At 39.5% G+C, this 72,089-nt stretch overlaps 1 protein-coding gene and 1 long non-coding RNA gene across 2 annotated transcripts; one reads left to right on the top strand and one right to left on the bottom strand.

The window, feature by feature from the left end:
* Nucleotides 1–15,788: 15,788 nt before the first annotated feature.
* On the top strand, nucleotides 15,789–39,558 carry LOC131276757 (vomeronasal type-2 receptor 116-like). Its single transcript, XM_058290333.2, has 7 exons — nucleotides 15,789–15,988; nucleotides 20,947–21,238; nucleotides 22,578–23,384; nucleotides 24,111–24,338; nucleotides 25,135–25,258; nucleotides 28,216–29,128; nucleotides 39,330–39,558. Exons 1-7 carry the CDS (start codon nucleotides 15,789–15,791, stop codon nucleotides 39,556–39,558), a joined length of 2,793 nt encoding a protein of 930 aa, XP_058146316.2.
* A 5,709-nt stretch (nucleotides 39,559–45,267) lies between these two features.
* On the bottom strand, nucleotides 45,268–48,556 carry LOC139437875 (uncharacterized). The gene is made up of 2 exons (XR_011647796.1): nucleotides 47,778–48,556; nucleotides 45,268–46,745 (listed from the first exon to the last, which is right to left on the bottom strand). It is a non-coding gene; the product is annotated as an uncharacterized lncRNA (long non-coding RNA).
* Nucleotides 48,557–72,089: the final 23,533 nt, after the last annotated feature.

Here is a 72,089-nt window from a genome sequence, read left to right as displayed (position 1 = left end):
AATGGAAAAATCCTAAAATCCTTCCCTCTAAACTCAGGAACAAGACAAGGATGCCCATTGTCTCTACTCCTATTTAACATTGCCTTAGAAGTACTTGGTCGAACACTGAGGCAAGAACCAGATATAGAAGGCATTCAAATTGGAAAGGAAGAAGTCAAAATTTCATTATTTGCAGATGACATGATCCTATACATAGAAAATCCTGAGAGATCTACAACAAAGCTTCTAGAACTCATAAATGAGTTTAGTAAAGTCACAGGTTATAAGATCAATGCGCAAAAATCAGTAGCATTTCTGTACACCAATAATGAGCAAGATCAGGAGGAAATCAAGAAACAAATACCATTCACAATAGTAAGTAAAAAAATCTAATACTTAGGAATAAATTTAACTAAAGAGGTAAAAAACTTATACACCGAGAACTATACAAGACTATTCAAGGAAATCAAAGAAGACCTAAGTAAATGGAAGAATATTTCTTGTTCATGGATAGGAAGACTGAATATTATTAAGATGTCTATCCTACCAAAACTGATCTACACATTCAATGCAATCCCAATAAAAATCAACAGAGCCTTCTTTAAGGAACTAGAAAAACTAACTACGAAATTTATTTGCAAAGGAAAGAGGCCCCAAATAGCCAAAGACATACTGAAAAAGAAAAACGAAATTGGAGGAATCACACTACCTGACTTCAAAACATACTACAAAGCTATGGTCGTGAAAACAGCATGGTATTGGCATAAGGACAGACACACAGACCAATGGAATCGAATTGAAAGCACTGATATAGAACCTCATATATATATCCACATAATATTCGATAAAGCCGCCAAACCCTCTCAACTGGGAGAGAGTGGCCTATTCAACAAATGGTGTCTGCAGAACTGGATATCCATATGTAGAAGAATGAAAGAGGATTACCATCTCACACCTTATACAAAGATCAACTCAAGATGGATCAAAGACCTAAATATGAGAGCCAAGACGATAAAAACCTTAGAAAGCAGTGTAGGGAAACATCTACAGGACCTTGCAATAGGAAATGGATTCATGAATATCACACCAAAAGCACGAGCAGCAAAAGAACTAATAGGTAAATGGGACTTCCTCAAAATTAAAGTGTTCTGCACCTCAAAGGAGTTTGTCAAGAAAGTAAAAAGGGAGCCCACACAGTGGGAGAAAATATTTGGCAACCATATATCTGATAAGAAACTCATAACTTACATATATAAAGAACTCCTATATCTTGAAAATAAAAAGATAAACAACCCATTTAAAGAATGGGAAAAAGATTAAACAGACACTTCTCCAAAGAAGAAATACAAATGGCTAAAAAGCACATGAAAAAATGCTCCAAATTTCTAGCTATCAAGGAAATACAAATCAAAACTACAATGAGATATCATCTTACACCCATAGGATTGGCAGCTATGAAAAAAAAAAAGAAGAATGCAAATGCTGGAGAGGACGTGAAGAAAGGGGAACACTCATCCACTGCTGGTGGGAATGAAGAAGGAGCCAACCATTCTGGAGGACAGTATGGCTGTTTCTCAAAAAACTAGCCATAGATTTGCCATATGACCCAGCAATACCACTGCTGGGTATATTCCTAGCAGAACTGAAAACAAGGACACAAACCGATATATGTACACCAATGTTCATAGCAGCATTGTTCACTATTGCCAAAAGTTGGAATCAACCCAAATGCCCATCAACAGATGAGTGGATCAATATAATGTGGTATACACACACAATGGAATACTACTCGGCTATAAGAACAAATACACTACAAACACACGTGATAACATGGATGAATCTTGAGAACCTTATGTTGAGTGAATCAACCCACGCATTGAACAACAAATACTACATGACCTCAATGATATGAAATAAGCAAGCTGCCTCAGAGAGCAAGAGACTGAACGATAGGCTTACAGGAAATCGGGGGTGGAGGAAGGAAGTGAGCCGACGTCTGCAGGGGTGGAATTTATGATGAGCTGCTGGTAAGTATGAACACAAAGAAGAGATAAAATGGGGGCAAGGGGTTGCCTTTTGGAGGGGCTTTGCGGGTTTGAGGGTGGCTGGGGATGGGCGGATGGGTAATATTGCCCAAAAGTGGGGGGAGGGAGGGGTAGCATACGAACATAGGAGAGTGTCAGGTGTTGGTAGAGAGTAAAATGGTGAGAAAATCATACCAAAATATAATTAAGAGGGTTACCTATTTAGAATGCTCGGAGGGGATGGTCCAATGTGGGACGGGCTCCTGGGGAATGTCTGAAAGCTCATTTTGCCAGAGTGGGTGGCACCATTGGGTAGAGACCCAAGTAGTGAGAGTGGGGGTTGACCCACATCCTGGGGAGGACTAATGCCATCAAATAGAGGGAACTGTATCTCTCGAGAGAAAGGGTGGCTCCCAGGGAATTGGGACAGTTGAGCAAGTTAGGCCCTGAACACTATTCCAACTATCTCTGGACATGGCTTCTCGGGAAACGGAGGTTGGCTGTCACTATGGGCACCAAGGTGGATGGGAAAATGGATGTTAAATGTGTGGAACCAAGGTAAATGGCGGGTAAGAGAGGAGTTTCGCGAGAGTACACAAGGATGGATATAAAACATGTAATATTACACCATAACATATAGGAGACAACAGACTGATAATGTAAACCATAATGTAAAACATAGGATAACTAAAAAATTAGAAAACTGTGTATACTAAAGTATGCACCACAATGTAAGCATAGATGTCACCTTGTTCAAAAGCTATTGTCTCAGACTCTGTACATCAATTTAAGTAAATATGATGTGAATAGGGTGTAAGAGTATCGCTGCGGAAGGGAAAAGGTTTTGAGATGGATATGTGGGAGTGCTGTATATTATATATATGAATTGCTGTGGTCTAGGGCTCTTGTTAAGAGAAGTTCAATAATTGGGGGGGGGGAAGAAAAAGATAGGATGTAGAATTTTTTCCAAGTCAACACGTATTCTATATCTAACCTTTAAACCCATCGCTATATACCATTTTGCTACTAAGGGATCCTGACATTATATTGGGCTTCAATTTTCAGGAAGTTCTGGATCACAGAGTGGTTCAACGATGGCAATGGAGGAATACTGGTATAGGATACTATTGACAGAAGATATATGGCTGACAGGGAGCTATACAGGACATATGTCCAGGGTGCATGGTAATGTTTGGATATACTCATAGTGGCAACAATTAAAAACTACAGCTGGGGGGGGTACTGGGTTCCTGGCCAGTGGTGCTCTCTCATGGTCCCTACGGGAGCAGCAACAGTCTCCCAGGTGCAGCAGCAAGGACCGGGAAGGAATGAGTGTCCAACAGTGAGCCCCTGATGCTAATGACTATGCTTGTGAGCTGATATGCTTGAAATAAGAACAAGGCCTAGAGCAGCATTGTGTCAGGGAATTTCCTCCTGACAGCCTTCATGTTACTCAAATGTGGCCAGTCTCGAAGCCTAACTCAGCATCTAAATGCAATGCCTTCACCCCAGTGTGGGGCATGACACCCGGGGATGAGCCTCCCTGGCACCGAGGGATCACTATCAACTACTAACTGATGATGCAACTGGAAAATGACCTGGAAAGGAAAGTTCAATGCAGATCAGCAGAATATCCCTGTCTACAATAAACAACATGTCTTTAAAATGCTGTTTGACGTAATGTAAGGGGGAAATGGAAAGGAGAAATGAATTTATATGGCTACGAGTCTCTAAAAAAAAAGAGTCTGGAGGCTGTCAAAAGGATTGCCCTTATGCACAACTGAGCAGAGTCTAAGAGACAGATAAAGTAGATACAACCCCCAGGTATTGGTTCCTTTGAGGGCTAAAGAGATCCATGGGTGCTATTGTCATGGCAGATGGGGTTAACTGCCATGTCAGATGGCCCTTCTTTGGAGCTGGTGTTTATGCGTGATGAATCTGGACTCAGATGGGATCTCTCTTCATAAGACTTTCATGCTACTGTGCTGGAGTTGTATTTGGTGTTGGGGTTTAAGATATATTTAGGGGATCTGAATCTCTGGACTGAAAATGTGATAGCCAGGTCCTGAGCCTCAACAGACTCCAGCACCTACAATCTGATTTATTGGACTCATCTCACTCAGCTAAGATGGAGTTGAAGAAGGACAACCACCACACCATGGAGCCTAGAGTGCCTACAACTGAAAGCGGGAGGATTGCATCCAGTATCCATGTGGAATCTGAGCCTCCTCTTGACATAGAGGTGCAATGGACACAACCAATCCAATGTCCACAAAGAAAAGGTGGCATTGGAGTGGGAAAAGTGGACATGGTGGCTAATGGGTATGGGGAATGGCAGGAAGAGATGAGATGTGGAGGCTTCTTTGAGACTTGGAGCTGCCCTGGATGGTGCTTCAGGGGCAATCACCGGACATTGTAAATCCTCACAGGGCCCACTGGATGTAATGGGGGAGAGTATGGGCAATGATGTGGACCATTGACCATGAGGTGCAGAGGTACCCAGAGATGTATTTACCAAATGCAATGGATGTGTCATGATGATGGGAATGAGTGTTGCTGGGGGGGCGGGGAGTGGTGGGGTGAGGGTGGGTGTTTGAATGGGTCCTCATATATTTTTTTTAATGTAATATTTTTACAGAATCAATAATAAAATAAATAAAAAACAAACAAACAAAGACGAATTATTTCCAATACTTCACAAACTCTTCTAAATTGGGATCTCTTCATAATTTATTCTAAAGGCTAAAGTTATTGTGAACCCAAAGCTACTTTAAGATCTCACAAGTAAAGAAAACCAAGGGACAATTTCCCATTTTAATATAGATGCAAAAACCCTCAAAAAAAGCTAGCTTATCAAATTCAACAGATGATAAAAAGAATTATCCTTCATGAGCATGTGGTATTTTTTCCAGGATGCATGATTGCTTAACATAAGAAAATTATTCAGACTTGCAAAGCCTACTCTCTGGTTTATTGGACTTACCGTGGTAAGTAGGCACTTATAAGAGTGTCTGCAACTGCAAACAGGAGAATTGCATCCATCATATATGTGGAATCTAAGACCCCTCCTGATATAGAAGTGAAGTGAACATAAACATCCCAGGGTCCACAGGATGGAGGAATAGAGTATGGGCTAGAGTGGACTTACTGATATTGTACTATGGAACTATTGTGATTAGTAATGTAAGAAATTGTAGCATCGATGTGGAGAAAGTGGCCATGGTAGCTGCTGAGGGTAGGGAGAAGAAGAAGAGATATGATGTGGGGACATTTTCAGAACTTGAAGTTGACCTGGGTACATGCAGGTTAAGAAAGGCATATTTGGAATCTGCATAGATGTTAACCTTGGCCACAGCCACAAGTTGTAGGGCTCAGGTAAGGGCAATTATTTTGGCTTTTTGTGCTGATGTGTTAGACGGGAGAAGCTGGGCCTCTACTGTGGTCTCAGATGTTATTACAGCATATCCCGCTTACTAATCACTGCTGTGAGTAAAACTACTCCCATCCATGAAGAACTCCATGTTGGGATTTGGTAGTGGCTGGTCTTGAATGTCCAGCTGGCTGAAATAAACTTCTTGCAATGTTTGCAAACAGTTTTCGGTTGGAATTCCCGGCTTGATGTGTAGCAGAATAGCAGAGTTCAGGGTTTTTACAAGTTCCAATTGGATGGATAGATTTTCACAAAATAGGGTTTGATATTTAATCAGGCCACTGTTGGTCAGCCAGTGTGTTCCTTTGGCTTATAAGTTTGTGATTAATGCATGTGGAAACTAAAAAAGTATAGGTTGCCCAAGAGTTAATTTTATGACTTCTAGTGTTAGTATTGCTGCAGCTGCTAAGCTTGCAGGCATGAGGGCCATCCTTGGGCTCCAGTGTCCAGTTGTTTGGATAAATAACCTACAGGTCTTTGCCAGGAACCCGAGTATTGAGTGAGTACTAGTGCAATACTTCGGTGGTTATGAACATATATGTAGAAAGGTTTTCTGAGATCTGGAAGTCCAATGCTCGGTGCTTCCAGCAGAGCTTGTTTAAGAGCATGGAAAGCATCCTTCTGTGGGATTAGTGAGAGCAGGTAGTCATTATCGCCCCCTCTTTTGGCTTCATATAAAGGGCATGTGAGGATCCCAAATTTGGGGATCCAAATGCGGCAGAATCCGGTTACTCCAAGGAATTCTTACAACTTTTGGTGGTTGTTGCGTTCAGGGAGGCAACAGATTGATTACTTTCTTTCAAGTCCCCATTCATGGAGCCGCTGCACTCTTTTATAACCTAGATATTTGACCTGAGGTAGGCAGATTTGGGCTTTTTTCTTGGACACCTGATAGCCCTTTTGTTGCAGATGTTTTAAAAAGACATGGGTTCCACCAGCACAGTCTTCGTAGTTGGCACTTCCAAGGATGAGGTCATCTACATATTGGAGGAGAAAACAATTATGGCCTTCTGGTTTAAAGGATTTGAGATCACTGGCCAGGGCTTGTCCAAAAATAGTGGGTGCATTTTAAAATCCCTGAGGGAGTTGTGTGCAACTTAGGTGCTGGTTTTTGCTGGAGTTCAGATTGTCCCAGGTAAAGATGAAAATCATTTGACTCTGGAGCACTATCTGAATGCAGAAGAAGGCATCTTCAAGATTCAGTCATCAAAAGTAGATTTCCTTTGAGCATATCAAGCTGGGGAGAGTGTATGGATTAGGGACTGCAAGATATAGAGTTATTACTGCTGAGTTGACTGCTCACAAGTCCTGGACTGGGCAGTAATCCCCATCAGCCTTTTTAACTGGGAAGAGTGGAGTATTCCATGGAGATTGGCATGGTCTTAGGATGCCTTCATTCAGCAATCTCTAAATATGTACCAGACTTTTTCTTGCCCTTCAGGTGAAACTGGATATTGCTTTATGCTAATTGGACTGTGTGTGGGCTTTGTTTCAATAATAATTGGAGGAATGTCATGTGCCATCCACTTTGGGTTGCCCTCTGCCCATGTTTTGGACACATCTTTGAAGGGGAGCTGTGTGGTCATAGATTGGCAAGCTTCCCTGAGGCCAAACAGTCTCATTTCTCCTGCAGAGGGTGGGTTAGCACTATTTTTGGAGGGTTTGGTGGTCCAGTGTTACTGTGGATTGCCCCATGGCATTAAAGATAATTTGAGCCTGTAGCTTAGACAGCAAGTCTCAACACAGGAGGGGGCACTCTGGGAGATATAAGAATTCATGAATGATGTCCTAACCCCCAATGTTGCAGGTCCTGGTATGGAGAAATGGTTGCTGGGAACTTTTACCAATTGCCCCTATGATAGTGGCTTGTCTTTTTTATAATGCCTGGACTAGGTTGGGCATTACAGAGTGCTCAGTCCCAGGGTTGACCATCATGTGTATGGAGAAACCACCAATTTGGACTCCAACCATAGGCTCTGTGGGGCAGAGAAAATAGGAGCGTGGTCTGTCCTAATAATCACAATCAGAGTCTTGTATTCCTGCAAGTCCAATGAAGTGATTTGCAGGTCTTCCTTCTGAATTTTTGCTAACCGAATATTTAGTTTGTGACATTCCCCTAGCTCTCCTGGCTAATGATTTGGCTGCTTATTTTTCAACAATGTGGTAGAGTGGCCAGCTAGGACATTCCTGCTACCAATGACCCCCTCCCCACAGTATGCACAGTGATTTCACCCTAGGGGTGGACGCCTATCTCTTCTTGAGGTAGGGGTTTCCCAGTTTATTTCGCTTGACACAGGATTGCATCCATTGACGATTGTTGCTGGGAGAAAGCCTACTTTTTTTTCATCATCCGGTTCACTTCTCTCCTGGTCTCTACATCACGGTTGATGCAAACCTTGGTGGCTATTTCCAAGAACTCAGAAATATTCTTTCCAGTGAAGCCATCCAACTTTTGTAGCTTTCTGGGATGGTAGCCAGTGATTGTGCAACAAATGTTGCATTGTTTGGCTTTTGGGATGCATCTGGGTTAAAGGCTGTGTAGACACAAAATGCCTACCACAGTCTCTCATAGATTTGAGCCAGACTTTCATTGAAAGTTTGTAGGACTTCAGTGGTTTTTGCCATGTTTACTGCTTTTTGACTCCCAGCTTTAAAAACTTCAACTATGGTCCTATGGAAAGTTTCTAGTCCGTTGAGGCCAGTCGTGTGATTGGGATCTCATTGGTGGTCCTTGACTGGGAACTGGGTGTGGGCATTTTGGTCACTGTCCAAGGTTCCCTCAGGTGGGTGCTCTTTGAGGCAGGTTATAGCCCCTTGTGTGACCCACATTCTTTGTTCAAAGTTAAGTAAGGTCATAATGAGTTGTTTACAATCAGCACAGGTGGGTTTGATGGACTGGACAAGGTCAGCCCTGAACTGAGGCTTCTCCAAGTATGGTGGGGTATGGCTTTTCCAGTTAAATTAGTCCATTGTAGTCCAGAGCTGGTACACATATATATGGTTTCCCTCTTGAATCTGGCCATCTGCATCATAATAAACTTGAGTTTGGGCTTCACGGAGTAGGAATGACCTTCTCCCTGCTCCTCCTTCCTCTGAGGCTCCCCATGATCTGAGTTGTTGTTTTTCAGGGACTCCTTCCTGACTGATGGTCAGCACTGGGCTGCCAGGGACAAATGTCTGTGTGGGCAGCTGTGCTGCATTTCTCAGTGCAGATGATGACAAAGACAGCTGTGATGATGGAGTGGGTGCACCTCCTGATGCAGATTGCAATAAAGTCGGCTGTGGGGATGGTGTAGGTGCATTCCCTGGTGTGGGTGGCGATAAAGGCACCTGTGGGAATGGTGTGGGGGGTGCACTTCTGAGCACAGATGACAACAGGGGAGCATTACTTAGGGAAATTGGCTCACCTCATTCCTTATCATGGCCCATGTAGGAGCAATTGCATAGGGTGACAGGAGGTAATTTTCATTTGGCCCTTCTAGAATGGGTGGGTTGGCACTGGATTTGGGGCATACTTCCTCTGGAAACTTTGCACAGTGCTTTTTTGGCTTGGTCCCTGGGACAGCTCTTCTGGGTTTTTGTATTAGGCAAATCCTGGCTTCTTTAGTTGTACCTTCCCTAACCAGAGTGGATTTTGACTTATAACATATTGCCAGGCATCAATGTAGGGGAACTGGTCAGGGTGCCCTGGTTTTCTGGTTACTGTGTTGTGAACTTTATGGATGATCTGGGGGTCAAAAGTGCCCTCCTGGAGCCAGTCCATGCCAAAAGTTGGCTATTCTAATTCAGAAAGTATTTTAAGCTTTCCTGGCTGGAACTTTATGATAAATACTTCTCTATGGAATACTCGGGGAAAGTTTTTTAGCATACAACCTAATGTGATCCTACTTTGTGTGTTTCCCATGTTTCCACCTTGTGCCCATGCTGCACAACACTCACTCAGCCTAAAGCTTCATCCATTTCCAGCTACCGGCCTCTCAGGAACTTATGGTACCTCTTAGCCTTAGCAGGTCGGTATAAATCCCCAACTCAGAAGAGGGTCCCCTTGCAGGGAGGCCATCCAAACCACCCTTGACTAGATGAGTTCACCACAGAACCATGGATCAGGACTCTGTGATGGCCCTGCAGAAGTGTGTTTCTGCATCTCACTCAGCCTCCACAATCACACACACACAACCATCCCTTTCTTTTCTTGGACCTAGAGAAGATGGCTTCCTCTCTTTTCCTAAGGAGTACTGGGGTCTCCTCTCGAGAGCTGATCAGATTCCTGCCCTATTTTTTTCAGAATGATGCTTTTCCTGGGTTTTGCCCCTGGGTGTCTTACATTTCTGGTGTGCAGAACTCTTTGCTTCATTCTCAAGGTCCCTTGAACTCTCCAGTGTCTCTCGGTTCTCCAGGAGTGCTCTAGTGGAGTCCCAACCTCTTTTGAAACTAAAGGAAAGTTCAGGGACACCCAGGGCAGGGTTCACCTGAGCTCTCCCAGGCTACTTCAGAGATGTCCTGGGGGCCAATCAACTGTTGCTGCCTCTGACCTTCTCAGTGTATCCAAGATGAGCCCCCAGAGATGTTGTAGTAGAGAGAAGTCGGGTTGCATGATATTGAAGGCCAGGAGGCAAGAATTCTGAGAAGGATGTGTTACAACTTGCTAAACTTGGAATACACTTGTCCTAATAAAAACTGAGCCCTGAATAAGAATTTTGGGTTCTTTTTATACAGAGGATGTAGGAGTGGGGAGTCAAATGGTGCTTATATGCAAAAGGAATTTTTGTTAGTTTCTTCAAGTGTTTTATCTGAGTATCATATAGGTTATATCCTCCAGGTGAACTTCAATTAACACATATTCTCCACATTCCAGGTAAGCTTTTAGCATGAACCCTCCATATTCCAGTTAATCTTTAATTAACACCTCCCTGAATATCCAAAACCTCTAGAGTTTATTCTTTTCAGTTGGCTTTCCAGGGAACTAGGCATACTTGAATATAGAATAAGTTTGAATTTATGCACAGGCTATATTAATGTGAGGTTGAGTGTATAAATTAGGCCCAGGGTTGACTCAAGAACTGGCTTAAGTACCAGGGGTAGAGACCCCATTTTTATTAAGACTTGGGTTCATGCAGAGGAAAAGAGTCACTAGACTGGACCAGATCTTGAAGGTCTTTTAATGCTGGCCTAGGAGGCATGTATTTCCTCTGGACGTCATTAAGTCATGACCTTCATCTGGTATCCATGTGTGGTTTAAAGCAGAATGATCACAGACCCTAGTAGAAAAGGTAAAAGGAAAGAGAAGTGATCTGAATTATTGGAAGTTTTGTGTAGAGGAATACTGGCTGGTGTTTGGCAGCTACTTCAGGGTTTTATCTCAAATAGAAGACAAAAACAAACTAGTTTGAAGCAGCATATTTGGAATCCAACAGGGGAGGGAAAGGAACAAGAATTAAGGCAAAGCAAAATAGGATGATGCATTGACCGCCACTTCAAGGAATAAAAAGGATTAGTGCCAGAAAAGTGACAAAGCCCAGTAATGTGTTACTTCTAACAATTAAGAGAAACAGCATCACATGATAATTTTCTTCTACAGTACCTTCACAAGTGTTTCTGGAAATTCAATAAATCCTGAATTCAATGCTAATATTTTCTTGTTTGTTTTATTGTGTTATACTTTGGCACTTTGTCAGTAATCTGATCTTTATGGTTCCTGGAGAAACTAATAAATCCTTCATAGTCTACAAACTCACCACAATGTATTCATGGGTGGCTTGATTTTTATTGGCTCTACCTATCACACATTGGCTATATTTTAAATGGAAAAAAATTCTATCATATGTTTTGGAAATTCCTCCTACATTATTTCTTCAAATGTGGATTTTCAGTTATTCACTCTGCTTCTTCCGGCTCAAACATTTTTAGTGCTGGAACTACTCTAGAGAAAATCTGTAAATCTTATTTTCTTAAAATTTTTCATCTCTTTCATACTCTATTGTGAGGTCTTGATAATTTCCACAGAACTATGTCTCAATTGTCAAACATCTGATGAGTATGTTCAGCTCAGGTAAAGATTTTGCTCTTCATATTTTAATTTGATAATTTATTTTGACCAGAATATTCATTATTTTCATGCTCTCTACTTTTTCTTTATCATATTTATTTGTTCATGAATTGTATATGCCTTTTAAAATTATTTTTAATTGTTTTTTTTGAATAAACATACAACACAAAAAAATGTTGCCTTTCTACACATGTCTCTTCTGTTACTTTTACTTAACCAATAGTTCGCGCTAGGGTTGGTTTATCCTCAGAAGACTTGAACCTCTGGACTGTCCATGTGCCAGCTGGGCCCTGAGCCTCTGTAAATCCAGAGTCTTGTAACTCCTACCCTCTGCTTCATTGGACTTACACAGGCCAGTTAACAGGGAGGTGGAGATGGTCAACCACCAAACAGGGGAACTGAGAGTGCCTACAACTGCAAGCAGGAGAAATGCATCCAGCATCCATGTGGAATATAAGGCCTTCTTGATACTGGGGTAGAGTGGACATCACCATCGCAGGGTCCACAGGATGGAGGAATAAAATATGGGTTAGAGTGGACTTAACGATATTCTACTATGGAAATATTGTGACTAGTAATGGAAGAAATTGTAGCACTGATCTGGAGAAAGCAGCCATGGTAGTTGCAGGGGGTTGAGGGAAGAAGTGATGTGATGTGGGGGCATTTTCAGGACTTCTAGTTGCCTTGAATGATGTTGCAGGGAGAGATGCTGGACATCATACATCCTGCTACAACACACTGTGTAGACTGTGGGAGAGTGTAAACCACAATGTGAACTGTTATCCATGTGGTACGGTGGTGCTCCAGGGTACGTTTGCAAAATGCAATGAGTGTGCCACGGTGGTAGAGGGGGTTGTTGAAGTCAGAGGATTGGGGTGGAGGTTGGGGGTATACGGGAACCACTTATATTTTTTAATATAACATTAAAAATAAAAATAAATAAAAAAGGGAAAGAAGTATATGAGGTTCCCATATAACACACACCCCAGCCTAACTTACTCTTCCCACATCAACAACTTCTTCATCACTGTGGCACATTCATTGCATTTGGTGAATACATTTCATAGCATTGCTGCATTGCATGGATAATAGTTTACATTGTGGTTTACACTCTCTCCCAGTCCAATTAGTGGGTTATGGCAGGATGCATAATGACCAGCACCTGCCCATGCAATATCATTTAGGACAACTCCAAGTCCCATAAATGTCCCCAATCATATCTCAAAGAAGCAAAGAATGTTATGTGTGAAAAGAAACAAATCATATGAAATAAAAGGCATACACCTCTATCACATGTCTCCATAATGAGCTTACTTATATTTCAATTAGATTCATGTTTAAATTCACATTAGTTATATTTTTCCTAAGTGAAATAATTTCCCATTTGTTGGCTGCCAAACTAACTTTATTATTAATAATTTTCCTCATGTGCACTGGAATATTAATATGCTATCTTAAGTATTAAAACTTCTTCTCTCTCCATTGAGGATTCACTCCTGTGTGCATCAATGAACTCTTATGAACCTTTAACACAGAAGAAGGATTTTCATAAATATTCAAGTATAGTTTTTTAAAATTATAATCTCAGTCCTCTGTGAACTGTTATTTTTTTAAACAAATCAATTGTATTGTCATGTATTAATAAAACTTAAATTCATTCAAAGTGTACAATCAATGGTATTTAATGTCACATATTTGCACATACATTACTTCATTCATTCTTAAGCACTCTCATTATTCCAATAATAATAAAAAATAAAAACAAAAAGCAAAATCATGACCTCTCCATCTCTCTATGCTTCCCGTCATACACAGCTACTCTTCTTTTTAATTCTTTCATTATATTTGTATTTATGTTTTGTAAAACTGTCTTATAAATAGAATATACTGTTATCTTTTACGTATGTTTATATTTTGTTCTGTGTGGTCCCCCAGTGTCTTTTTTTTTTTTTTCATTTTATTTTCAATGAATTTTTAGGTTACAGAAAATTCTCTTTGAAAATATTGGAAATTCCCATTTCTTCCAACCCTTCCCTCTCTCACATTTTCCCCTATTATGAACATCTTGTAACACTGATATAAAGAGAATTGTCACCAGAGGTTCTGAAGGGAGGGAGAGGGAAGAATAGGTGCAATATTGGTCAATTTGGAGACATTGGAATTGTTCTGCATGAATTTGCAATGACAGATACAAGCCATTATAAATGACAAAACCCATAAAATTGCATGGTGCAAAGTGTAAGCCATAATGCTGACTATAGCCTGTGGTTTGTAGCAATTCTTCAATATACATTCACCAATTGACACAAGTGTTCCACACTAATGAAAGATGTTATTCATAGGGGAAAATATGAATGGGGGAGGTAGAAGAGCCATTGATAGCCCCTATGGTTTTGCGCTTACATTGCTATACTCTAAAACTTCTTTAAAAATAAATTTAAAAAACTACAAGCTCATTGAAAACTGTATTTATACCTAATTCAGAAAATTTCAACACTTTCACCTTCCTCTCCGATTCTAGACTTACCACCTTTCTGAGCAAATGCATTGCTCTACATTCATAAACATTTTCCAAAGACCCACGTCAAAAGTTGGAGTCTCAATTCCTGACCCCACACCATTCCACATTAGCCTCCTTATCATATCTAGAATCAAACAACAATTTCTTGGAAAACTAGAATGGTAGAAATTTCTGTTACAAAGCCAGGAATTAAGAAGGGAAAAATTATATTACAAGGTAGGTCTTCTTTAGTCCATCATGTATTGGAAAAGGGGATATTTTTCCTCAATATCACCAGGGAAGGGCCACCTGGATATGATTGCATTTACATTTTGATAGCTCTTTCTGCCAGTTTTGAACCCTTGGACCACAAACTTCCCATTAATCTTTGGAATAATATTCATCCCTATATATCCTCAAATATTGAAAGGAACTTACCAGCATCTAAGACTGCAAAATAGCCACAGTGGAGCACAGTGACATGTGACCTTCACTCCTACCTGAAAGGAAAAGAATAAGTCCTTGTTGTCTGTTTGTTTCTGGGGTTACAAGCGCTCTAGCAACCATAGCCTAAGGGGTCATTAACTATCTCTAGTCAGAGAAGGCAAACTTGAGTGTGGTAGGCCATAAATTTATGTGTATTCCCACAACTTAGAACTCCTCGCCTTTACCATTGATTCACTTGTAAGTGATGTGCCCACCTAATGGGCACATCTTTAAATTCCCTTTAAAGTCAATTCCCATACCCCCCCCCCTTTTTAATACCAGGATAATAGAAATCTATAGTTTCTGCATGTGCCATAGATCTTCAATGTGGTAGAGTATGTGGGGTGCTTTCCAGCTACTTTTCTCTGTCTTATGTTGAGAAAAGACAAGAGTTTCCAATATAAGGCCATGCTCCCACAAAAATGCAAATATTAGAGGAAAGCAATCTGGACGTGGAGGAATGGATCAGTATAACTTGCTGATCTATGGGTTTAAGATGGTTTATAAGGACTGAGGTGTAAATACATGTGTCAATTTTAGTAATTCAAAATGCACATTTATTTCTACATTGTTCTTCAGGTACTGGTTTGTGAGTTTTGATTTTAGCATGACTGTCTCTTATCCAGGCACAGACACATTGCCATGTGGGTGACACTGATCAAATGAAAGGCAGGCAGACTTGGGTCTGCCATATAGTATATGTTGTGTGGCTACACTGGGACCTATGTATTCTAGGATGCCCATCTCTACGGACTCTGGAGTCCATGATCCCAGGATGCTCTTCCTAAAACTTGCCCAGCATAAGTCCTTCATGACACAGCATTTTTCTGATGGGATCGACACTAGTTCATTGACTACACCTGCTGCACTGACAAGGTTTAGGCTAAAACTTCCTGGAGAGGAGGTGGCCCCTGGAGGCTTATTGATGAAATCATAGCACCTATGGGTGAAGAGGATAATCCAAACATGTTTTCAACCATTGATTTTCACCTGGGCACAGGACCTCAGATGCAGAGCCTAAGGGCAAAATATGTTCAGTTCACCCTATTGTCTTTGAAGATATGGAAAAGCTTAGCAAAAAGAGGTCATTGGAGAAATCAGATTCCCCTTTCCAGGTCATAATAATATCCTGCACAAACACACACACACATATATGGGTATATCTATCTATATATCTATATCTATATCTATATCTATATCTATATCTATATCTATACCTATACACATATCTGTTTGTGGCTACAGGTTCCATTTCAGCTCTGCCTGATGAATACTTTGCACACATGTAAAGCTTTGGCTGTGATTCTTGGAGACACTTCTGCGATGTACCCACTGATTTTTATTTTCCTGCTCCTTCAGCTTCCCCTCTCTGCATGGCGATTAACTGATCCTACCTGCTTCCACAGAATGAAACCCAGTGTATTTAAGGATGGCGATCTGATTATAGGTGGCTTTTTCCCCCTTTATACATTTCTAACAAATGATGGGATCACCCAGCCTAAAAAGGAAGTCTATTTACAGCAGTAAGTGCTTTTTCATTCATTTTCTGCATTGTTATTTGGTTGAATGCTGCCTAGGCAATTTGCTGATGGCTCAATCAACATTCTCCACATTACCTGCCCTCCCATTCGCACCTGCTACCCACATCCCAGAATGTGAGTAATTTATTTTTTTCTTCCCACTGCTATTTTTTCTTTGAAAGGGGAATGAGAATATTCTATTTTTCTTCCTTTTAGTTTCCATGACTTTCCCTTTTCCAGTGCTGAAATCCAAGTGAGACAGCCCTCTCCAAAAAGCTCCACTCTCCTTGCCTTTCCTCCTGACTCTGCTGCCACAAGCAGTGGATCAAGTGTTATGTCTTAGAAAACCTATCCTTTGGCATTAGAGTTTGGCTAAAAGTTTTCAGGTAAATGTCTGTTCCCCAAACAAGGGTTTGCTAATTATTCTTTCCCCATGAGGATAGTCACAAATATTCTTACCAAAATGACCCAGGTATGTATCTGTGTCCCCCATGCATGGTCAGATTTCTTACTGTCGGCATCTGGCTACTGTTTGAAATATCTCTGTATCATCACCTCTCATGCTTCATTCATGCCTCCTCGAACAGGCTGCCTGACCAGGTATAAGAGATGAATGCTTTGTGAGCTATTTTCAACTGCAGCTTGATTCTGTTTCATGGGGGCATTTAAACTACCTCCGTTTTTAGATTTCTGTGACTGCCAGTTCTATATCTGATGGTGTAATTAATGAATTGATAAAGTGACAATTCAAGGGATCATGTTTCAAAAAAATTGATAAAAAGAAATTCAGGAGATTCCAGCAGATAGTTTCTGCTCATGTGAGAAGAGGGGACTTCACTCAGTAAAATGATGTGTTAATGCTTTTTGAAAGTGCCTGAAGCATATAATTTGCAAGCAGTTCCACAAAATTTTGACAGGGGATGGAAGGGTTAGAAATTTGGGACCTCTTTCTCCTTCGAAGGACTTTGCAACTAAATTTTCTGTCTTTACATTTCTGGATATTGTCTGCCTATCTCTTCCATTCTTTAATACTCCTCCAATGCATCCCTGCTTATTTCCTCTCCATAATTTTCCAAAATATATTTGTCCCATTGTCATCAATGACTGATGCGCACACCTCATTCTGAAGGATGCTGCTGATTGCTGCCTTTTAATGCAGGAGTATAGCTTGGCTCATTCAGGGACATTTTGAGCTGAATTTCCTGGGGTAGATGGCCAGATTTTCTCATCTGTCCCAACTTGCTTTAAGAACCCTATAAGGCTGAGGGAAAGAGTGGTGTAATGCCTGACAGAAGAGGAGGCACTAACTGCTTTTCTTCTTACACTCTGCTATCCACTGAAACCACCTCAGGGGTGGCGATTTGCCTTTCAGGGCTTTGGACATTTTTTTATTCACATCTAGGGCTTCTCACTTTTTAAGAATATTGTTGTTAGTGGAATTAACAAGAGCATTTTCATTAAAAATTCATTTCATCATTTATTGTTGCTAGCTTTAAATATTTTTCCATAAAATATCTTTAAATATAAAACAACATGAAATTTCAGTTAAAGTAAAATTTAGATATATTTTCTTTTATTTTGAGTGCCTTTCTGGCCATGTCTCCCTAATCTACAGGTTGATAAATAGATGTGCTTATTCTACTACTTTGTGGTTCCTTTGAGAACTGGAAAGATTTTGCCTCAAGTATGTAGTAGATTACTTCGTTTTATATTCCAAAATTATATACTTTCATCACTAATGAAACAGTTCATTATTCCAAGACCAGCTTGATAATGCGTGAAATAGTCACTTAAACACAGATTGGTTCTCCATTTTCTGTTCTGTCCTGTTGATATATCCATGTCTTCCAATGCCATTCCCATTCTGTTTAAAATAATGTGCCTAATTAAATATTGCAATTATTGGTTTCTCTGTTATATTCTCCCCTTAGTGTTCTCAATTATTTCAATAATTTCCTGAACTTACCATATTTCCAGAAACCTCAAACTGTATTAACATTAACGTTATAAATGTCTCAATGATTTTTAAAAATAGTTTTATATACCACTCAAATATTCCAAATGATTATTGTGCTGCCATCACCAACATCCATTACCCAAATGTGTACATCATCTCTAAGAATATATCCATGCCCACTAAAAAATAATTCCACCTTCTCCTTCACCTCATCCTCTGAGCCCTGGTAACTGGGAATCTACTAATTCTGCTAACTTTTTTTTAAACAATCAATTTTATTGATACATATTCATGAAGCATACAATTCATCAAAAGTGTGCAATCAATGATATTTGTTATCATCACATATTTCTGCATTCATTACTTCAATCATTATTAGAAAACTTCATTAATTCAATAATAATACTACTAAACTTTTATAGAATATTTGTAGACTATTGACGTAGGTGTAATATTTTGGGGGATGTACGAGGGATTGTGTGTGGGACCTCTTACATGGAAAGCTTGTGCTCAACCACTGAATTAGACCCACTTCCCTGTTTGTTATACATTTACATTCCTCAGTAGAGCTTTGTGGTCTTGTTCACAGGTAACAGACAAATTGATTTACAGGTAAATTTACAGTGCATTTATTGTTAAAATATGTCTTAATAATATCAATTACAAGTTATATTAATTTTTACTTGTATTAAAATATATAAATGAAATTGCCCAATATTATACCATTATTAATATTAAGAATTTTTTATTAATCAACTGCTACCATATCTGTTTCCTATAAAGCTTAATAAATTATTGATATTATATTTAAACATTGTTAAGAATTGTCTATATATGATTGACTACTTCCTTATCAATTACAAATACTTTTCACATTTTCTCTTGGGTTTCCCATGTGAACCTCTTGCTTCCAGCAAGATTGTGGTTTGCTCCTTTCTTTCCATTCTTTTTTGCCTGTTATTTTCTTGCATTAAGTAATACGCTGTCAATGCCAGTAAGGTAGAAGGCAATCCTGGAATTAACAGACCTCATCCTGACCTTGATTTTAAAGGTAATGCTTTTTGTTCAGGGATTCTTCAAGCACAGGGCATCCCACAATACATGACGCATATGACATTCTGCATCAGCAAACTTGGCTAATGGTTTTGGCTCATTCAGATCCTGAATGGGGAGAGTATTAGACTGTGCTGATCAGCTGCTGTGTGGGGGTGATCCTTCGATTCCTGACCTTCAGCCACCTCCAATTTTGATTCACTATCTTTGCATTAAGCAAAGTCTAAGTTCTCAATTTAAGTGCATTTTTGTTTTGTGTTTAATCATATTAAGAAAATACTCTTCTCCTAAACAAATACATTCAGTTAGATGCTCAATGTTCTTTAATGCTTCATCTACTTATTTGAGTGTGTACTTTTTTATTATTGCAGAAAAGTGAAGACTGATAAACTGTTACTTAATTCGCTAATAGTACTTTTTTACGATTATTTCATATTATTTTCTGCTTGGGATTTGTCACGGCTATGGTGCTCCTTCTTTTTCTATATTGTAGAAGAGATTCCTACTAGATAATTCATTTTTTTTCCATAGGGACTATACCATCCTACTTCCTTGTAAAATGTGTTTATAAGACACATATAAAGAAAAATGAAAACTTGAAAGCCAAATTGTGTAGCTCTAAAGATACCCTAGATTACAAAAGTTAAATCCATAATTAACCAGAGGTAAGTATATGTATATCTGGATGAGGATAAAATGCATCCTTAGGAATTGAGCGGTAGGTACATTCATAATAAAAAAAAGGTTCAAATCTTCACAAACAAATAGCAATTATTATAAATATATAATATCCTCAAACAAATACATAATGAAACAAGGTATAAACAAGGCACCATAGTGAAAAATTTCAAGATTTCTCTCTAAAATGACAGCATATATCTACTAAACATAAATTATGTTTGAAAAATTTGACAAGTTTGATTGATTGAGCATATGTGGAAACCTGTGTCCAACTGTTGAAATGTACAGTAAGCGATAGCTATTAGTGTGTTAATCAAGCCTGTGAAAAAGACTGTTTGTAATGGATGCAGGAGACTTTTGTTCTTCTTGGAAATTCAGTTGCCAGGTAAAAATATGAAAGGAATTTCATTTGTCCTGCAAAAGGGGCTATTAGTAAAGGAAGTGGAACTGTGCACAAATCAACAAGATGAAAAGAGTAAGGGTCATATGAAGGGAGTACAAAGGAAGATCTGAGATTAATTGTTAATGTTATTAGGATTGTAATATTTTAATTAAGAAATGGTTAAGAGACTTTCTAGACATCATGACACCTTTCCCTTTAGTATACTACAGTGTTTCCAGTCCTGTTAGGTATAGGTAAGGATCACCTTGCACTTCATCAGTTTTCTTCTCCCAAATATTCCTGCCTTGCATGATTCTTCCTATTCGGTGCTCTGACATTCTTCCCAGTATGTCACCATTGGAAGAGGGCATGTCCACAACTTGATGGGGTAGAACCTAAGGCTAATTGATTATCAGTCTTCTTGTGGACACTTCTCACCAAACAGATATTATGCCCCTCTGCCTCTCTCATCCAATTCTGCTTATGCTGTGGACCTGAACTTTTGAAGAGATATACCCTTCAGTTGGAATTATTCTAAACTCATGACAGTTATCCTGCTATTATATAAACCATTTAATAATGTTTTAATGTGAAAAAATAATTCTTGTTTCCTGATATAAAGAATAAATTAAAAATTCTTTATGAATTTTTTCACTCATTACACTTTCCTTTGTAAACAGTATCGTCTTCTTCCAAAGATGCAAAATTCAGTCATAGCCTTCCAATGTTTTTTAACTCTTTTAGGATTAGCTGATTTCCAAGGCTTCAGAAGCACTAATCTAGAATGAGTCCATTTTTGCGTTCATCCTTAATTTGGTCATTTTATTGACTTTGAATAGAATCATGATTTGAGTCTTCTGCCTAAATATAACTTTGCATTCCATACAGGTTTCAGACCAAGAACTACCAGTATGTTCTGGCCTTGGTTTTTTCTATTGAAGAGATCAACAGGAACCCCCATCTTTTACCCAACATTACTTTGGGATTTGATCTGTACAATTCACTACACAGTGAACAGAGGACATTGGAGAATCCCATCATATGGCAATCAGGGCTGGGCAAGGACATTCCTAATTACACCTGTAGGAAAGAGAGCAAGTCTGTAGCAGCCCTTACAGGAACAACATGGGCAGTTTCTGCCCAGATTGCGACACTGCTGGAACTCTACAAAATTCCACAGGTGAGCCTCATTAGATGGGAGGGAAGATAAATTAATGTTTCCTTTGCTAATTTCAGGGACCTTAAAAGAAAAGGTCAAATGAAGGAATTGTGTTTACACATGTCTCAAAGGGTACAGCCAGTACACAGTGACATGATGGGATGTTCACATGTCATTTTCTAGAACACATGTGAAACCAAGTGAGTAAGAGCCAAAGGAGTTTCCTAGACCATTGAGACTGGTCAAGTAGCTGCCAATATGCTCTCAGGGATTGGGAGATTATTAGAAAGTAAGAAGAGCAAATATTTCCTTTTTCCTGTTTAAAACATTGTTTAATGAACCAGTGAGTAGGATTTACAACTCTGCTGAGGCTCAGGGCCCAGCTGCAATTTGGTCTTTCTTGAGGTTCAAGTCTCCTGGATATACACCAACCCCAGTGCCAACCACAGGTGCAGTAAAAGTGACAGAAGAGGCATGTGTAGAAAGGTCACATCTGAGTCCACCTCCATCACACTGAGGAACACAAATTCCAAAATAGGGTCCACTGACAAGGCACTGAACTCCAGAGTCAGCTGCCATGATCATAGTCCTGTGTGTCTCTATAGCCCTCAGGAGCACCAGTACCTGGAGTTGTATCTACTTACCCAGGTCTGCTAACAGGGAGGTTGAAGTTGGTCAACCACCACAACTAGGAATTGAGAGTGCCTACAACTCAAAGTAGGAGAATCACATCCATCAACCATGTGAGATCTGAGTGCCCTCTTGATATAGAAGTGGAGTGGATTTCACCAATCCAGGGTCCACAGGATGGAGAAGTAAAATATGGATTAGAGTGAGCTTACTGGTATTCTACTACAGAAATATTCTTATTAGTGATGGAAGAAACGTAGCATTGATCTGGAAAAAGTGGGCACTATAGTTGCTGAGGGCAGGGAGAGTGGAAGAGAGATGGGATGTAGGGGCATTTTGGGGACTTGGGGTTGCCCAAAATTATATTGCAGGGACAGATGCTGGACATTAATATCTTGCCGTAACCACTGAATGTACTGGGGGGAGAGCGTAAACTACAATGTAGACTCTAATCCACATGGTGCAGCAATACTCCGAACTGTATTCACCAAATGCAGTGAATGTGCTACACTGATGAAAGATGTTGTTGATGTAGGAGTAGTGGTGGATTGGGGTGTTGGGTATGTGGGAATCTCATATTTTTTAAGGTAACATTCTATGTGATCTATGTATCTTAAAAACAAAAGACAATTTAATAAAAAATAATACATTGTTTAATATTCATCAGGGCTGATTTTGTGCTTCTGACCAATCTTCTTTCTCATACCGGCTCTTTCACGCCTACCTTTAGCTTGCTTTTGGCCTCTATGACCCACAACTGAGTGATGATGGCAAGCGGTCATCTCTTTATCAGATGGCCCCCAAGGACACAACTCTGGCCCTTGCAATGGTCTCAGTGATGCTCCATTTCAGCTGGAACTGGGTGGGACTAGTCATCTCAGAAGACAAGAGAGGTGTGAAGTTTCTATGGGACTTGAGAGCAGAGATGGACAAAAATGGAGTCTGTGCAGCCTTCTTCGAAATGATCCCTGTCACTGAGAGGGCATATTCTTCAAAAGACTGGCAATATCATTTCCAGATCAGAAAATCATCAGTGAATGTGACTGTCATTTACGGTGACTCCGACTCCCTAATGGGATTGAGCTTTTGGAGATGGAGACTCTTAGTTTTAGGGAAAGTTTGGGTTACAACCTCACAGTGGGATTTTACCACCAGTGAGAGAAACTTTTTACTTGACTCACTCCATGGGGCCCTCATTTTTTCACACCACACTGCTGATATGCTTGGTTTCAAAACTTTCATCCAGACAGTTAAACCTTCAAAATACCCGGAAGACTTTTACCTCACTAAATTGTGGTACATCTCTTTTAATTGCTTGGTTTCTGAATCTGACTGTAACACTCTGGAGAATTGTCCTCCCAATGCCTCCTTGGAGTTGCTGCCTTGGTGGCAGTTTGACAAGGACATGAATGAAGGAAGTTATAATGTTTATAATGCAGTGTATGCTGTGGCTCAGAGCCTTCATGAAATTCTTCTTCAACGAGTAGAAATACAGTCAGTGGAAAATGGATTCGGACTGGTGGTTTACCCTTGGCAGGTAATACCTCTTCCATTGAACAGCATGTGTATTTCACTACATGTCATAATCATAAATTTCTTGGAATGCAGCATATGCTCAAGTCAGGAAGTTTAGGGCTGTCTCTTGAAAAGTGCAAGAGATGATTTGCTTTTTCACTGTCTAGGAGGTAAATCTAGGCCTATGCAGAAATGGTAATGAACAGGAAGGTGCCAATGGTAGGGAGGGAAGGAGTTATTAGTCAATGGCAATGCTTCTTGTTACTAAGGCCCTCAACTTTCTGCCCACTTAAAGTTTTAATATAAAATACCTAGACCTCTTCCATTGAATAATTGCATGACAGCAGGGACAAACTAGTTTTTGAATTAGCTTTAGGCACTTTGTTAGATACTGTATATAAATTATATCATTTAATTCTGCAAGCTCCTCAGATATTGATGGCTTTGCTTGGGGAGAATTCAGTTAGCAATTGAGAGTGTTTAGATATGATTCTTCTAATAATGTTTGTCTGTATCCCACACTCACAGATTGTTTTCTTCTCGTTGTATTTGAAGTTTTCCCCTGAAACTTAATATTTTATGCTATGACATTTTAGTCCTCCTTAAGGTTTCTTTTTTTTTACTTAATTGAATGTTAATAATAAAACTGCCTTAGGAAGCAGGGATTACAGAGTATCAGGGATGTTCTGACCTTGGTGATCTGTCCTTGATCAGAGGACCCACTTCCTCACAGGTGTGTCTCTTTTAGCTTCACCCATTTCTAAAGAACATCCAACTTCACAATCCTGCTGGTGACCCAGTGTATTTTGATGATGAAAGGAAATTGGAAGCCAGTTATGACATTCTCAACTTTTGGAATTTTCCAGAAGGTTTTGGACTTAAAGTTAAAGTAGGACAATTTGACTCAGCTGTGCCACGAGATCAACAATTGTCTATATCTGAGGAGGTGATAGAATGGGCCATAGGATTTTCAGAGGTGGGTAGGACCCAATTACCATGCATAGTATTACAACAAAATATCAAAAATCTTGTCATGGAGATTGTAATAGGCAAGTTTCTCTAAGGAAACAGAATCAACAGGAGGTATCTGTGAATAGTATGAGATTCAATAAAATTCCCTCATGTGACCACGGGGATGGCCAAGTCCAGATTCTGCAGGCAGGCTGAAAACAGGGGCTCCAGTGAAGGTACCATGAAGGCCCTTGATCAGTTCCCAGGAGACGCTGCCTGTCCAAACAGGAGCTGGGAAATTCTCTCCAAATCCTGAAATCAATTCCTGTTTTAAGGTAGTCTGATTGTAAAAACCTTATTCATTGTTGACAGAAATCTCCCTGGTGGATTGTACATGTAATCAGCCTCATTTATGCAGTTTATTACATGATGATTAACATCCATAAATATCCTTTATAACAATTAGCCCAGAGTTTACTTTACCAAACAGTGACCGTGTTAATACATTAACCTAACCAACACAGAGGCTTTATACCCTCCTTCCAGCTAAGTACATGACCAGATTATTAGTTTAACCACTTACCATTCCACGTGATAAATTTTCTCACCTACTATCCAAAGGATGGAAAAAGAAAACATTTATTTAAAGATACATATCTAAGTTATTATATTTCATACCATGTTATAAACCTGATATCTTATCAATTAATTTGACTTCGGTATTTGAAATTTAAATTTGTTGGTGCTCCAATATGCCAACAATCTAAATACTGATGAATTAAAGATTCACTGTTAAGAGCATGTTTCTGATTTCTTCCCAGACTCCCAAATCTGTATGCAGTGAGAAGTGTTCTCCTGGATTCAGGAAAACCTTTCAGGAGGGAAAGGCTGCCTGTTGTTTTCTTTGCACCCCCTGCCCAGAGAATGAGATTTCCAATGAGACAGGTAAGTTTATACCCACAAAAAGTCCCCAAATCTCCTTTATATCCCCAATTCATACAAGGTATTAGAAAGAATCTGGAGGACAACTACAGAGACAAAATTCTTCCTTCCTTTGTATAGTAATTTCATTTTTACAATAAAAAATATTTCCCTTTGAAATGACACCAATTCTCTGCCCAGAACTAGCTTATTTGAGTCATTGTTCAGACACATGTAAGGCCAAATAGTCTCTAGGAATCCCTTTTGTTGATGCCACCAAATTAATACACCTTTTCTCCCTCTCTTGGAATTTAGTACATGGTGTTACAAGTACCTGATTTCCATATTGAGTGAAAGCTTGTTTAGATTATATTTAAGTAATGTGTTTAGACCTTCCTCAGTTTCTGTGCCTAAAACTGTTCATGACACAGAGCAGCTGCTCAGAATGTTTGGGAATGATTTTAGAAATATTTATTTCTATTGTGTACAAAATGAGGATGATCTAACGTACCCTTAATGAGGAGTTTTAGTTTCCACTCTCCTCAAGTTCCCAGGTAATTGGGGAGAAAAACATAGACTTTTTTGGTCCATGCTTAAAGCACGCAGTAAATGTTTGAACAGGAACCTATTGACCCGTACCTGCATTGAGAGGACGGGTCTCATGGGTTCTTCAGAGAGGTAGGAACTTAGTATTATATAAAATGAGTGAAGGGAGGAATAAAATCTTGGCCAAATTATTATAAATGAAGAAAAGGAAACCACCACTGCATATAATATTCAGAGATTCAGAGTACCCGAAAAGAGTTTCAGTGTGACAGGATCACACAGAATATTGAGGATGGGGTTTGAGATATGATGTAGAATAGTCTTTAATATTCTTTTCGTAATATAATTAACATCTTGAAATTATTCATATTCATGATATTAAGTTATAGAATCACTTCTATGGTGGTAAATATCTAAGTTTCTTTTGGTGATTAGTATGCAATTTAATTCCCTGAAATGGTTACTGTTGTTTCAGCTTTTTGAAACATGTTGTTCTAATGATATAACCTGGATTTAGTCAACTTGGGAAAATGATTCATGTACACATTGGTTATAAGCAAGTTTGAGTAAATGCTCCATGTGCACATGTAAAAGAATAGTATATCTACAAAGTCAATTCCCACACATTTGGAGATTAAGAAATACACTATTAAATAACCCATGGTTTAAAGTAAATAGTATGATGGGATTTATGAAATGTTTAAAATTGAAATTGCCACATTTCATGTCTTATATGATAAGGCTAAAGGTATCCTCAGAGAATGATGTTTAATGTTAAATTTTATATACCTATGTATGTATTATTAGTATGCATATTTAAATGTAAAAAAATCTGATGTTTAAGTATCACGAGCTAAAATAATAACATTAGAGTAAACATAAAGATAGTGGAAGACTGAAAATAATAAGTATAAAAAGAAAATGTAATAAAAGACAAATATGAAAGAATAAAACTCAAAGCTAAATCTAATGAAAGACAAATTGTTAGATAATGATAAATTGATAGATAATGATAAAAAAGTTGCATAATAAATAGTGAAAAGACTTAAAAGTGGGATGTATGTACAGAAATATTAAATCATAAAGGATATTAAAAATAACTTCATTTCAATATATTTGAAAATTTAAATGAAATTCTCAAAATTTCCCCAAAAATAAAGGTTAAGTGTCCCAAGAAAAATGGAAAATCTGAAAATATTCGAATCTACTTAGGATATTAAACCATAGTTTAAAATGACATATCTACTAAAAAAATTGGGGGACCAATGACTTCACTGAAAAATGCATCCAAACTTTCAAGGAAAAAAGAATCCTTATCTACTCAAACTTTTCCAGATATTAGGAAAATGTGGAAAAATGCACATTTAATTATACTAGAAGAGCTTAACATTGGTACCAAAGTCTGATAACATTGCTGTAAGAAATAAAATATTTAGGTCAATTTTTCTCTTGACACTAAACTCACATTTGCTGTTAAGAAAAGCTGCAATCCAAATCCAGCTATATAACATAAAGAACTTATTGTGATGAAGTTTATTTTATGTAAAATAAATCGGTACATGAGCACCTCAAAAAGGAGAAACCATTTCAAAAAAAATTCAGGAAAACATTGAATAAAAGTGAGCATCCATTCAATATTTAAAAATAAATAGCAAAACCATTGTTTACCAAATTAGAAATAGAAGGGAACAACTTAAATTGGATAAAATCTGTAAAATAGATCTAGCCAGTGAGAAATCATTCCTAGCATATATAGAGTGCTTTTACTAAAGCACAAGAGAGACAGAAAATACAGCAATAAAAAGGGCATGGTTTGAGCACAAGCTCTTTCCTCAAAAACATCTTGAAATGTGCAATGAACATATGAGCTCGTGTTCAGATTAATTACTCTCCAAGAAATTCCAAACAAAAGTCATAGTGAAAAAGCTCCAAGCATCCCCCATAATAGCAAAAATTAAACAACATCCACGTCAAGGGTCTAAGACAACATGGTAGAACTGGAAAGAATGTTGATTGCTGGAGTTTAAACTAGTGTAACTAGTTGGAAAAGTGGATGGCATTATTTACAAAGATGAATATTTAAGTAGCTTATGGCCCAGTAATGGAACATCATATTTGTACTGGATGTCTAAAGATGCCCTTATGAGTATATGTTATTCACCAGTGTACAAGTTTTAAGAAGAACTGCACGAAAACTCAACATTGAATGAAAAGAGCAACTCCTATCCAATTGAAGGTCTGAATGTCGAAAGAAGGTCAGAGCTCTAAGAGAAAGTTTGAGGGGAGAAAAATAAACAGATTATAACACACACTTTCTTGAAGTCAATGCAAGTTGACAAAAATGGATAAAATTACCCAATGTGTTTCTTTTAGGGACTTATAAATAAGTTAAAATTACTGAACATGAGCTGATGACACATTGCTTTTCTCACCAGATATGGATGAGTGTGTGAAGTGTGCAGATCATGAGCATGCAAACAGTGAGAGAAATCACTGCCTCCAAAAAGCTGTGACCTTCCTGGCTTATGGAGACCCTTTGGGGATGGCTCTGGTCTGCACAGCTCTTTGCTTCTCTTTTCTCACTGCTGTTATTCTTGGGGTCTTTGTGAAATACCGAGAAACTCCCATAGTCAAGGCCAATAACAGGATCCTCAGCTACATCCTGCTCATCTCCCTCAAGCTCTGCTTCCTCTGCTCCTTACTCTTCATTGGTTGCCCAAACACAGCCATCTGCATCCTCCAACAAATCACATTTGGAATTGTGTTTACTGTGGCTGTGTCCACTGTTTTGGCCAAAACAATCACTGTGGTTCTGGCATTCAAAGTCACTGCTCCAGGGAGAAGAATGAGGCAGTGGCTGGTTTCAGGGGCACCAAACGTTGTTATTCCCATTTGCTCCCTGATCCAGATGACACTCTGTGGCATCTGGCTGGGAAACTCTCCCCCATTTGTTGATAAAGATGCACACTCTGAGCCTGGTTATATCATCATCGAGTGCAATAAGGGCTCAGCCATTGCCTTCTACTGTGTCCTGGGATACCTGGGCTGCCTGGCTTTTGTGAGCTTCATTGTAGCTTTCCTGGCCAGGAACCTGCCTGACACCTTTAATGAAGCCAAGTTCTTGACCTTCAGCATGTTGGTGTTCTGCAGTGTTTGGGTCACTTTCCTCCCTGTCTACCACAGCACCAAGGGGAAGGTCATGGCAGCTGTGGAGATCTTCTCCATCTTGGCCTCCAGTGCTGGATTACTAGGCTGCATCTTTGCCCCAAAGTGCTATATTATTTTCTTAAGGCCAGATAGGAACACTCACCATGGGTTATGGAATAAAACACATTCTGGGGGAAATAAGTCTTCTTAAGTTTTATCTCATTTGGTTCCTAAAACAAATAGGGGGACTGATGAAAATCTATTCCATGCTTGCATTCAGGTATTAGATAAAAATATAATGTAATTTATCCTCAATTAACACATGAATTTCCTACATTCTCTCAAAGTGTTCAGGAACACATCTTTCAGCCATCTACATTTTTAACTTTAAATTATATTTTTGTTTCCTCATATCAAATACACTCATGAAGATGGGTACTTTGCATTAATTTTGTGTGTAATTACCTAATTTACACATATTCTCCCACTTTGTTTTGCACTTCTGTTTTCCTAATTTCCCTTATAAACACTATCAATATTTCCTTTCTTTCATCTCTTTATGGTAGTCTTAGTGATCCAATACCATTTATGGACTATTCCTTATTATCTCCCAGTTTTCCATGACCAGATTTTAAGAATAATAGATTCTTATATATAAACAACTCATTTTTCTGAACTTGCTAATGTATTTATTTGACTTTTCCCCTCTTGAACAAATACCACAATATTTTACTATGCTCAGTATGATTACCACTTGTATTTTATAATTGATAGTACATTTCCTTCATAATTACTGCACCATTTCTGGATTTGTTGGAGAGAATAACCTCAATATGTCTAAGCGACTCAAAAGCGTGTCTGGCAGAAATGCTGATTGTAGGGAGGAATGATCTAAAAAAAATGGGATTTGTGTTCTCCTTTCTAGCTTCTGTAGATTCCAGGTTTGATCGTATAGAGAATGCAGAAAGCTTTATGGGCTGAGCATTAGGTTCTGAAATGCAGTGTGTTTAATGGTTTACTCTGATTTCAAGAAATAATCATGGCATATTATTCCATTTTATTAGTTGTAAAACTTATGATTCACTTTGCAATTCAGAATCTTACTTAAATTAGAGGTCCTAATTGAGAACATATTTTAGAGATGATTTCTAAGAATATCTGACATTTTTTTCTGAGAAAATAACATATTCTTCTTTTGCAATTATTGAGAATTGAATTACTTACTAGTATCAATTAACTCAGAATCAAATTTTATTCTCAGCCTTAGCAAGTAGATCAAAGGATTTGAATCATTTTCCACCACATTGTGTTGAATTTCTCTTTCTCTTTTATTAGCCAAGAATGTAAATATTGAGGAAAGAAATGGAGAGAGAAGGAGGAAAGTGAAAGTCAGAAAGAAAGTAAGAAAAGAAGGGAGAGAGGGAGGGTGGGAGGGAGGGAGGAAGGAAGGAAGGAGGGAAGGAAGTAAGAAAGGAAGGAAGGAAAGAATGATGAAAGGAAGGATGGAGGGAAGGAATGAAGGAGGGAAGGAAGGAAGGAAGGAGGGAAGGAATGAATGAGGGAAGGAAGGAAGGAAGGAAGGAAGGAAGGAAGGAAGGAAGGAAGGAAGGAAGGAAGGAAGGAAGGAAGGAAGGAAGGAAGGAAGGAAAGAGGTAATGTAGGGTAAGAACTCTTGTAAATAAAATCAAATTCATTTTTGGAGATGCAACATTCTGCCCAATGGAAATACAGTGGTTCAAGATCCTTTCATCTTACTCAGATTGTTCATTTTCAAATAGCCTTTTTCAAGATCTGTATCTCTGAGATTTCACATAAATGTAATGGGCCTGTTTTATAAGCCTAGACCCTATTTGTTCTTTGAAAATTCTCTTAATCTCCTAAACTTCAATATAATACCACCTGTCATGCTTATCTAATATAAAGTGCTATGTGGATCCAACAAATTGATGACTGCCTTTTGAAGTGAGGTTCTTTGAAAAAGTCTTATGGATTAATTTTTCAAATTTACATAAATACTGCTTTATGAGAAAAAATGCAACTGGAAGAGGAAGGACAAGCACTAAAATTAATTAAGTACTGTGCTGTATACTTTCTGTTTGCCCATCTGCATCCATTCTCCAGCCTTCTCCTCCAGGAAATCATGATGGGAAAAAACAACTCCTTAAGTAAGGAGGAATGGTGTTGGTACCTAAGACTGTTTTTGTTTATTTTCTTTCATTTGACCTTTGGAAATGGCTTGTCAGAAGCTATATTAAAATACTATTAGATTTGGGCTGGTAATATATTTAAGTTATTGATTAATTTTGGGAAAGCTCATATATTTGCAACGGGCAAGTTTTCTCTCTCAGGGTTTGGCTATCTCTTTCCATTCTCTCCTCTACTCATCACCATTCATTGATAATTTAGGTATATATGTGTATTTTGCATATATATATAAATACATATAAGGGTAATAAATTCTCCTATTTGTTGTACGTAATATGAAGGTCTTTTTTATCTCTGCTACATTTTCAAAGGTTATTCATATTGTATACAAAAAGCATTATTTCTCTTACTTCTTGGTTCACATATTTCTTTAGGCAAATTCTCCTTTCCTTTTCTTTCCAATTCTTTATCTCTCTTATTTCTTTATTTGTTTAATATGATGTGTAGTCTTAGACTTGCTCATGGAACTCCATCTATTTCTCATGTCTTAAGTGGAAAATTTGTCAAAGATTTCATGATCACCTACGGTGACTATGGCAAATTGTTTTATCATAACCATTAAAGATAAAAAAACTATTTCTTTCATTCTAGATTGTTCAGACGTTTATAATGATTTGGACAATATATTTTTGACTTTCCTCACAGTGTATATTTTTTCCTTTACCTGTTAACTTAAAAAATTTCATTAATAAGACTTAATATGAATTATTGAGAAAAACTTTAATGGGCCATTCTGTGATGTTCTTCTATTAGACTGGAGTAAATTTGCATGAAGTGTTATTGTATTTGTTTAAATTTACATTAGCCTATAATTTTTCTTTCTAGTGTTATCCTTATTGGATTTTTAAGCATAAAAATGAGAATAAAAATGTTTGTTAAATGAATGGATGGAAGAAATGACTGGATAGAGGGATGGATGAATGGAGAGAGAGAGTCAAAGGGAAAATGTTGGAATGATTTGATGGATGAATGAATGGAGGAAAAGATGGAAAGAGAGAGGAATGGACAAAGGACTACATAGAGGAATAGAAGGAGATTAGTACAACTGATAAATAGAGAAACTGAATGAAGGTAGAGTGAGATGATAACACTGAACGGGTGAGCAAATAGAGGATGAAGATACAGAATATCTAAAATAAAATCAGTCTAACTGTTGACTGTCTTTATAAAGATAGACCCTGTGATGCTCTTATGCATGCTATCATAATTATATAAGGTCACTGCATAACTTGGATCTCTTTTGGTTTCAAACAATAGAAAACAGAACTTAAATTTGCTTTAGTAGAAGAATGAAGTTGATTGCATATATAAATTATATCTTCTCCATCAATCTTGAAATGTACTTACTCCCATTGCTAAAATTGGGTCACATGCTCATTTTTGACCCATGGACTGCACTAGGTAGAAAGGAATATTCTAATAGTTTAAGACAAAAGAGCTGATGCCAGGTGTGTAGGTCAGTTTGATAGCACCCAATCACCTATTTTCTGCACAATGAGAAAGAAACAATTCCCTCAAAATCTGTGGTTTTAGAATTGGAATAAGACTCACCTAGATATTGGGAGCTAGTCAACGATTTTTAAAAGCATATACATTATTTCATTTTAAAATTCCAACCATGGTGTTAATACCAATATGTTAATTGTACTGAAATGTTGTTGAAGAGCATGTCTGCATGTATCATATTATATCACACCCACAAATTAAATAACTTGTCTGTTTTATTAAGAACAAATCCTTATGGCAATAAGAGCTAAAAACAAAACAAAGAGCACTGTATAAAATAAAGTGTCCACAGTCTAGGAGAAAATAATCTTAATACATATACCTGGAAAACTCCCTGATGCATTAATATATGCTGAATACCTCCAAACAGCCCACATCAGAAATGGATAAAACTTGAAAAAAATTTGCAATTTATCATATAAAATGACCAACAGTACTTATAAATTAGCTTGATATATTAAAAGCCTTGATGACCACAATATATTCTAACCCACTAGAATGGCTAAAAGTGAAATCTTTTCCTTTTCAAAATGAAGAAAAGAACCAGGTGATGACAATAAACAGCTTATAATTTTTAGACTGATCTATTACTTCTTTTTTCAAATGAATTGGCTGTTTTATCCATCTCCATATGTGTGCTTCTGGGAAGAGAATAAATAGAATTAAAAATGAAAGAGTAGAATGATATCTGAAATCATCTGGTAAACTTCTAAGATTCTCAGGAAGTATTGAGTCCAGGGAATATTTTAGTATATTTCCTCCTATATTTTATGTATTTAATTTACTTCCAGCAAGTATCAGGATCACTGGTCTGAATCTGAGCAAAAGGATGCTGTAATCTGTACCCTTTGTCTTACAGATGAGGTAACTGGTCCCCAAATCACAGCAAATTAGTTGTAGGAACAGTAAGCAATATCTACTCTTAAGTGAAATTTTTTATTAATCCCTTCATTTTTCCTTCATCCTCATCATCAGTAAGAAGAGGTGGTTCAAAAGGTCTTATCACTTTCTTCATGTACTATTTTGCCTATACCAAAATGATAAACTATATTCTTTTGAGCACTGTTGTACAACGTGTGCCACAATGTGCAAAATGTTTTCTATGGGGGGAAAAATACAGAACTTTAAAAAAAATAGGGCTTTTATTAAAGTCACAAATCATAAGCAAATATGTTCAAGGTCACCATAATTTTAGAGCAAAGCATCCTGTCTGACACCTTTGGGGAACTTGTGAACCACTTATCAAAGATATTCATCTCTGTTTCTATAACTGCAGGATTTGGACTCAGATAGAAATGAATAATCCCAGAAATGAAAAATCATTCCTAGTATAGATAGTGCATGGATAAGCACTCCAACACTCCTAGCACTGGAGGTTCTCACAGTTGAGATATAGACTAAGCTAATAAATAAACATTAATTATGTTCTGCACCAAGAACCAGAGCAAGATCCCATCACTACAGGTAGGGTGATCAACTGCAGGCAGAAATCAGTAGCTCATCAACCCAGCATGGACTGGGTGAGTAAGTTGTCTTTCCACATGAGTGTGGGTGGTGGAGGTGGCCAGTGTAAAGATCTCAGATTTATTCATTTTAGGTATCATCTTAATCCACTTTTGCACACCTCTCTCACCTGAAACATTTTTAAATGAATACATTTGCTTAGTAAAAATTACTAAAATGGAAGTTGCGATCAGATTTCTTTTGAGTCTAATTTAAGTGAACATGATTATATTCCCAATACAGTATTATTGAATCATAAGGCATCACTCTCAAAAGTGAACTTATGAGTATAAATCCCCAAATCTTCAGAGGAAATGTTTTCTGCGCACATGGCCTGGTGAATAATAGACATCAATATATTAGTTGAATAAATTTGTAATGTGTAATAATTTTGTTATGTATGCATTTCGAGTGCATACATTCCTTCATTTACTCAACATATATGATATTAGTATCTTTAAAGTATTGTGTCTTGTGTATATACATAAGTGAACACAATAGATCCTCAAGCTGTCCTCATGTATGTAGTTGAAAAGATGATGTATGGCATTGGACTGTGAAGGGAAATTGAGGGTGCAATGAGAGAATGGAGGGGAATGTATACACCTAGCTACAGCAAATAAAGGAAAAAGACAAACAAGAGAAGGTACCTGGAGAATGAGCTGAAGTAGGGCAGAAACTGGCACTTAGGAGTAGGCAGGGGAAAGGGGAAGACAAGTAGAAAAGATAATTATGAACATCAGGATATCCTAAGCATAGGCCATGAGATTGTCATGTACAGGATGAAAATAAAATCGCTGGAAATTAATGAGGAGGGAGAAGAGGTGAGTTGAGATAGCCCCTGGTCAGATTGTACTGATGGTGTAGTTCATTTAAGGCTTTGATCTTTATGCTAAGAACAAGGAAGGCCATTGGAAAATTGACAAGAGGAGTGGGAGCTGTTTGTTAAAAAGGCTGTCATTTTGGTAGCAAATAATGATTTAGAGTATACTTAACAACAGTGAATTATATAGGTAAAAGGCAAAACTTTAGTTTGCATAGGCTATTCGAAAAAAAAAAGTAAAAGATTTTATGATAAAACATGGAACACAGTGAGCCTTTTTGTAGACAAAAGACTACAATTAATAGTGCAAGTATAAGAATGTTCTTTCATGAATTATAACTAATATATGGCATGTTTAATAAAAGGAAATTATAGGCTGCTAATAATAACAACCATGGGAAATATTTCACAGGCATTTTTTATTGGGTGGTTTTTTTTTTTAAGATTTATTTATTTATCTCCCCTCCACCCCCACCCCAGTTGTCTGTTCTCTGTGTCTATTTGCTATGCCTTCTTTGCCCACTTTTGTTGTTGTCAATGGCAAGGGAATCTGTGTTTCTTTTTGTTGCATCATCTTGTTGTGTCAGCTCTCCGCGTGTGCAGCACCATTCCTGGGCAGGCTGCACTTTCTTTCACGCTGGGTGGCTCTCCTTAGAGGGCGCACTCCTTGCGCGTGGTGCTCCCCTACTCAGGGACACCCTGCGTGGCATGGCACTCCTTGTTCATATCAGCACTGCACATGGGCCAGCTCCACACGGGTCAAGGAGGCCCGGGGTTTGAACCATGGACCTCCCATGTGGTAGACGGATGTCCTAACCACTGGGCCAAGTCTGCCTCCCTATTGGGTGTTTTAAACGAAGTAATTCATGTAATTATTTTTAGGTGTCTAGAACATAGACTCCCTCATTACTACTGTTAAAATACAGGACATTATAAAACGGTGCTATCATCAGTTGTAATCAATGTTTCACACCAATGGGAGAGACTGGAGGTGGGTTGCTGTAGGGAAGTCCTGTATTTTCTGCATGAATGCTCTAAAAAATCACAATTTATTTATGAATTATTAAAAATCATCTTATATATTCCCCAAATGAAATGGATCTGCCACAATGATGAAGAAGGTTAATATGGGAGGATTGGTGGTGATGAGGTGTGGGGTATGTGGGAACCTCTGACATTTTTTAATGTAACTTTTTTTGTGGTATATATATTTTCAAAAAATACAATAAAAATACATGCATTTGCAAAATTTATCTTATTTGTTATATTTGGATTTTCATAGAATGTGAAGTCATATAATGCAGGGTTAGATATAAAATATCTCTTGAAATAAACCCTTGGTAACTCTTTAAAATTTTGTTAAAATATGGCAATATGAAATGTTATTATTTACAAGTAGCACCGTATACCATTTTGCCAGACTTTTACATACAGATGCAAGGAGTGAGTAGAAAATACTGCATCCAATTTTTCTAGATTCTTAATGCAGATTTAAATGAGAAACCAGAAAACTAAAAATGGTAAAACTAAACAAGAATTAAGGTTTCTGAATAAATTACATAAACAAACAAGTATATTTTGAGGAACGGTATGGACAAAAGCATTTAATAGTGGCTGCAAATGTGTGAAAAGCCCAGAGCAAGGCTTTAAAAAAATACAAGGCCAGGAAAGGAAGTAGGGTCACAAGTGCACCTTCATGTAAAATAATTTTCATAGGTTTGATTTAATTGCTTACATAAACACTTTTATGTTTCCATTGTATGATTATATAAATATTTTCATTCTGTTATATTACTAGGAAGACATATAGCTTAAATATTATAAAAAATTTGCTTTTTTTGGTAAAAAAAATCATGAAATTAAGTTTTATTCAAGAAAAACCTACTCTGCCCTCCTCATAAGGGATGGAGAGGAAAAATACAAAGAAGACCTTTTTATATAAATAGCTGATGAAAAATGCAAAGAGATACAAATTATATGCATTAGTGATATTCCAAGAATGTAAATTCTTGACATTTAAATTACATATTTAATTGCCAGAAGGAAGCTTGGAGCTGGCAGTAGAAAGCATCACAGAATTTAAAGATATTTAAAATGAGATAATCTGAGAAGTACAAAGACATGAGAATTATTAAAAACTAAAATAACCCGATGCGGTCACCCCTCGGGCTGAAGTGTGGTTTGCTGGCCTGGTGGGGGAGCAGCCGCGGCAGGCCAAGCCACTGCCCCCATAATAGGGTGGCTGGTCGGACTCACCGCCACCCCTGAAGGGAGCTCGGCATGGGCACAGAGTGCCCTCGGGTCTCCCCTTCTCAGCAGCCATGCTTCCGCGGCCGCCCCTCCTCCCGGATGGCGCCACCTGATGCCTTGTGGGGCGGCACCCTTCTTCTTCCTTCTCCCTGCACAGGCGCAGGGCAGAAAATTCCAGTCTGCCCTTTTCCCCTCCCCCGACAGCAGCAACAGCCAGGCGTGGGCGGAAAAATCCAGTCTGCCCTTTTCCCCTCCCCCGACAGCAGCAACAGCCAGGCGTGGGCGGAAAAATCCAGTCTGCCCTCCACCCCAGCAACAGCAGCCACCAATCCCTAAACCCTGCCCCTTCCCCCAGCAACAGCGACAGCCAATCCCTAACCACCACCCCTCCCCCCGTCCAGTACCGCCCACTAACCTTTCGCCGGCAACCAATCAGAACAGGGCGTGGCTTCGACTAATCAGCCTTCCCCAGCCCCTATAAAACTGTTGCCTCTCCCTCAATAAAGTGGACTTGCGTGTTTACCTTGTCTCTGCGGTAGTTCTTCTGCCATGCGCCCTCCAGTCCTGAGAGCCCCCGACAAGGGCCTGGCCTCCCTTGTCCCCAGTTCGTCGCCTGCTTCTCCGGGCGACCCCTTCGTCGCCGGCTTTGCCGGGCGACCCCGTCAGCAAAACCGCGCAACCCCTGTGAGACCGATCCCTCGTCTGCTGCCGGACCGACCCCTCGTCCCAAGTGGGACCGACCCCTCGTCCCAAGCGGGACGGACCCCTCGTCCAGAGCTGGACCGACCCCTCGTCCGCAGCCAGACCCCACCTCTACCGACCTAGCAAGCCGCCGCAGTTGGCGCCCAACGTGGGGCAAGGCAACTCCACCACAGCCTCACTCCATAACCTGGCGGCCCCAACCCCCCTCCTCTCTTCTCACCGTGGGATTTCTCTCGTGCAACATTGCTGCTACCTGAGCCTTGGCTACCTCATATGATCCACGGCGGTCTGGGAGAATTGCTGGATGGCTTTCTCCTTCCATGTCGGGGGCTTATACCGACCCGCTATGATTAAGAGGAGCCTTGGATTTCTCGGGAGCGCGCGCTTGCACGTCTGAAGTAATCCTACCACAGCCCTACGCCCTCCTCTCTTCTCACCTTGAGACTTCTCTCGTGCAACATTGCTGCTACCTGAGCCTTGGCTACCTCATACGATCCATGGCGGTCTGGGAGAATCGCTGGATGTCTTTCTCCTTCCATGTTGGGGGCTTATACCGACCCGCTATGATTAAGAGGAGCCTTGGATTTCTCGGGAGCATGCGCTTGCACATCTGAAGTAACCCTACCATAGCCCTACGCTCTCCTCTCTTCTCACCCCTATCTTTTCACTCTGCATTGCTGCTCCTGAACCTTGGTGACCTCATATGATCCACGACGGTCTGGGAGAATCACTGGATGGCTTTCTCCTTCCATGTCGGGGGCTTATACCGACCCGCTATGATTAAGAGGCGCCAATAAAACTCTCAGGAGCGCGTGCCTGAGCACCTCCACCCCTGTCTTCACCTCTGCCTCCTCCCCTCTGCGCTTGCTCCCCTTTGCCTTGCTCCACTGCTCATCGTCCCGCCCTCCCCTCATCGGGGCCTTCTCTTGGCCCGCGACCACCATCGGAGCCCCACTGGCTCTGACCCCTCGTCTCACCGCGCACCTCGGCTCCCATCGCCGCGCTCTCAAGGTAAGGGCCCCTTTTCTTATCGGCTCCAAAAGGCCATTAGCAATGGGTAACATCCTATCTGCTAAGCAAGCCCCACAAGTTCGGGCCCTCACCGGTCTCCTAGACACTCACCGGTGTAAGATCTCTCTGAAACAACCCCAAGTCTTCTGTAACCGCGGCCCCCCAAGCCGCCATCACTCTCAAGCAGCTCCAGGCCCGCAAAACGGCCCGCAACCCGCTTTCCCTGGCCCGCGGCCTGCTTTCTAGCATCTAATAACGTTTCTGCTTTTGCCTCCCCATACTTCTGCGGAGCTTCCTCCTGTCTCAACCTCACTCCTCTTCTCAGCCATCCAAAACATCCTTTCTCGTCCCTCGCCCACTTCCCCCTTTTATTTTTTTGCTTGAACCCCCATTGCATTGCAGATTGGGCTGCCCCAGGTTGCCCCGTCCCATTAACATTGGCCTTTCTCGCGCCCATGGAGACCTTGGCCTTCCTGTTTTCCTCGCCTACGTCTCCACCACTCCCGACGCTGCCGCCACCACCGCTGCTAGCACCCTGACACGACTTGTCCTCACAACTATGATCCTCCAGACCATCACACAGTCTGCCTCTGCCGCTCTTCACCGCCAAGAAGAGATCAACTACCTGTAACGTGCTGTCATTCGGGACTTTTAACAACAGATGGATCTTATAGCCGCCGAGATCAACAAGAATTTGACATTGGCCACCCTTCCTTGCAACGGCAGGATACCGCCCCCTAAATTGTACATTTATATCCCTGTCATACTCACCTCCTTCTTCAGCCCCGCTTCCCTCATTGCTTACTGCCTCTTGGGCCTCGGCTGCTTGATGCTGCTGCCATCCTGGCCCTTATTTGAAAAGAAGGGGGAAATGCGGTCACCCCTCGGGCTGAAGTGTGGTTTGCTGGCCTGGCGGGGGAGCAGCCGCGGCAGGCCAAGCCACTGCCCCCATAATAGGGTGGCTGGTCGGACTCACCGCCACCCCTGAAGGGAGCTCGGCATGGGCACAGAGTGCCCTTGGGTCTCCCCTTCTCGGCAGCCATGCTTCCGCGGCCGCCCCTCCTCCCGGATGGCGCCACCCGATGCCTTGTGGGGCGGCACCCTTCTTCTTCCTTCTCCCTGCACAGGCGCAGGGCAGAAAATTCCAGTCTGCCCTTTTCCCCTCCCCCGACAGCAGCAACAGCCAGGCGTGGGCGGAAAAATCCAGTCTGCCCTTTTCCCCTCCCCCGACAGCAGCAACAGCCAGGCGTGGGCGGAAAAATCCAGTCTGCCCTCCACCCCAGCAACAGCAGCCACCAATCCCTAAACCCTGCCCCTTCCCCCAGCAACAGCGACAGCCAATCCCTAACCACCACCCCTCCCCCCGACCAGTACCGCCCACTGACCTTTCGCCGGCAACCAATCAGAACAGGGCGTGGCTTCGACCAATCAGCCTTCCCCAGCCCCTATAAAACTGTTGCCTCTCCCTCAATAAAGTGGACTTGCGTGTTTACCTTGTCTCCGCGGTAGTTCTTCTGCCATGCGCCCTCCAGTCCTGAGAGCCCCCGACAAGGGCCTGGCCTCCCTTGTCCCCAGTTCGTCGCCTGCTTCTTCGGGCGACCCCTTCGTCGCCGGCTTTGCCGGACGACCCCGTCAGCCGAACCGAGCAACCCCTGTGAGACCGATCCCTCATCTGCTGCCGGACCGACCCCTCGTCCCAAGTGGGACCGACCCTTCGTCCCAAGCGGGACCGACCCCTCGTCCAGAGCTGGACCGACCCCTCGTCCGCAGCCAGACCCCACCTCTACCGACCGAGCAAGCTGCCGCAACCCGACATCTCAGGGGCACCGTCAAGCATACTTATATTCAAAATGTGGGAATCCCAGAAGGAAAAGAGAGGATATTCAAAGAAATATGGACACAGAACTTCCTAAACTTAGCAAAAGCCCAGAGAACATCAAATAGGATAAATATGAATAAGAATACACCCCTTCATAGAGTGATCATGAAATCAAATGCTTAGGACAAGGAGAGAGTACTGAAAGCTGCAAGAAAAAAAACAACATCTTATGTACAAGGAAGTCCCAATTAGATGGAATGCCAATTTCTCATCAGAAACCTTGGAGGCAAGAATGGGGCAACCTGAAATAATTAATGTGTTTAAAGAAAAAAAACTGCTAGCCAAGGATTTTATCACTAGATAAAAAGTCCCTTACATCACACTTTCTACAAAAATCAGTCACAAATGCATCAAAGACCTAAATATAAGAGCTATACTTATCAAAATTCTAGAAGAAGAAATGGGGAAATATCTTCAAGACCTTATGTTAGGCAATGATTTCTTATACTTTCCACCCAAAGCACAAGGAACAAAAGAAAAAATATGTATCAGGACCACATCAAAATTTAAAAAGAAAATAACATTTGTGCTTCAAAGTATTTTTATCATGTAAATCAAATGACAACTTATGCATTGGATGAAAATATTTAGAAACCACATATCCAAAAAGGGCTTAATAGCCAGAATATATAAAGAAATCCCTCAACTTACCAACCAAAAGTTCAATTAAAAATGGGGCCACACAACTCTCCAAAGAATATACACAAAGTTCCAGAAAGCACCTGAAAAGATGCTCAATGTCATTAGTTGATCACAAATTCAAATCAAAACCAAAAAGATATAATATTCACATCTATTGGAAGGGCTGATTTGGGGCAAAAAACACAGAATGTAACAAGTGTTGGAGAGGATGTGAAGAAATAGGAATATTCCATCATTGCTGGGGGGAATGTAAGATGGGGCAGCTGTTGTGGAAGACAGACTTTGGATGTCCTTGCAATCCCACTACTCTGCATATACTTAAAATAATAAGAAAAAAAAGGCACTTGAAGAGATGTTTACACACTGCTGTAAGCTGTTGGCAGTGGGGTGGTATAGATTTTTACCCAATTCTTCTGGCTTAGTTTTTTCAGCTTGAGAAAAAATGAATATGAGATAAAGAGTATGGAGGTAATATTTTAATTTGAGGGAAACATGACATTCTGAAAGAGGATTTTATGTCTGCTTATTAAATATATGTTTGTGTCTCACTTTCTTTATCAAGAACTCAACTCTGCTGTTAAGGCAGAAGTGGAAATCTTGCGTCTCAAAGGTTCTAATTGAACTTTACTGAATCATGGTTTATATATGTTGGTAGAAAGTATGCAGAGATAGGCCCAATTTTCAAAAATTCCCAGAATTCATTTTTTTCAATAAGACTCTAGCTCTCCTACTTTTGTATCTAAGCTTGACTCAGATAAATTAACATTTATTTTAGCAAAGAGAATGTATGGTGAGTATCAGCAAGCTTCAAGACACCTTGAAGTGTTTCTACTGCTCTTTCTGGAACCCTGATATTGTATTTGAACAATTCCAGGCAGGTGATGATACAAGTGCAGTAATAACTCACTGATATCATCAGAAGAATCAGCAGCTTCTTATTTCTAGGATTTCTTCAGATATTTGAAAACAGCCTTCATGATCACACTGCTTTTACAGGTGATTTAAAGGAAGTGTATGAAAAATTGATTATTTCTGAGTCTCCATTATGGGTAAGCAGTAGTTCTTGGATGGACATGTAGGTTTGTTTTTGAATAAATTGTGCCATGACTCAGGATATACCATTCCTAGGAAAAAATCAGCAGGATTCTAAACTCTTTTTTAAGTCATCCTTTTGCCATGAAATTTGAAAGTTCTTGTAAAAATTAAGTCTAGAAATTTAATCATAGCATCAGTATACAAGTTACCCACTAACAGTACCTTCAATGTTTAAGAAATTTAGAAAAAAAAGGCAGTCATTTTTTACAAGAATAGAGTCTTATTTATTTCCCATTAACATAATACAGAACACGCAACTCATTCCTGTACTCCATTGCATAAAATAACTTGCAAATGGAAATCATTAGTGTAAAATATAAGATATCAAAAGCAACTATTTTCTTTAGTAATAAAATGAATGACTTCAACTTTTCCTTCAACATATTTATTAGGGTTATATGTGACACTTCTTATGTAGGTCTTAGTATCAGAAAGTTTAAAGAATCATGATTTCTATCTCTGAGTGTTTGAGCCCTGAAATCACAGCATTTCTTCAATCCAGGACCAAGAAAAAGTTTTGGCATTCTGCTCAGAAATAATTTCAAAGCCCCTTTATGTCTTTATTCATAAGACTGTAGATGAAGGTGTTCAACATGGGTGTGAACACAGCATACATCACTGAGCCTGCTGCACTTGCATGTGCTTTATGCAGCACAAAAGCACTAAGATACGCTCCTAGACTCATACAGTAAAATAAGGAGAAAATTCTTAGATGAGATGCACAGGCGGAAAATGTTTATATTCCTGCAGAAATAATGAGATTACACATATGAAGGGAACAATCTTAGAATAGGAGTAAATGATGCCAATCAATTGTCCTCCGCCCAGCAGCCCAGCTGCAAAAAACATCACTACATCATTGATGAAGGTATCAGATCAGGCAAGTTAGGTCATCTGATTATATACTCAGAAAAAGTGGTGGATTTCCAAGTGTTTACAAAATGATAGTCACAAGACTATTAAGCTTTCTATCAAGAAATGCAGGCACTCACTATCCAGGAACCCAGAATAAGGAGGATACAAAGCTGGGTTTGAGTGATGACCATGTATTGCAGGGGTTGACAGATGGCCTTGAAGCTTTCACAGGCCATTGTATTAATAAGCATATTGTCCAACCCTCCACAGAAAATGAACAAGTATATCTTGGTGAGCAACTTTCATAGGTTATCATACTTCTGTGCTTCTTGATACTCACCAGCATCTTCGTGGTGGTAGAAGAATAAAACAAATGCCAGAAAAAGTCAGGTTAGAGAGGAAGAAGTACATGGGTGTGCAGAGGTGGGAGACTTTGACAGTGGCCAGGATGATGAGCACATGCCCAAAGATAGTGGCAACAAACATGGACAAGAAGAGGCCAAAGACAAAGTCAAAGGACTGGAATTCTGGTTACTCTGAGAATCCCAAAGAAGAAATTCTAGAATTCGTGTTACATTTCCTGTCTCCATCTGCTTGGTGTGACTATCCAGAAATAGAGAAAGGACATGACTAACATTTTTTTAAAAATGTGAGGGGACTGGGGGGTGGGGGTGGGGTACATAGGAATCTCATGCTTTTTAATGTATCATTTTTTGTGATCTATGTATCTTCAAAAAATACAATTAAAATAAATGAATTAATGAAAAAAAAGACTTACTAACATATTCATAATTCATATTTTGTAGAGAAGTAATTAATTTCTAGATTTTGTTTATGAAACTGATCCCCTTTTAGAGGATCCCGTGAGCACTATTTAACTAAATATCCCTGACCCACTTTCAGTTAATTTCCCAGTTCTACATTGTATGGATTTTAAGTGAAATTCATCCATTCATTGGAGGAATCCATTTGGGTTCTGCATTGGTGCCCTTCACTGTCTAGCAAAGGGTATAGACTATAAAAACAAAAGTGTCTACAATCGTTTTTTGGGTAAAGAATATAAGGAAATAAAAAAAAATCATGGCATTCCTCATTGTTAAAACTGCTGCAAGGAAAAGACAGAAGGAAAAAAAAGAAAGTAGTGAAGTCATGTTATTTATCACAAGATGTTCAGGCAAAATCATCATACAAAGCCTTAATTTTACAGAGACTTCATATAAAAGAAAGTGTGATCACTGGTTGCTAGGGGCATATGGAGGGGCAGAAGGGTTGAATCAGTAAGGCACAGGGAAAATTTTTAGAGCAATGAAACTATTCTACATTATGCTGTAATTGTAGGCACATGACATGCATTTGTCAAAACCCATTGAAATTGACAACAAAAAGAGGGAACATTAATGTATGAAAATAAAAATTAATTTACAAGATATGCAGTGTTCTAAAATGATCTTGTTGTGGAATTTAAGAGAAGTTCAATTATTTGAGAATAGAGAGGCCAGGACTCAGGAATGATTTTGAGAAGGAAAAATGGTTTATTGATGGCCGGCCGGACTCGGGAGCTTTCTGTTTGAATCCCAAGCCCGGAACAAGATTTTCAAACGTCTTTTATACAGAGAGGAAAGGCCAAATCGTCCCTTTGTTTCAGTTCTCAATAGGCTTCAATTAGCATATATCTCTTCCACATCTTAGGTAAGCTTTTAGCAAGGACTCCAGACATTTTAGATAAGCCTTGGTTTTTGCATTTCCCCTAAATACTTAAAGTTTATAGCCCTTGCTTTGTTAAACATTTCCTGGGACTGGAGCCTGCTGGTCCCCAAGAGCAGGACTGCAGCCTCTTACCGTTTCACACCCACAAGTCAAACAACTTAGTTATCTCTGAAGAGACAAAGAGCCTTCCACCCATAGCCCACATCATTCCCCCCTTTCTGCCAAAGATTAACTTGCTAAGCTTTGGCATAATTATTGTTGGAGCTATGAGGTGGATGGCTGTTTGTTGTCTTGACTGATTATTTATCAGTCTTTAGTACAGCATCCAGGACCGTTTTTAGAAGTTTAGAACTTTTCATTCTGGACAGCAGAAACTTGGGCAGGGGCCTCCTGCAGTTATTCTGCTGCCACTGGCACTCACGTGGATTTCCAGTCAGGTTCCAGATCCATCTATTACTTTTCTTTTACTCTTAAAGAGTTTACACCTTTAATTTAAAAGGGGTGCTGAAGGGAGACGATCTCTTTTCTGTAACTGCTTCCTGCTGGCCATGGGCTGTAGTCATTGCCTAATAAGGTGTAAAACTCTTAATTTATTCTAACTGGAGGAAGATGGATCTGGCATTCTGTACGAAGTTGGATGAAGTTTTCATATGGTTAATAAGATGTTCACTCTGAAAGAAACAAACTTAATTAAAAATTTGGAATACCCGTTTTTTTAAAAGAGGACACATTGGATTACAGAGGTAGACAAGGTTAGGTGCCTATAAAGATGACACTCCTTAAAAGCTGGTGGGAACAGCATATATTCTTTTTTAAGTTATCCATCTTTAGAGAGAAATTGCAACAGACACTTAGCTTTGTCTGAAGACACATTCCAAGCTCTTCAATGATTGACACTCATTCGCTCTGTCAGATGCTCCTGGTGAACTGGCACTCCTTGGGCAACTGGCTTCACGCAGGATTAGAACACTAATTTGGAAATACTCTTAGTTTTCACCTGTGGGAGTGATCAGAACTACAGAATAAAGATTTTTACACCTTGGTTTTCATTGTACAATTTCTAGCAATTTTGACTTGTTCAATAGGTGACTCACCATCAGCAAGCAAGCCTCACTTTTGCTAACTTGAGACTGGCTGAGACTGCCACCTTATTCTATAGACATGTTATTAACTGTTTAGAAAATGATTTTACCAGGAATTTAACATGTCTAATATACTTCTGCACTTGATCCAAAATAGAAAAGATAACATTACAATTATTAGGCATATATTTAGTACAGGATAAAAGTACAGCACTTAATATTAACTAATGTATTACTTAATGCATAAGGATTCAGAGTTGCCATTATTAGTTTTGAGTTTCAGGTTTGTAATACTTTACATGTTATCTCTCCATGAAAGCAGGCCATAATGCCAATTGTGTTTAAGTTTTACTTACAGTCTCCTGGTATCATGGCTCCACTTAGCATGTTCTTCAACGCAGTGAGCAAGTTGCAGCATCCTTCCAGTATTCCAGAGATTTTCCAGTATTCTACTAGCCTGGTGCATAGTGCTCTCTGGCACCATGGAACAGTGCCAGTCTGGAGGCGATATCCATTGTACACTTGTACCGAGTCATTATTGGCTGCAGGAGCTTGAAACTGCAATATAGTTTCCATCGACTTCAGGAGCAGAACCAGAGACTGATATAGCACATATTTTTAATTGAGGGGTCAGTGACCAGCCTAGCCAATAACTCACATGGAGAGGCCACCTGTAATGTATACAAGGCCTGGTTCGAATGCACAAGAGTTTGACAATGTTAAAGTTTATTCCTTGTTTTATATATATTTTAAACAACTTAACGCAATACATATATCAAATGACTAGTTACTTACACAATTTTACTATGAAGATAACAGTAGGTGCTTTACTTTAGTAATAGAGGAAAAATATTATTTTTCATTGTTAGAATGAAAACAATTTTTCCAATAGAATCAAGACAACTTTTTATTACCATTTACTTAAATGTGTATTTTGCAGTGGCCTTCAGACAGGTTTATTATTATGAAGTTATTTCTGCTACCAATACCAATCTAAGTTTCTTTAGTTAACAATAACTTCTACAACTAGAACTATTTAAACATTTTCAGTTTGGAAGATGTTTTACAAACTCTTTATAATTGACTATAACCACATTGACTAGCCACCTCATGTTTAAATAAACTTACTAAATTACAATTACCAATGAAAGAAATTTACTCTCTATTTAAGAGAGCATATCTACAATCTTTTCCCTTTAGCCTAATTTCACCAATGTGAACTTACAATTTTCACTTACAATTTTCATTACTGTAAAGATTTTGTACATATGTTAATTTAGTTTATAAATTAACTATGGGAGATTACACTCAAGTTAAATAAAATTGAAACCATAATAGTTTATGCAAGGAATGTTCTCTTTTTCCCTTACAGGAAGCTAAAAACTTCTTTTCTTTAAGTTATGAAAATTATTAATTTAAAAGCATAACTGACTACCAGGTTTTAAAACACATGCATACTGACTTCCAGGTTTCAAAACACATTACACAATTACTTAATTTTTTTAAAATCATAACCCAGGAAAGATCTCTCCATAGTTTTTATGGACTTTCCTTTACTTACTGAAATTTGTTAATAGAGCCACTAATTACCTTATTTTGTTGGAAAGAAATCTTCTGGAAGAAAATAAGGCTCACCAGATTGTGGAGAAGAAAATACTTTATTCTCAATCTTGCAAGAAGGGGCGCAGAGCCAGATATGGCTGGTGCCCCAAACAAAGAAAAATGACACAATTTATACCCCTAAGCCTAGCATGCAAGCTCTTCCTGTTTTTCCATAGATTGGATACTTCAGAAGTTACAGCTTATCTGAGATTTAACTTTCCCATGCAAAAGTTTGATTTAACTGCTTCTTCTATCACATTCCAACCATTTTAGTTTTTACCTGCTCCCCCCCTTTGTCAAATAAGGAATAGAATTTAGTGCTGAAATGGCACCGACTTAGTTAGCTCCTTCTTGGGCATCCTTCCACTGCCCATAGGACTGGCCTAAACTGGTCTCCTCCACTGCTGTCCAACCCGGGAGTGGGAGACTGAGGCAGCAGGCCGCCGGGTTACATCAACATTTTTCTTCTGTGAAAATTAACCTAATCTTTGTTTTGTTTTGTTTTGTTTTTTTTCCAATTTATGGCTGACAAAGGTTTAAACTGGGAAATTACCAGGCAAACTGATTCTTAATTCCCTAGCCTAGTAGATAGGTTTAATCTGCCACACCTAGTCTTGCCTTAAAAGCTCTTGCAAAGAGGAGGCCCTTTCCCAATTGTTTCCATAATCAGATTTCTATGACTTTCTCATCCTGCTTAGTTCAATTTGGGCTTTAAGAATATTTATAAATATAACTGCATATTTAACCTCAACAATTTGAGCAAATAGGCAGACATGAATAGTTTGGCACAACAACATGACTTTAGTTACTTTAAACTTTTCAAAGACTTTTGAAACTCTTCTTAATTTGCACTATGACCATGCAGTTTACCACAAGAATTTTCTTTCTTACTTAATGGATTGTAATAACCAAAATGTTCTCAATGCCTTAGCACCATTTTGTTTTAGAACTTTATATTTTACTTTGAAATTAGCAGAATTTTGGATAAGTAACAAGATTAATTTTATATATATTTACTGAGGCTATTTGAAGCCTCAGGGAGACAGACTGCTTTCTCTCATGAATTGCCACTCTTAGGAACACTGACCGTCAAGGCAGGAGACTTCTCCCCCTCCACCCCCCTTTTGATTTTGGAGATAATAAAACTCCAGTGGCCATTTAACCTTATTCTATCAGGCAGCCATTTATTTAGTTTACACTTGAATTCATGAGAGAAAGGGTTACTAATACCAGAAGAGGAGACAGTGATGTCCCAGCTCTTCTCAATTATGAAATAACCATAGGCAAAGGCAAAGGGTGAGGTTAGGCTTGAAGTAACCATAAACAAAGGAAAGGTTAGTGTAGAATTTACACTTAAATAATAGTTTCAGGCTAAATTCACCCAGCTATAATCTCAGTTATTGTCTTTCCACTGTTTTACAATATAAATGCATTTATAAATGATTTTAACTCTTAGTTACAGTTTTTATTAATTTTTTAAAACCTATTAATTTTATAACACCTTTAAATACCTTTCATTCAACTTATAACATATTAAATGAACTTAACCATTACTTTAATTTTTCCTTTAAAGTGAAAGAATAAATCTCTTGCAGTTAGTTTGAAATAAAAGGCTACTTTTCAGGATTTGATTTCTAGAACATAAAATGTTCTTTTAAAAGAACTCTTCTTCAAACATTGAGGATATGATGAGGTTAAAGCACAAGAAGCTATTGATAAATGATTTTCTTTGTATATTGATCTTATTCGATTTTAATCATAAAAATTTCCCTTCCACAAACCTTCTACACTTTCAGTATTCATTCAGGTTCTGTCCCACACTCTACTCTTTCCAATAATCAATCATTTTATCTTAGGACAAAATCATCTTCTGTTTCCTTAACAATAAAAACCCACTCCATATATCCCACATACTAAGTTACCAGGCAAACTTCTTACAACATATAATTGCCATTAATACTAAACAAGTTTGTTAAAATAATGAACTTTTCTTCACTTTAAATACTTAGTAGCATGTAATACCAGAAACAGTTTTTTTGGAAGCAAGTTGGCAGGGGAGATTGGCTGCCGAATAAGTTTGTTATAAAATTGCCTTTTATTATTATTATTATCAATTCAGTTGTTAAATAATGACTTTCTGCAATTAGCCACTTAAATACCTTAAACAATGCTTTGTAAAACTTTTATATTTATACCCTTAACACAAATTTTACCTTCACAGAACATTCTCTTACTTAAGGTTACTACAATACCTTCTAAGAACCTGAGCAGAATGCAAACGTATTTTGGCTTTGACACCCTAAGGAGGGAAATTTACTGCATTTATTCTGATTCTGCTTTTCACCTCCTTCACTTCCCCCCCTTCCAGGCAGTCGGGTGCACAACAAACAGGAATGCGGCTTATGAATAGAAGGGTGGACTCACTGGAAAGGGGCAAGCCGCTCCCCCCTTTCCAGCTTTCAGCCAAAATGGGCAGACAGAACCTACTCAAATTTGACAACTCTCCCAGGAACCCAGCCGCCCTGACTGGGACATTCCCAACAGACTTGGGTGCTTGGCGCGGACACAGATGGCCTCCAAGCCCCGGCAAAGGGCCAGACCAGAGACAAGACACCAGAACATGCACAAACATCTAGACTCCTCAGCTTTTGCCCCAGAATCATTTCACCCCCTTGCCAATGGCAAGGGAGGGCTCCAGCTCAGCTGTAATTCTACTTCATGTAAGGACACAACTCCAACACTAACATTGAGCTGACACAGACAGAAGCACAAAGGTCACTAATCTGACTCACAAGTTTATATATTTATTTTCACCACGGCTGCCCCCACAGCCATCACAAACCTCAGAACACTTAACATTTGGTATAAAGCAAATTCATTCACAAATTAGCACCATAACAAAAGATTCCAGCTAGACTTTTCCACTGTTTAAACTTTACACCCAGACCAAGCTCCACCAGAAAAGCCGATCCATTTTCCTGTAACCAAGTTTTGTTTTCCTTAATCTAGACCAATTTCCAGGATATTAGGACTCGAACCTATAAATACCCTTCCTATTAAAATCAAGACTCCACTCCTTTAGTGGATATAAGACCAGTACCAGATTCTAACATGCAGTTAGACAAACCCAAAACACCAGGGCTTTTCCCCGGTTTTCCTCCTTTTCCCAAGCCTAGAGAGAACGGCTTCCCCCCAGCCTTCTGGGGCTACTAGGGTTCTCTCGGGAGGTGATCAGCCTCCCCTTCCTAGCAATTAAAGCTAGGGCCTTCCAGACTGTGCTCACCCGGGGAGTCTTACCTTCTTCCATGTTCGGAGTTCTTTTTCGTTCCCAGAATCTTTCTCTTCAGACCTTCCATTGCCCTCGATTTTGTCGGGAAGATTCTGGTGGAGCCCACATCTTTTCTGAATTAAATTTAATCCAGGGGCGCCCAGATTTGGGGTTCACACGAGTCCTCCCGGCTTCCTCGGGGATTTGGAAGGGGCAGCAAAATGCTACCGTCTCTGGCCTTCATTTATTGTCCCTTCGTGGTCGCCATTAATGTTGTGGAATTTAAGAGAAGTTCAATTATTTGAGAATAGAGAGGCCAGGACTCAGGAATGATTTTGAGAAGGAAAAATGGTTTATTGACGGCCGGCCGGACTCGGGAGCTTTCTGTTTGAATCCCGAGCCCGGAACAAGATTTTCAAACGTCTTTTATACAGAGAGGAAAGGCCAAATCGTCCCTTTGTTTCAGTTCTCAATAGGCTTCAATTAGCATATATCTCTTCCACATCTTAGGTAAGCTTTTAGCAAGGACTCCAGACATTTTAGATAAGCCTTGGTTTTTGCATTTCCCCTAAATACTTAAAGTTTATAGCCCTTGCTTTGTTAAACATTTCCTGGGACTGGAGCCTGCTGGTCCCCAAGAGCAGGACTGCAGCCTCTTACCATTTCACACCCACAAGTCAAACAACTTAGTTATCTCTGAAGAGACAAAGAGCCTTCCACCCATAGCCCACATCAATCTGACTCTCTGAAAATGCATGAAATGTCCTCACTGAAGGTAATGGGGGGACATTTACTGAAATAACAATATTGGATATGAACCGAGTCTGTAAAATGAAGTCAGTGGACACTGTACATAAATACAGTACTCTAGTTGATACAGTTGTCTCCCATTTCAGTATGAGTTAAGAATTCTTTTACTCCTATACATTTACACTGGTATCAATCAATGAAGTCAATGGAGGGAAGATGGGGGAATATGATTCTCCCTGTGTTGTGGAAGTTTACAAATAAACAAGGGCAGGACACTGGACTGTTTTAATAGTTTACAGTTAGACACATCGGTATTAACTTATATGGAGGTGAAATTAGATACAGAAGTTTGCATGTAGAAATATTTACAGGTATGTGCATATATACATGGCAGTGAACACAAATGCATTTGCTTACAATTTCCATGGAAAGGGCTCAGTAGAAAGACATATATATATATATATATATATATATATATGACTATCTGTCTTACTCATTACTTTATCCCTAAAATAATATTTTGTGACTACCATGAGGTATTTGATGACTAAATATTGGTTAATGACTGAAATTAAAAAAATGAATGAATGTGGTTAAACAGATGCTTCCAAGAGCTGTAGACAAAGAAGAAGTAGTCAAGTGAGGGAAAATGCTGCCAAGAGAGGAAAGCCCCATGAATGAGAGCTAACACCAGAGGAGTCATATTGGAGAATGAAGACAGTTTGTTGTATCTGTTATCTCCCTCCACATCAGGCTGCTTAAAATGGCAGGACATTGTATTTTAAATTTTCTTTATGTGCATAACCTTTTGGTGTCCCTAAAGTTTCTACCATTAAAAGGGGACCCTGGAGTTTGAATACATGCCCCCCAGCACCTGTGAAGATTCTGTGACTCACCCAGAAATTATCAAGGCAGGATCTAGTCCAGCAATGCAGATTGTTCCTTGAATGATGGATGGAAATGAATGTTCTCCTTCCAGGAAGAAAAGTGTGTCTGAACCACCCACAAGGTCTATAGAAGACAAAATTGCCTTTCTCTGCACCAGAGATTACTAAAATAGATTTGAAACAGTGCAAGGGAACAACTGAGTTTCCATGCCTTGAGGGATTCCATTCCCATAAGCATCATTAATCTGTGCTCTTTTGTCTCTCTTACCACTGAGACATTCTTCTCTACAAAGAAAGAAAAACTCAATGAATACTTGTGCTGATTTTGACCCTTGAGAGACAGCTTTGGAGCTCCATGTTCATCTCTTATCCCAGTGAACTCCTTCCTTCCTAGGAGGTCACCTCTCTTTAGATGTGAGTCTAATATTGCAAAAGGTTTCCCAAAATGATTTCCCAATCACTCATTCTGGGAGACATTCAGAGTACTCTAAAATATCTTACCTCCAAACTCTGTACTCTGGAGTTGGCTCTCATATATGGGGCTTTCCTCTCTCTACAGGATTCCTTCTTGTCTCACTGCATTTCTCCCTCATATTGAGCAATATTTGTTTAGTTCACTTAACCATTTGTTTCCTCAGTCATTCAACAGGTATTTATGCAGCAATGCTGTATGGTAAACACTAAAATATGTGCTGTGAATGAAGAGTAGTGTCAGCTATTTTGCTTCCTCTCAAATGTCTCACAGACATTGCAAGGCAAGAGACAAGGAAATACATAATTGCAAAACTCTAAGTTGGTACTGGAGTCCTCCTGAAGTGTACTTCCATATAGATCAGGATCAGCTTTTCTGCTAAAAAGGCTCCTAGAACTTAGGTGAGGATTACATTGAAGCTATAGAACACTTTGTGTAGTACTGACACTTTAATAAGAATAAGTCATCCTATCCACGAACACAGAATGCCTTGCCCTTTACTTAGGTCTTTTCTAATTTCTTGAAGCATTTTTTGAAGTATTCATTGTTCAACCTTCTTAGTTAAAACTATACCTAGGCGTTTTGCTCTTTTAGAGGCCATATTGTATAGATATTTTTTAAATGTCCATTTAAGAATGTACTTTGTTGGTGTATAAAACATGACAACGTTATGCATGTTAATCTTGTATTTTGCATTTGACTGGATTCACTTATGAGCTCTAGAGTTTTCCTGTGAAAGCTTTGACATGTTCTATATAAATAATCATGATTATCACTCAAAACAGTTTTCCTTCATCCATTTTAATTTGGAAGCACTTTAGTTTTAGGGCCTACTTTGCTAAATTACAGTATAATACTGAATAGCAATAGTGAAAGCAGGCATCCTTGTCTTTTTACAGACATCAGGGGGAAGGCTTTCTCTCTTTTAACATTGAGGTTAAGAATACATATGTTTTTACAGACATGCTATTGATAATGTTGAGGAAGTTATTTGTCTTATTATTTTTCTGAGTGTTTTTATTGTGAAACTGTGATGGAATTTATTTTTCTCATTACTGTGTCAAATGAGATATTCATGTATTTTTCTCTTCATTTTGATAATGTGGTATTACATTGATTTTATGTTGAACATCCTTGCATCCTGATATAAATTCCACCTGATCATGGTGGATACTTCCTTTAACATTCTTTTGGATTGAATATGCTAGTTTGTGTTGAGTGCTTTGAATCTATATCTATATATAAGGGGATTTGGTGCTTGGTTTTCTTTCCTTTTTTATGATTTTTTGTAGCTTTGGTATCAGTTAACTTTAGGCTCAGAGAATAATTTTTAATGAGATAACCTGGCATCAATTTGAAATATTTTCAAAAGTATTATAAGTAATTCTTCTTTGAATGTTTCAAAGATTTCATTATGGAAACTGATCTTATTTTTGGAAGGTGTTTGATAACTAACTGAATCTGTTTACTTTTTATAGTTTTGTTGAGATCTTCTATTTCTTTGATGTCAAGTTAGGTAAATTCTGTGTTTCTAAGAATTGGTCCATTTCTTCTAAGTTGTCTAGATTGTTGGTAGACAATTATTCATATTATTCAATCATAATCTTTTTAATGTCAGTAATATCTATTAACATCACACAATACATTTTGGATTTTGGTAATTTGCATACTCTCTTTTTTTAAATTTTTCAATATAAACAAATCCTTGTAATTTTTTTCAATCTTTCCCAAGGACAAATTTTATTAGTTCTCTCAATTGCTTTTCTATATTCTATTTAATTTCTCTCCACTTAAATCTATGCTATTTCCTACTTCTACTATCGTTAAGTTTTGTTTGCAATTCTTTTTCTAGTTTCTGCAAATCTGTAGAGAGGATATTGATTTGTGATTAATTTTTTAATGTAAGTATTCACACTTACAAATTTCCAAAAATCTCTTAAATTCATCCCGAACCTGGCCTAACAAAATTACTTAATTTAGCCATAAATGAAGTAATAAAATGGACCATATTGGGTATCAGTGTTCAAGTGCCAGCTGCAATTTTGGCACTGTTATCACTACCGTCTACCACATGGGAGGTCCGCGGTTCAAACCTCGGGCCTCCTTGACCCGTGTGGAGCTGGCCCATGCTCAGTGCTGATGCGCGCAAGGAGTGCCCTGCCACACAGGGGTGTCCCCCGCGTAGAGGAGACCCACGCGCAAGGAGTGTGCCCTTAAGGAGAGCCGCCCAGCGCCAAAGAAAGTGCAGCCTGCCCAGGAATGGCGCCGCCCACACTTCCCGTGCCACTGACGACAACAGAAGTGGACAAAGAAACAAGATGCGGCAAATAGACACAGAGAACAGACAACCCGGGTGTGTGTGTGTGGGGGGGATTAAATAAATAATTAAATCTTTTTTAAAAAAAAGACTTTTTAAAACCTCACTATACCTTACAGTTACAGTGTTCCCACACATATGTCTCTGTCATCTCTTTTTGGGGTACTTTTACCCACTGCTCCTGAAATTACACCAATTTCTGTTCAGGGTTCATTAACCATGGCCAGCTCCCTTGCAAAGACTTCACTAACCCCCACAGGATGTGTCCATATGTCTGGATCCAATTCATCAGGATTTCAGAATGACCACAGAATATTGCTTGTACTCATTGCTATGACTGCTGCCTTTTTGATGTAAAGTCTTTGAAGTGAGAAGCAATGTCTTACACATTTCATTATTTCCCAAATAATATTGAGTGCCTTGTGAAGTAATTAATGAATAAATGTTTGTTGAATGACTGAAAGAGAAATGAATGAAAGTGAATAATCAGATACTTCAAATAATCACAGAGATAGTGGCAAGAGTGAGGTAAGGAAAAATGCTCTTGAGAGAAACAAGCCTCATAATTAAGTGTTAATGCCAGAAGAGGCAGATTGGAGAAAGACAGTTTAGTGTACTCATTATCCACCTCTACTCAGGCTGGTCATATATGCAGGACTTTGCATTTTTAAGCAACCTCTATGCCTATATCTTCTTACTGGACCAAAAGCAACAAGCAATTCAAGCATCCATGGAGCCTTAGCACATTCCCCCAGCTCCCATTAAGATTCTGTGACTAACCCTGAAATTATAAAGGCAGGATCTGCTTTCACTAATGCAGATTATTCTTTTGATGATGGGTGAAGTTGGAACCTCTGCTACAAAGAGCAGGGAGATGGAACCATTCACCATATCTCCAGAAGACACAATTTAGTTGTCTCTTCAGGAAAGTTCAGTGAATTAGTCCTCAGAGCCTGTAGGGGAAGCATTTAGAATTATCATGCCCATAGGGATTAATGAGCCTCTTTAAAGCAGTATCTTTTGTCTCTATATGCCATGAGATATTTAGTTCCCTTTGGAAAAATGCAATTCACATTTGTAAACTTGTGCCAGTTTTGATCCTTGGGAGAGAGCTTTGGAGCTCCTTGTTCATCTTTTACCCAAGGGCACTTCTTCCTCCCAGCATGAGGTCACCTGCTTTAGGCGTGGGCTCTGGTGATACAGGGTTTCCAATATGATTTCCCTGTTGCTAATTCTGGGGAGTGATTCTGCATACACTAAAATATCTTCTGTATCCAATCTGTCTCCTCTGGATTTGGCTCTTGTTAATGGGGCCACTCTCTATATATAGGATTTCCACTTCTCTCACTGATTCTTCTCTCCCACTAAGAGTTAACAATATCCATTCTACTCACTCAACCATCGTTGATCAATTATTCAAAAAATAATCAGCCATATTGACTATTAAGCACTAAACTATGAATGAATGGTAAGATATTGTCTTACTCATTTGGAACTGACAGTCTAAACAGTTCAAGAGTCGTGGACATAAATAAGTCCATTACCCTAAAATGTACAGCAGTCCTGTTAAATTGTTATTTCATATGAATAAAGGTTGCCTTTTCTATTTCTTCCCATAGGCTCCTGGCATTTTAATAGTGATTACATTGAACTTATAGGACACTCTGGGTGCTACTGAAATCTTAATAATTTTTATTCTTGCTATACATGAACAAAAGATAACTTCCCATTTACTTCAACCATCTCTAATTTCTTTCGGCAAGTTTTGTTGTTTTCAGTGGGTGAATCCTTCATCTCTTTAGAAAAAAAATTCTTAGTTATTTTATTCTTATAGAGGCTATTGTGAATGAGATCATTTCAATTTCCAGTGGAAAATATTCTTTGCTACTGTACAAACTCCAGCTAGTTTTGCATGTAAATCTTGTAACTTCTATTTGTCTAGATTCATTTATGAGCTCTAAATGTTTTCTTGTGAAAGATTTGGTAAACTTCTTATATAAAGCATCATGTCACTACTTAATACAGATTCTTTTACAACTTCCTTTCCTATTTGGATATCTTTTATGGAGTTTTTACATAATTTCTATTGCAAGCACATCCAGCAAAATACAATTCAGCAACAGTGAAATCAGGTATCCTTGTCTTGTTTCAGACCTCAATTTGAAGGTGTTTACTCTGAAAGAATTAGCATTGAGTATTTGGATTCCTGTGGTTTTATATATACATATATACGTACAAGGTGACTTGCACAACATGATAAAAATATTATGTATATACAAAAATATGTAAATATAATATATAATATTTTTATCATGTTGTGTAAGTCACCTTGCATTCATATTTATCTACAGATTCTAAAGAAGAAAAGGCATTGGATTTTGTCAAATGCATTTTCTGCATTAATAGAGATTTTCATGTGATTTTCTCCTTCAGTTAGTTAATGTGGTCTATACACTGATTTAATTTATTATGTTGAACACACTGGTAAACTTGATAAATACCACTTGGCCATGGTGGATAATTCTTTTAGTATTCTCTTGGATTTTATTGGCTAGAGATTGTTGAGAGTTTTTCAATCAATATTTTCAAGGGATATTTGTCCTTATGTTATGTCCTTATGTAGACATAACAAAACCCAAAACTGAATGCATAATTCACCAGTAGTAGATAATTGGATGATATTCTGGTAGCCATATATATATATACTTCAAGAATAAAATTTAGATTTCCATGAGAACAGAGCTATACCCTCAGTTTAGAATGAATCTTTTTTGGTATCACTTATTTTCAGGGTTCTGGAGAAGATTAAAATTCTTCTCATAAGTCCAGAAAGATTTTTTTTTTTGGAGACAAAAATAGAAAGAGCAGGAATGGTAAAGTAAGTAGAGGTCTTGGAGTATAAGGCAGAGTTGCAATGGTTTGAATTGCTCAGTAGGAACATTTTCTACAAACATATTTTCTTAAGAATCAATGAAACACCTACCTGTATTAGGAATCAGGAGAAATACTCATGAGTCTTGAAAGAGCTACAATTGCCCTCTCTCTTAAAATAGTCAAAAGTATAAGTTTCAAATCCAACATTGTGTCTCCATGATCTGGTGTTAGATGGTTAGGAAGGACTGGCTCTTAGTAGTCATTTCAACCTCCTTCTGGTTTGCATTCCAGTATTCCAGTGGATGGCAAACTAGCAGGTGTAGTTCCTATTTAACTAATACTTATGGTAAGAGTGTCATCCAACCAGGGTTGCAGAAAATGCTGTGTATTTTTGAAGTCACCAAGTTCAGAGAGGTCTTCTTGATTATACAATGTTCTTGAAGATAATAGAAAAAAAAACAAATTTCTTAGTTGACCTGTTTCCACTGTTCTATACTTCCATTTAGTACCTCTAGTTTCTTCAACAATATTCAGAGTACATGCTTACCAAGTTTGTTCTCAACATTCTAATAGAGTTTTGTGATTTTTTTGGTTTTTTATTTTATTTATTTTTAAGAGTCTGTCTAAATAAAATCAGGCATACTGGTTAACTATTTTATACAAGAATTGATTGGGCAATCACAGATCTTCCAGGCTAGGAATCTGGAAATTGAAAAATATGTGTTTTTTTGGTTGTGGGAACAAGAATGACACTATTTCCATTGGATAACTGGACACCACAAGCATATGTATAACACTGGATATTTTAATTCACAATGCATTGCTTGCACACTCCCTTAAAGACAAGATGTAGGAAAAATGTTGACATGTTTATGTGATAAATGAATTTGTTCATTATCATAATCCAAGGAATTTGGACAGAGTTGAGTCTTTTAATTATACTGGAGCAATTGTCAAAAAATGGCAAGCTGGGGATTTCTATTTCTCAGACTAAGGCACACTCACAAACCAGAACTTTTCTAGGAAGGTAAATATCAAATCTCTTTTCTCTGAAAATTACAGTCAAATGTTGAAATGACTCAAAATCAGAGTCTGATCATGTGATTTGATAAATTATGAAAAAAGATGAAGTCACATATTGCCAAAAAAGTGAAGTGATTAAAAACAGATTACCAGATCACATTTTATTTTCAAAATCGGACATGAGCTCAGAGAAATTTTTAATCCCAAAATGTCACTCTGGTTTACCAGTTGATGTGATGGTTCTGGAGTCAAGTGATGAACAAAGCAATTGCCTTTTTCTAGCTCACATATAAAACATCATGTCTACATAAAGACCTCGATTTTATTTCCTAATATTTGGGGTTAACACTTGAAAAAGCTTTCCTACCTTGTCCTTTGCCATGTCTTTTCTTTTTTTTTTTTAATTGACTTTGTAATAATATTACATTAAAAAAATATATATATATGAGGTCCCATTGAACCCTACCACCCCCACCCCACCTCTCCCCCCCCAGCAATACTCCCTCCCATCATCATGACACATCCATTGCATTTGGCAAGTACATCTCTGGGCACCCCCACACCCCATGGTCAACGGTCCACACCATGGCATTAACTCTATCCTTTACCATGCCTTTCATCTGTGAGTCCCCACCCACCCACGGTTGGAGATTCAATGCCTTAATGATGTGGCTCACTGCAATCCCTAATCATAATTTAATCAATCCCAGGTACAGACCAGATTACAAACATAATCCAATATCTATTTCTGTAATTCATAACAATTTCAAAGTGCTACAATAGGTTAGAGAGGAAGTAGTACATGAATGTGTGGAGTTGGGAATCAGTGATGATGGACAGGGTAATGAACACGTTCCCAATTAAGGTGACCACGTTCATGGACACAAACATCACAAAGACAGGGGCTGCATTTCTGTATTTTCAGAGAGCCCCTGGATGGAAAACTCTAAAACCCATTTTGTTTCCTCGTTCCATGAAGATGATGATATTCCTGAAAAAGTTATCAGTGAAATGAGAATTTGGTGACAAGCAAAAATCAGAAAAATATGATAAATGCTTTGATTTGTATTATAAATATATTGAGTTCATATTTTATCAATTTTTAAAAACCTAGTGTTGTTATCTGAATATAGCTGGGAGATCAAATGCTTCTGCTTCATCTTAATAGTTTTGCTGAAGTACCATCCATTGCCTTAATGGAAAACACTTTGCCAAGGCAAATTTTTTATTATGAACTCTTTCAGACTTTACATTTTTCTTCTTTATTTTCTTTTAAATACTACATTAAAAAATATGAGGTCCCCATATAACACCTCCCTACTCCACTCCTCACACATCAACAACCCCTTCCTTATGGTAGCACATTCACTGCACCTGGTGAATGTATTTTGGAGCACTGCTGCACCACATGGACAGTGGTCTACATTGTAGTCTAAACTCCACCCATTCCACCCAGTGGGCCACGGCAGGACACACAATGTTCAGCATCTCTCCCTGAAGCACCACCCAGGACAACTCCAAAGCCTAAAAATGGGCTCACATCATATCTCTTCTTTCCTCTACCTACCATCAGCAGCTATTGTGGCCACTTTCTCCACATCAATATTACAATTTCTTCCCTTACTAATCAGCTGGGTGTCCCCAGCAGAACACCAGTAAGTCCACTCTAATACAAACTGTATTCTTCCAACCTGTGGACCCTGACATGGTTATGTCCAGTCCATGTGACAGCCAGTCTCTGAGCTTCAGCAGACTTACAACTCCTACCCTCTGGTTTATCGGACTTCCCCGGACAAGTAACAGGGAGTTGAAGAAGACTTTATTTTAATCAACAAACATTACCACCGGTCTTTTTGTGCCCCGTGACAAAATAGTGTAGAAGAAAAACAAATAGTATGAACTATACTATCTGATTGCAACATTTGATAAATAAGCACAATATTTAAACACCATCCTTTGAATGAAATAGATGGAATAAAACCCACACAAATGGGTTCCACTGATGTTTCAAAGAAGACAAGAACAATTCGATGAAGAAAGTATGGTCTTCTCAAAAACTGGTGCTGGAAAAGTAGGATTCACTCATGCCAAACAAAAGGGAACTTGGTTAAAGATTGCATAATTTCACAAAAAATTAAATCAAATGAATCAATCCACTTAAAACATGGTAAAACTTCTAGAATAAAACATATAGAAAATCTAGGGACCTGGGTTGTGGTAATGAGTTTTCCATTATAACACCCAAAGCATGATGCAAGAGAGGAAAATAAAACTATTTTAGCTTTTATTCAAATGTACTACTTCCACTCTGTCAAAGAAGGGATTGCAAAGAAAATATAAAGGTTTGGAAAAAAATATTTACAAAACACATCTGATAATTGATTTATATCCAAATACACAAATAACTTTTAACATTCCAGAATACAATAGTAAATGTCAAATTTAAATGAGCAAAACATCTGAGCAGAATCCTAACATAAGAAGATGTAGACTTTCCAAGGAAGCATAGTAAAGAAAGTCCAAAATTCCTGGTACCTACAGATTATTACCAAGAGCCAGGTAGCAATGCGTCTGCAAAAACACTTTGACCAAAAGGGGTAGATATTAAACACAAAATCATTTATGTGACTAAGAGATTTCAAAATGAGTTAGTAGGTATTCCAGATGTTATGTTCATGAACATCTCAGGAAGATCTCACTGACTGTCTCAGTAAATAGTGTCTCAAACACCAGGGCTCCTGAGGGCTTTAGAGACCTCTAGATCCTAAGAAGGGCAAGCAATCTCAGGAACTGTGCACCAAGTCAGTGGAGCTTACTTTGGAATTTATGCTCCCCAGTGTAATAGAGTTAGACTCATTTTTAATTTCCCTACATGTGACTTTTCTGCCCCTTTTATTTGAGCCTATAATTAACACAATATATATATAAGAGCTAATTATATATATTTATCTATCTATCTATTTATCTATAATTCCATTCTAATAGTGCTACCTGGGAAGGTTGGGTCCTACTCGGAGGAGGTGATGTTTCAAATGGAAATAGACAACAAAGAATTAGGAAATGGAAAAATGAAATTGTTTTGCAATATTTGGTCCATTCTTCTGGCAGGATTTGGCCCTTTTCTAAATGCAAGTGTTAAATAGAAATGGGGGTTGAGTTGAGACTGGGCAGTAGATAATCTAATGCTTTGAAGAGAGGTGACTGGAAGTGAAGCTGCAGTACCTCTAGCAAATTTTCTTGCAGTTAACCCTAAATTTCATGACCATTCTTCTCTTATGCAAATAATTTTTCCCTGAATTCGTGACATTTTTCTATGCAATGTGTTTGCATTTTCTTCTACACTATACTCTCTTCTGTGAAAGTATTATGATTTTCAAGGAATTACTTAGTGTGGAACAGCATTCAAAGGATAATATCTAGTAAATGCATTGATTATCATACATTTTGTATGGAATAAACATTTTAACCCTTTTGCAACACATTTATGAGTAATACTAGTTAAAAGTCTTCTATAATGCACCATGATTTGTGGGGAGTCCTGCAAAGCAGGATCCCTGGAAGCCTGCAAAGCGAGCTCCAAGTTCACAATAAGAATGTAGAACAAGAGCACCTGGAGAGTCTGGAGATAAAATAGGAGGTGCCTACTGGGCAAGGTTATGTGCTGACCTGAATATGCTGAGTGTGGATAAGAAAGAAACTGTTATCTGTAGGCTTATGAATAGAAGAATAACTTTTGTGTTTGTTGTGACCTCGAATCACAAACCTTTTGAATGTGTTGTTTTCCCTTATGGTATAAAATAAAGTGCGTGATTAAGCCAAGGGCCTGAGGTAGTTGCGAGCTCCTCACAGTCCACCTGCTCCACGCTATTTTGTGTCTTTCATTTCTCAGACTCACACGCCTCCCACCTCAGGAACCTGTTCAGGTGTGCGGGTCTCAGCAATGATTAGTGAATTTAGTTAGGGGTGGAATTCAGCTGCAAAGTAAAGAAAGTCCAAACATAATAACACTTTTCAGGAATTAAGGCTTTATTAACCCACAAATTATAAATCTAGAGTTAGGGAGCTCAGAACCAGGACGATGTTTCTGTGAAATGACTAGGGTCTTAGTGTTTACTAACTTACTATGCGGTTTTCATTCTCATGATCACAGAATATGGGCCGAACATCTAGGCACTGATCCATATCCCAGTCAGGAAGACTGGGGGAAGAATCATTGGTGTAGTCATATGTATTGAAAGGTGAATTTTGGGGAAGTGAAATATTATTTTCCATAGTGCCTATACCACTTTGTATCCCCACTAACAATCCTCCAGAATTCCAATGATTTTTTTTCATAATCCAAAACACGTATTATTTTTCCTGAATTTATTATTATAGTCCTTCTTGTGGGCTTGAAGTTGATTCATTGTAGCTTTAACTTGCATTTCCCTAATGGCTAAAGATGTTGAGCATCTTTTCATGTATTTATTATCCATTTATCTGCCTGTGGTTTCACTGTAGTATATAATTCTATGATACATTTTTTATCTTTCCTTCTAGTTATATAATGACTGGAGGTCATTAAAAAATAAAAAATTAAAAATGTTAGAGAAGATGTGGAGGAAAATGTCCCCTCATACAGTGTTAGTGGCAATGTAGAATTGATTCATCAACTGAGGAGGATGTTTTGGCAGTTACTCAGGAAGCTAAGTATAAAACTGACATTTGTTCCAGCATTCCCATCTGGGTATATAGCCCGAAGAATTGACAACAGGAACATGAGCAGAAATAAGCACAGCAATGTTCATAACAGACTGATTCACTATTACCAAAAGTTGGAAACAAACCAATTGTCCATTAATGGGTGGATAATAAGCTAAATGTGGTAAATACATACAATGGAATATTACATAGCTGTCAGAAGGAATGAAATATTGACACATGCAACAACATGGATGAAATCTTGAAGGTTCATGGAAGTAAGCCAGGAAATATACGACAATTAGTGCATGGCCTCATTGATAGAACTCCTCTCATTTGGTAGCAGAGTGGGCATCACCATCCTAAAATTCTCAAGATTGTAGAATGCGAATTGAACAGGCTTACAGGGCTAGCATCTGGCAAATGTGTTATCAGTTGACATAAAGGCAGTAGAGTGAGGTGAGTTGATGCTCAGTATGGGCAAAACCGATGATCAGGTGTAAGGGATGGTTTAGCAGTGGATGGGGGTGATGGTGGTGCAGGGACTTGAGTGTGGTTGATGGTTCTACAGTGTAAGAGTGAGCAGGGTGGGGTGTGGGTTAACTATCCATGGAAATGTGGTGAAGGCAGGATGAAGGAACAGATGAACTCTACGGATTTTACGTCTGTGGTTGAAACTAAAATTGTGGGGAAGTTCATTTGGCAAATATGGAGGGGAGGGTGACTGGTGCAAGGCATCAGAGGTGGGGATATGAAAAATGTTTTATTATTTATATTCACTTCACATTCTTTGGAAAATCTGTGAATTCATTCTCATTTTGTTATTTATTAACCGACATGTTCAAGACTCTGTTTTGAGTCAACCCACAGCAGAAGTGCAATTTTCAGGGAAGGATATTTCACTCATGCAGTCTTATAAAGTTTTTGTGTTTTGAATTTACAATAATCTGAGAATTAAAAATCTTCAGCTTGTCATTTCTTTCTGGTAGTCTCTTCTGTTCAAGTAAAAACCCCCTCTCACTCCACATTCCTTTAATTATTATTTCCAACAAAATCATTTATCACATAAGCTAGCGAGTTTTTCAATATCTTTCCTAGGCACTGTCTTTAGGTTACTGCAAACAATATAGAATGATTAAGCTAAGCATGATGCATTTTAATTTGTCTAAGAAAGACATGATGTGAGAATTTGCGCCACCAGAATGACTCCCCTGGCGACAGAAACCATGTTGCAAAACCATGTGGAGTGTCAGCTCCCTCTTGACACTTGTTAAAATGGGCAATGCAGTGGCAACACAGGTACCATCGATTTGCTGGAAAGGTGAGGGAACAAAGAAAGTCTTCCCCAGACCTTCAGGAAAAAGTAAATTTTTGTTGTTGTTGATTTGTTTTTGAGAGTGTGGTTTCCTTCTTTTTTCCTTTTTGGCTTTAACTTTGAATTCTTAAATTTTGTACTGCAGGCTGCAGGCTTGACAGGTAATAAAGCAGGTGAAGGACCAATGGAAAAGTAGTCAAAAACTCCCATGTTAGTTAACAGGCTTCCAAATGCATCACTGTGATCCACAGAAAAGCCTGGAGAACATAGCTAGGAAAGGATTTAACTGCCTCTGCAGCTTTATAACATGGTTGGTGACTCTTTGGACTTAAAATTTATTCCTAAGCAGTTTATTTTATGTGTATTTAATCTAATAAATATGAGGATTTTTTCCCATGAAAAATTATATTATAAATTTTATTTTCCAGGATTTAAATAAGCTAGAGATTTATATTTATTTTCTGAAAATAGTGACATTGATATTCACACTCCCAACAATTTGATAAATTCCAAGATTCCTATCCTAAAAGAATATGCTTCTGCAATTAGTTATTTTATAAAAGAGTATACCTGTGTGGCTTATTTTCTTTAAGAGAAATTTCTACCTCTATGGTTTATTTTCTTTAAACAGAAATCTCTTAAAAACAGAAAGCATTTTCAAGAATTTTGAGAAAAAAAATATAGTAAGCATGAACCCTCATCTTATTGTAGAAGCTAGAATAAGCCAATGCCATTCAAGCAATTGCAAGTATAGAAAACACTGGAAAACTGGCCGGCTAAGAAAGCTGACACTTCTGCTTTCATCAGGAATGCTGTATAATTAAGAAGACTCCACTGAAATTGTTGACTCCACAAATATGCCCCCATTCTGCCATCAGATAGTAGGAGGCTCTTTCTTTAAGTACTGGTTAATATGCACTATACTTCCTAGTTGCCCATCTTCTGCAGTACAGGATTACTGGTCAAAAAAAGCGAGAAAAGTCTGCTAAGAGAGAGAATGGAAGGAATATCATTGATATAGAGCCAGTGGTCACTGGATATTCTGAGGGCAGAGAAAAGGAAATTCAAGTGCAACAAGGGTGCATTTTCGGATCTTGGGAATTGTCCTGAAGGACATTAAAATGAAGGATAAAGGTCATTATATATCTTGCCATAACCTACAGAATTGAGTGGCAGAAAGTGTAATCTAAAATGAAAACTTTATTCCATGCTTAGGGACAATGTTCCAGAATGTACTTATCAATTGAAATTGAAGGAAGGGTCCGCAGGCAGGCAAAAATATGGCTGGCGCAAGTAGCTGAAACCAGGGTCTGAGGTTGATATGCGCCTCCCCAGAAGGCATCAAGTATGAGGCAGATAATCCGCCTCCTTGAAAGCCCGCTACAAAGTGCCAGCCATGTTGCCAGTGCCGGGCCCTTCCTTCAGGCTTTCATTTACCCTGACAGCCGCCCATTAGTACCTGCCCTCAGACTTCAAACCTCCCTAGCAACCGCCTATGGTAGCCAATCAGAGGCTTCTAGTGGCTGAGCCAATGAGCAGCTTACACGTCACCCTGTGCCCTATAAAAGTGTGTGCACTTCCGCAATAAAGCAGACCTGCACCATCAGCCAGTCTCCGTGAGTATCCCTCGAGTCAGTCTTACCTGCTGCGAGGCCCTGCCTGCAGCGAGGCCCACGGGCTCTCGCCCTCATGTGGTGCCCGAACAGGGACCCTCGGCGATCCTCAGGTAGGACCCCCCGCCCACATCATGGGCTCCCCGCTTTCTAAACGACAAGCCCTGCAGGTACAGGCACTTGCCGCGCTTTTAGATTGCCACCGCTGCCGGGTTTCTCTCCGACAGCTTCAGAAATACTGGGACCTACTAGTCCCTTTTAACCCCTGGCTAGCAACTGCAAATCTATGGGACCCCGATACCTACCGTATGTTAATTGATCGGGTCTCCGCCTCTATGGAACATGAGAAAAGAGTTTTCTCCCCGGGTTAATCCCTACTTTAATTACCATCAAGGCCTGCCTCCAAGGCGCGTCCCCGCCAACCGGCACATACAATCTTGATAAACAGGAGGCTTCCTCCGAGGAGGAAGAGGCTCCGATAACCGATCGGAAGTCCTTAGTTTTTCAATTAAACAATTTGTTAGAACAATCCCCAGACCTCAAGCCCGACTCCAAACTCCTCACAGGGAAAAAAGAAATAAAGCGAGGTGGAGCGCTAGATGATCCGCCTCCAGAAAAGGGAGAAAAGGGCCAACGCCCACAATATGGTGAACTTTCGCCTTATTTTTCAACAAAAGGGCAATATGGCGAATTTCCGCCTTCTTCTTCAACAAAAATGAGGAAGTCCTTATACCTGGAACTTCCTGATTGTGAGGGTGCAGTCACCTCCCCCTTGCCATCTTATGGTTTTGGAGCGGAGCCCCCTACCAACAAGCCTAACACTTCTCCAAAACCACAGGCTAGTCCCCTTTTAGCTCTTTATGAGCAATCCTCTTACCCCTGGCCTCCTTCCGTAGAATCAGAAACCTATTTTCAAGCTATGTGCCATGCGAGAGATCGCAACCAAGAGAGATGGGGGACGGAGGTAGAAGGTGTGTGTGGGGTAGAACACCCGCCTTTATGGCCCCCTGCCGCACCGGTATACAAACCTATATATCCAGTGAATATTAATCGTACTCCGCAGTGCCCCCTTCCATGGTATCCACACGAGCATAATGACATCAAACGCCTCCGGGAAGCAGTTAAAGAGGACGGGCTTAACAGTCTGTACGCTCAACAGTTATTAGAAAATTTAGCAATCAATCTCAATACTCCTCTAGATTGGAATCAATTGTCCCGAGTGATCCTTAACCCAGGGCAATATGTTAATTGGAAAGCTCACTTCCAAGGCCAATGTGAGCAGCAAGCGGAGAGCAACCAGCAGAGGGGCGTTCAACTTAACCTAGACTGCTTGCTAGGCATTGGAATATATAGCAACCCAGCTATTTGCATGCAAGCACCCCCGGCATATTTTGATCAAGTAAAGAATTGTGCCTTGAAAGGCTTTAAGAACTGTTCAGCGATAAAAACAGATAAATTTACCAAACTATTACAAAGAAAGGATGAGGATTTTTCTGCTTTTGTGTCTAGGGTACAAGAAGCATGTGCTCGCAAGGTAGATAACCCGCAGGCTCAAGAAGCATTAGCCCGCGAGCTTATCCTAGAAGGCGCAAATAATGTATGCAAACAAGCAATAAATCCCATCCGATCAGCAGATATAAATGAATGGATATTACACTTGAAAGACCTAGATCAAACCACACAGATACTAGCCACAACACTTGCTAACACTTTAGCTCAGGCCTTAGTAATGAATAGCACTGGGACATGCTTTCATTGCAAGGAAACGGGCCATTTCGCTAAAGAATGCCCGAAGAAAGGAGCAATAAGCAAAGCAAAACCGCCCACTCCATGTCCTAGATGCCAAAGAGGTTATCATTGGGCAAAAGATTGTAGATCCAAAACCGACAGGCTAGGTAAACCTTTAAACTCCACAGGGGGCAGACCCCAGCCCCACAACAAAGGGGTCCCTCTGTTCAAAGCTCCAAAACCGTAATGTGGACTATTCTCATACGACAGAACAAACCCCTGTTAGCAATTAAGGCGGGAAACCAATGGTTTCATGGGACTTTGGATTCAGGAGCAGAGATCTCTTGTTTTCCTGCTTGTTATGAGCACATTTGGGAAACCATACCTGGACCCCCAATCCAAGGGGCAACAGGGGAAGCTGCATCAGACTAAGAAATTTATCCCCTGGGAAGATGAAGAGGGACACTCTGGTGTTTTTCAACCTCTCTTCATACCCACCCTTCCCACTATCTTGTGGGGGCGTGACATACTGGAACAAAGTCAGGCAACAATCTCCACCAATCACCCCCAATAATGCAGGCCATTGTTCCTGTGGTAAAACCACCACCCACTCCTCTGCAATGGGACACAGAGGACCCTATATGGGTAGAACAATGGCCGCTTCCATCCCACAAATTACAAGCCTTACAAAAACTAGTGGATGAACAACTTCAAAAGAAACACATAGAAAGTGGACATGGTGGACGATGGGTATGGGGAAAGGCAGGAAGAGATGAGAGGTGGAGGTGTCTTTGGGACATGGAGCTGCCCTGGATGGTGCCTCAGAGGTAATCACCGGACATTGTAAATCCTCACAGGGCCCACTGGATGGAATGGAGGAGAGTATGGGCCATGATGTGAACCATTGTCTATGAGGTGCAGAGGTGCCCAAAGATGTACTTACCAAATCCAATGGATGTGTCATGATGATGGGAACGAGTGTTGTTGGGGGGGGGGAGAGGGGGGGTGGGGGGGTGGGGTTGAATGGGACCTCACATATATATTTTAATGTAATATTATTACAAAGTCAATTAAAAAAAAAAAAGAAACACATAGAACCCTCCACTAGCCCTTACAACGCACCAGTTTTTGTAATTTGTGGTCACCCCTCAGGCTGAAGTGTGGTTTGCTGGCCTGGCGGGGGAGCGGCCGCGGCAGGCCAAGCCGCTGCCCGCATAATAGGGTGGCTGGTCGGACTCACCGCCACCCCTGAAGGAAGCTCGGCATGGGCGCAGAGCGCCCTCGGGTCTCCCCTTCTCGGCAGCCATGCTTCTGCGGCCGCCCCTCCTCCCGGATGGCGCCACACGATGCTTGTGGGGTGGCACCCTTCTTCTTTCTCCCTGTGCAGGTGCAGGGTGGAAAATTCCAGTCTGCCCTTTTCCCCTCCCCCGACAGCAGCAACAGCCAGGAGTGGGCAGAAAAATCCAGTCTGCCCTTTTCCCTTCCCCTGACAGCAGCAACAGCCAGGCGTGGGCGGGAAACTCAAGTCTGCCCTCCACCCCAGCAACAGCAGCCACCAATCCCTAAACCCTGCCCCTTCCCCCAGCAACAGTGACAGCCAATCCCTAACCACCACCCCTCCCCCATCCAGTACCGCCCACTGACCTTTTGCCGGCAACCAATCAGAACAGGGCGTGGCTTCGACCAATCAGCCTTCCTCAGCCCCTATAAAACTGTTGCCTCTCCCTCAATAAAGTGGACTTGCGTGTTTACCTTGTCTCCGCGGTAGTTCTTCTGCCGTGCGCCCTCCAGTCCTGAGAGCCCCCGACAAGGGCCTGGCCTCCCTTGTTCCCAGTTCGTCACCTGCATCTCCGGGTGACCCCTTCGTCGCCTGCTTCTCTGGGCGACCCCTTCGTCGCTGGCTTTGCCGGGCGACCCCATCAGCCGAACCACGCAATCCCTTGTGAGACCGATCCCTCGTCTGCTGCCGGACCGACCCCTCGTCCCAAGTGGGACCAACCCCTCGTCCCAAGTGGGACCGACCCCTCATCCAGAGGTGGACCAACCCATCGTCCCAAGTGGGACCAACCCCTCGTCCCAAGTGGGACCGACCCCTCGTCCAGAGCTGGACCGACCCCTCGTCCGCAGCCAGACCCCACCTCTACCGACCAAGCAAGCCGTCACAGTAATTCACAAAAAGGATAAAAATGCATTATTTGTATTTAAGAGAAATAAACAAACATATTCTACCAATGGGCTCTCCACAGCCAGGATTGCAGCACCCATCAGCCATTCCTTGTAATTATCATATCTGCATTGTAGATGTCAGGGGCTGCTTCTTTTCCATTCCCTTACATCCAAATGATAAACACAAGTTTGCATTCACAGTTCCTATTCCCAACAATCAGGGAGCAAACTCTAGATATCAATGGACTGTCCTGCTGCAAGGCATGAAAAACAGCCCTACCATATGTCAAAACTTTGTTAATGTAGCAGTCCAACCACTGAGGGAGCAATTTTTTATTATCCATTATATGGATGATATACTCATAGCTCACAAAAGCGAACAACAATTAAGCCAAGGCCTTAATCAGTTGCAAGAAAACCTGAATTCCATCGGGCTGCATATTAAACCAGAAAAAATACAAAAATGACCACCTTTTACCTTCCTTGGCTACCATGTCACTAATCACATTAAGCCTTTATCACCAAAATTAAAAATTCCAGATAACGCCTCACTCACTGAACTTCAGCAACTTTGTGGAAACATCAATTGGCTAAGACCTAATCTGCCCATATCAGCTGCACATTTAGAACCTCTTTTTAGTCTCCTATGACAATCTCTCCTCACACCAGATTATCCAAACACCAAAATCAAACTCACATCACAAGCCAAACAAGCCATACAACAGGTGTCAGAAGCCCTGGCAAAATCATCCACTCAAAGACATAATCCTCAACGACCTATAAAGGCACTTATACTTAATACACCTGAGATGCCTATGGGTCTGCTATGGCAAGATGGGCCTCTTATCTGGGCACATCTCTCAAAATCCAAACTCTCTAATTGTACACCAATAGTTGAGGCATTCATCCAACTAGTCCTCGATCTGGTTTTCTTGAGTAGACACACTTATAATACAGATCCTGAAAACATCATATGGCCTCTATCCACTAAGCAAGTTAATACGTTAATAATAGATAATCTTTCCATGCAAATTCTGCTCTCCACCTACACAGGAACCTTTGACAATCACTATCCAACCAGCAAAATGCTGCAGGCAGTAAAAGCCCTACCTTTTCAGCCAGGATATGCATTCCCTTCCACCTCACCTATCCCTCAGGCACGTACCGTATTCACTGATGCATCCAAAGGTGCCTTCGGGTTTGTCTC

This window comes from Dasypus novemcinctus, chromosome 30 (assembly GCF_030445035.2).
Source record: "Dasypus novemcinctus isolate mDasNov1 chromosome 30, mDasNov1.1.hap2, whole genome shotgun sequence".
NCBI lineage: Eukaryota > Metazoa > Chordata > Mammalia > Cingulata > Dasypodidae > Dasypus > Dasypus novemcinctus.
The sequence above is the reverse complement of the archived record's forward strand: the minus strand, read 5'-3'. Positions and strand labels throughout refer to the sequence as shown.

Coding starts and splice junctions, on each gene's coding strand:
- LOC131276757 (XM_058290333.2), top strand. CDS start 15,789: ATGTACCCACTGATTTTTATTTTCCTGCTCCTTCAGCTTCCCCTCTCT. Junction 23,385..24,110: donor TGGTGGTTTACCCTTGGCAG/GTAATACCTCTT, acceptor TGTCTCTTTTAG/CTTCACCCATTTCTAAAGAA. Junction 25,259..28,215: donor TGAGATTTCCAATGAGACAG/GTAAGTTTATAC, acceptor TTTTCTCACCAG/ATATGGATGAGTGTGTGAAG.